The sequence below is a fragment of the Bufo gargarizans genome, chromosome 1, assembly GCF_014858855.1.
Source record: "Bufo gargarizans isolate SCDJY-AF-19 chromosome 1, ASM1485885v1, whole genome shotgun sequence".
Classification (NCBI taxonomy): Eukaryota; Metazoa; Chordata; class Amphibia; order Anura; family Bufonidae; genus Bufo; species Bufo gargarizans.
In genome coordinates this window covers 565,697,097-565,769,185 of record NC_058080.1, presented here as the reverse complement: position 1 = coordinate 565,769,185, position 72,089 = coordinate 565,697,097, and positions in this window count along the sequence as shown.

Here is a 72,089-nt window from a genome sequence, read left to right as displayed (position 1 = left end):
CCAGTTATTTTATGACTCTTTGCCCAATAAAATAAAATTTATTTTGGCCAGGGATTACCATCCCAGAAAGACTCTGGATTGGTTACTCACTGAGAGTACAACTCTGTACGCTGCAATACAAAATTGTGATGAGTCTCCGGAAATAGCAGAAACTCACATAAAAAGAGATCAGGGAAAATTTGAAAGCCCTAAAAGAAGTTATGCTGATGTGTTAAAAACTCCTAGACCTTCCGAGCCAAATAAAATTCAGCCTAGGCCAGATGGGAATAAGGGTCCAAATGTTGCTGAAAAGAACCCAAACCACCAGAAGGAGTATAGAAATAGACGGTTCCCTCCTTTTCAAAGATATCAGAATAATTATTATAGGGGATATCAACGTAGGCCAGAAAGGGCTCAAAGTGGTTCTGAGTCAGATGGTTCTGGGAGATCACAATCATATCGGTACCAAAATCAATCTCCCAAAGGTTATGGGAGAAAGAGAAGTAACCTATATGATCGAATGGATCAAATCCAAGATCAGTTTGGTATGTTGATGCAGCGGATGGAGGAATTGTCTAAAACAATCACTGCTAACCCTAAAAATCCTTTTTTAGGGGTAACCCCTCCTGTAGAGAATCCTCCCCAAATATAAAGGGGGAGAAGCAGGTAAGTATGTCAAATGTTGCAGAGGTTGATGACTTAAATGTATGTAAAGTGGAGCAATCTAATATAAGTGTCTTTCCCTTTAAAAAGAATTTAACCCTTACAAAGCCACATGGCAAGGGGGAGGGGAAACCTGTTTGTTCTGTCTTACAGCACACAAAGTCTTCAGCTGCACAGAAGAAGACATGCGATCCTGCTCATAAAAGGAAGGAGGAGGAGTTGAGGACAAGTCTAACTGCTGAGCAGGAAAACCATTTCAATAATCATGCCAAATATCTTTGTTCCATACAGGAAATAGATAATAGATATTATATGAAAGTTGAATTATTTGATAATTTCTCGCCAATAATAGCCTTGATAGATACAGGTAGCCAAGCAACTTTATTATCTGTAAAATACTTCCAACAATTGCAGGATGTATCTTCTAACAGGTATAAGTTAAAAAGTTTTAATGCTAACCTGGTAAGTGTCTCAGGCAATGCCCTCAAGGTTTTAGGTAAAGCTTGGCTGGATTTTAAAGTAGGAAACAAAGTAATTAGCCATCCTACATTGAATCGTGGATATGCCCATTGATAGATTAATTATTGGCATCGATTTCCTGAAAAGATTAAGTCCAGTTATTGATTTTGTTAATAAGGTGATATGGTCTCAAGTGAGGATGCCCATTAATTATGAACAATCACAATCCTATCACAATAGGCGTAACTGCCATGTGATAGAGGAAAGGCCGGATTCCATTGAGGTACATTTCCGAAATAGCCAAGTCCCTGATGTCTCTTTCCTGCAAATCACTCCAAATTCCACTATAGGTGAACAGGAAGATAACACCATATGTGTGTCTCCTGAACGAGTAAAAGATGTATGTTTGGAAGGGGATGTTCTTACAATCCACCTACACCCAGAAACTACTGACCCTATTGGGTTTAATGGTCACGAACAATTCCTAGTGGGAATGGAAAAGGTGGATGATGAGATGTTCTTCCCAGTACAGGTGAATGACTTAGGAAGAACTAAGAGGGCTAAATTGGATTTGCGCCATGAAAACAGTTATATTAGTAGGGATCTACTAAATCAAGTGGCCAATTCTAAAGTGATTCGATATCCAAATCCACAAGATAATTGGATACATGACTTAGATAATGATTCTGATGATCATAATATAATTGCAAAATGTATATTAACCATTTCTATTGCAGGAAAATCTGCTACTCATTTATTCCTGGTGCTTGATGAACCCAGATATCCTATGTACATTGGCAACGATATTTTACATCGTTTTGCTATCCATGTGGATATAGTGAATTCCACATTGTGGACAAGATTAAAAGGGAATCCTGAAGGTTTTATGGATGAACATGAAGCACTCAAGTCATCCCAGATACTGCCTTATGCAGTCAGTGTATTAGTGCCACGAGATATAATCATCCTTCCAGGTACTAATAATTTCCTGTTACCCATTCAGGTGTCAAAAGGCCAAAAATTAAAGAATGGTGATGCATTGATATGCCTATCAAACAGAATGCAACAATTAGGTATTTCAGTAAATCATACCCCTATGGTGAATTTACAAACCTTTAAAACCCAAATAATTGTGAATAATGGTATGCCAAATGAAGTTCATTTGTCTAAAGACACTATCATTGGTATGGCATTAGATTCAGATTATTATACTTTTGGGTTTCAGAATATAATTATTGGCCTAATACCTGAATCGTATCTAACAGAAGAACAATTGGTTGAACAAACATTTTATTCTTCTCCTGAAGGATTGTTCACCATTAGTTCAGTATATCCTTTTAATCTTGAAGAAGGTACCTGTAAGGTAGAGGAATCCTCTCTTACCTTTGATCATACAATCAATGAGCAGGAAGCCCAGGAATATCATGAGTTTGCTGAAAAAGCAGGTAAGTCAAATCATGACCTCACTGACAGGTTGGAGGAAACCTATGAAATAGGTCAACCAGAAGTTTTTCCAGGGTTTATGGAAATGGTCCAGCAACAAATTTCATTAGCTGATGGATGCTCCAATGACCCAGAGCGACAACAACTAAAGGAAGTTCTCTTAGAATTCAAGGATATCTTTGCTAAAGATTCCTTTGATTGTGGTCTGACTGACATACACATTGCTAGGATTCAGACTGATCCTGAGGCACCTCCCGTTTATATCAAGCAATATCGTCTTCCACTAGCTTGTTACGACTCGCTAGCGGAAATAATCCAAAATCTCAAGGAGAGAGGTATTATAAGACCAGTGCACAGTTCTTATAACAATCCTATTCTTGGAATTCTTAAACCGAATGGTCAATGGCGTTTATGTGCTGATCTTCGTCAGCTAAATAAACGTGTATATATGTCCGGCTGGCCCGTGCCGTATATAGACCAATGCTTGGTACAAATGCAAGGCGCTAGGATCTTTACCACCTTAGATTGCGCTCAGGGATATTGGACCATCAAAGTGAGCCCTGAAGATCAATACAAATTAGCCTTTACTTTTGGTAAAGAACAGTTTGCCTGGACTAGACTACCGTTTGGGTACATAAATTCAGGTCATGAATTTGCTGTATTTTTACATAAGGCTATGCCTGATGCCACAGAAAGAGGAAATTTAACTTATGTAGATGACATTTTGATGAAAAGTACTTCATTTGACCAGCATATTCAAGAAATTAGGCATGTACTGAATCAGTTGAAAGAGGCAGGTGTGAAAATTTCTTTACAGAAAGCCCAGTGGTGTCGAACTAAGGTAAATTTCCTTGGACATGAGGTTACCTGTGAAGGCCTGAATCCCCAGAAGAAAAAGGTGGAGGCTGTTATGAAATCTAAAACGCCTACCAACATTAGTGAATTAAGATCATTTCTGGGTATGATGAATTACTCCCGTAAATTCATTGATAACTATGCTGAGATTAGTAAACCATTGCTGACATTGTTAAAGAAAGGTGTACCCTGGACATGGGGGGAGGATCAGGAACAAGCTATGTCTGAGCTTAAAAGGAGACTCACCCAAGCCCCATGTCTAGCTTATCCCGAGGGGGGTAAACCCTTTTATCTGGAAACTGGTTTTACAAATCTTAGTATTAGTGCTGTCCTATGCCAAAAACAGGATAAATTGCATAAAGTTATAGCTTATGCAAGTAAATCACTGTCACCAGTAGAAATAAAGTTTAGCAACTGTGAAAAAGCTTTACTAGCCACAGTCTGGGCGCTTCAAAACTTTAAAAGTTTTGTACAGGGTGAGAAAATCATTGTTGAAACGGCCCATCAACCCCTACAATATCTACAGAGTGATAAAATTAGGGATGGTAACTTGTCTAACAGCAGGATCACTGCTTGGACCTTGTCTTTACAAGGATGGCCGTTGGAAGTTCAGTATAAGCAAAATAAAAAATGTCCAGTAGCCCAAGGACTTGCTGAACTGCATAATTGCGCTGCTAATTCTCAAACGGAAGAACTGATAGATGATTTTCTAGAGGAACAAAAATCTTCCCCTTACAAAGCGTATGAAGACGACTATTGCTCTCTACTCCCTTGTGCGTACATAGATGGTTGTGCTTACCACACCATTGTAGGGGACGAAAGAAAACTAGTGGCAGGAATTGGTATCACATGGATAGATGGGTGCCCGAGTATTTCAATAGGTTATAGTATTGGTGCTAAGAGTAGCCAGGTAGCCGAATTAGCAGCTGTCTACCAAACCGTTAAAATTGCTATAGAGCACAATATAAAGGAATTCGTCATTGTTACTGATTCAAATTATGTGCGGAACAGCTTTGTAGAATATATGCCCACATGGAAGAGGAGTCATATGTTACGGTCCAATAACAAACCAGTGAAACACGCCAAGTTGTTTTGTGCCATAGATGAGCTAGTCCGACATAATGATCTAACCATTTATTGGAAAAAGACTAAAGGTCATTCCAAAACCCAAAATAAAGATAAAGAGGGTAATGACCTAGCTGACAAACTAGCCAAACAAGGAGCCATAAATGGTGATCATGTGAATATAGATCACCTACTAGAGATGATTCCCATTGACGTTATCACTAGACAACAGGCTAAGGCCCAAACTGAAAATAGTATAGTTCAATGGAGCCAAGAATCTTCTAGTGAGGATCTGATCAAAAGCCAGAAGGAAGATGTTATATTGGGAATCTTCTATAAATATATTGAGGATCCTAAAAATAATCCCATATCGGAGGATAATTTTACCCAAAAAGAAGACCTCCGATTACTTATGAAATCCAAATCCCAATTTAGTATTCAGGATGGGTTATTAATGAGAACCTCTAAAAATGGTATTCAGCAGTGGGTAGTTCCTACTACATTTAGAGGTTTAATGTTACAGCATGCCCATGATGCACCTACAGCTGGTCATCGTGGAGAAAAGATTACATATGAGTCACTACGTGATTATGCCTACTGGCCTCATATGTTAAAGGATGTCCAGAGTTATTGTCAAGGTTGTTTGGTATGTGCGCAATTTCAACCGCAAGGTCCTAAACATCGTGCTCCACTTCAGAAGAAAGGTTTTTCATTACCATGGTCTGACATCCAAATCGATTTTATTGGTCCTGTTACCCGGTCATCCCGAGGAAATAAATACATGTTAACCGTCACTTGTGTATTTACAAAATGGGTAGAGTGTCTACCGGCCCGCAATAACACAGCCGAGACCTGTGCATTTTTGTTGATTAACCATGTATTTTCCAGATTTGGGTTACCGTTAAGGATTGATTCAGACCGTGGATCACACTTTGTAAGTGAGGTAATGGCGAAGATGTGGAAGATGTTGGGTGTGAAGAGAAAATTACACATTGCCTATCGTCCAGCATCTAGCGGATCCGTTGAGCGCTATAACCAGTCTATTGTCAACATCCTTAAGAAATATGTTAAGGAGTCGGGTAAAGACTGGGATATAAGGTTACCATTAGTACTCATGGCCATTAGAGCTACTCCAAGTACGGCTACCCAGATGTCACCTTTTGAGCTGATGACAGGAAGAAGAATGGTACTTCCTCAACATCTGTTGTATCGCACATCAGATCATAACCTGATCAATGCAGCCACGACACATCAGTATGTGGAGGACCTTCGTAAGTATCTTCAACACGCGTTTGCTTTCGCGCAGAAGAATCTTGAGAAAGCCGCCGTAAGTAACAAAACTTATTATGACTTGAAAACGACCAAAAAAGAATATGAGGTAGGAGATAGAGTGTATCTCTATAACTTTGCCCGGGATCGGGTAAAAGAAAGAAAATTTCTACCATCATGGAAAGGTCCGTATGATGTAATTGATAAAATATCACCTGTAGTTTATAAGGTGAAAATTAATACCAAAGATGGTTTCATCGAGAAATGGGTCCATGTAAATCAATTGCGAGTATGTCATCCAAGATCAGAACTGAGAATTATAGAAGATGACGCTGAATAAGACAATGAATAAGGATGCGTTAATTTGATTTCTCTCAGTTCACAGATGTTCAAATTCTGGGGTTTCCATATAAAGCATTTTACATAGCAACGCTAGGGAAACTGTATATCTCAAAAGAAAAAATAAATAAATATATATATATACTGTATTCATACTTTCATTTTCCTTTATAGAAAAAGGACGGGCGGAACCAGACGTGATTCCTGGCGATGATGATGACAACAAAGATACAGATATCGTGCAGATGATGTTGATTCAAGAGGTCCAATTAAAGACGGAACTAATCATCAACCCGAATCTACAGTCGTGTTTCAGATGTCCCAGGATTGTGAATGATGGCTAAGAAGATTACATTTCAAGAATCTTTGCGAAACTGGATCCAAGGACATTCATTGGATGAAGATACCGGATATCACCATTTTAGCTTGGGAAAGGAACCAAATTGGTACATTATGCATGAGAACAAAGTCACAGCAATAATGGCATGATTGGTGCCAAGTTTTGCATTTTTCTCACATGCTAAAACCATTGGACACAGAATCTCTGTGATAAGATACTTTTCCAGGATTGACGTTATGATGCGATAAAAGACTCAAATACAATATTGATGAACATGAAAATTCTTCCGACCTTCTCCCAGTTAGGTCTTAAGGGGATCCTTGACTAACGTGGGAAGAAGGGGGGGGATTTGTCAGAACTATTGAGTATGAATAAAGTCCATAATTATAAAGCCTATATAAGTGTATGGACATGAGCCTAAGGGACAACCATTTTGTCTTATTTTAAGGCAGAGTGAATTCAGGATTTTTTTTTTTTACTCTGAAATTGCTAACCTAAGGTTTACGATATATACCAAAGTGTTTACCTAAGTCTGTTTTGTGAGAAGGAGATGTCCCAAGGTCTAATGAAATGTGATGGCCTAGATAAGACAATGTATTTGAATTCTGATGATTTTAGTAAATAGAAAGACTCTAATCTTTCTTTGTGATTTTTATATTAATCAATATAGGAGTAGATTGATTTTATATAATCAATTTTAATAGGTGTGCTGAATATATAGTATATATATAAGAGTATAGTCCTCATAGATATATTCAATTGTAAGATTAGAAATGAGGTATAAACTCCTCTGTCATGTTTAGAATCTGTCTCAGTGGAACACACAAATTAATTATTTCTTTCCTGGAATGGGAAAATGTGGACACAGGTGATCATGAACAAACCCTGTTTCATCCAAGAACAATGAATTGAGATAGCCCTATTTATCTTGATTTAATCAAGTCTGGTCAAAAGACTTAAGGATACACAAGTTAGTTGACCAAGTATAAAACTCATTGTCTCTTTAAGATCTTCTCAAGGTTTTGTCTAAAACCTTAGATTACATTTTATTGCTAGTATATGAATAGAGAAATAAATGAATGCTTCGATTTTTGTATGGAATACTAGTGCCATCTAGTGTTAGGGTAACAAAGATCTAGGGTATATTTTTCCCTAGAGGGAGGTTCTATTAATTATAAAGTGAGGTCACTAGTTAATGATAAAACTTGGCCAAGCCCTTTCTAAGAGAGGATAAAAAGATGGTATGGGCTGACAGAAGGAGGGATCTGACTCTCTCTCTGAACATCATCTTGACCATCTTGCCAGTCATTGGAGGCAGCCATCTTAGAACCATTGAAACTGATTTCTGCTAGCTGACATTTTGGTATAGTATAACCTTACCTATATTTTATAGGATAATTAATTAATATAATACATATCTATAGATATATTCAATTAACCATACTTTGTGTATAGTATCTGTTTTGGAATAAGATTGGGGTGTACCTGCAGCATCATCCTGAAAATTAATCCAATACAGGGAGATTAAAAATATACTAGTGAAAACACGGTATTATCTCCAAGGAACTGAATTCAGTTCTAGACCAGTATGGTTGATAATATATATATATTTATATAGATAAAAGATAAACCAGATTTGGGTTTAATCGGACATTTGTCGGCTGAGAGAAATCAAGTATTAAATTGACTTTTAATATAAGTGAGGGGTATTATTATAAGAAGGCATAATTGTGTATATATAGATATATGTTCTCAATTATTTTTGTCTTTACCACTATTTTGCATATCATTGATTGAATTTTATTACCGCCAATTTTGTTATATATATTATTTTGCACTATAAATTGTATTAATAAATTACATATATATTTTGTCTATAACTGGGTTTTGTCTTCAATTCAACGCAGATCACGAGCTTGTTTTAGCTTGATATTTATGATAATAAGTTAGAATCTCCTTTATTACCGATTTTAATTTATTCACATAAATCATATAGACTGTCAATCGGAGACAGCATAAATATTCCGACAAAAGGAATAACTATTTTTGGAGGTATTACTATGTATTATAGAAGTAGAGAAATTGAAACTTGGAAATTTTCAAATGTTTCCAAATTTGGTATTTTTTTTATAAATAAAAATGATTATTTTTTTTTTACTTCATTTTATCAGTGTCATGTAGTACAATATGTGATGAAAAAACAATCTCAGAATGGCCTGGATAATTAAAAGCGTTTTAAAATTATTCACACATAAAGTGACACTGGTCAGATTTGCAAAAAATGGCCTGGTCCTTAAGGTGAAAATAAGCCTGGTCCATAAGGGGTTAATGGGTGCAGAAGAAAATTACGTACATTTTTTTTCCCCCTCTCCTTAACATGCGTCACATGCGTAGGTCCAGCAATACCCACCCGCTTTGACATGACTTTAAGGCCCCGTGAATCACCATGGTAAATGATCATGTGACGTACCATGTGATGACCGGAGTGACGCCATTAAAGGTCCTGTATTTAATGCTCACCACAGGTCCTATTCAACAAAGGAGAAAGAAGGAGATGCCGGGCTTCGCGATCAAGTGGACTAAGGTGAGTTAAATAATTTTTTATTTTTTTTAACCCCTCTAGCGCTGTTTTACTATGCATTCTGTATTCAGAATGTTATTATTTCCCCTTATAACCATGTTATAACGGAAAATACTAATGATCGGGTCTCCATCCCGATCGTCTCCTAGCAACCGTGCGTGAAAATCGCACCGTATCCGCACTTGCTTGCGGATGCTTGCGATTTTCACCAACCCCATTAATTTCTATGGGGCCTGCGTTACGTGAAAAATGCAGAATATAGAACATGCTGCAATTTTCACGCAACGCATAAGTGATGCGTGAAAATCACCGCTCATGTGAAGAGCCCCATAGAAATGAATGGGTCGGTATTCAGTGCGGGTGCAATGCGTTCAACTCACGCATCGCATCCGCGCCGAATACTCGCCCGTATGAAAGGGGCCTAAGTGCTGCTGCCTTGTCCTGGCAGATCGACTAACTCATTCTGCCAATTCGTCAGGAGCCTAAAAAGAAAATGCAAAGCATCCTACTGTGTAAAGAGCAGACCAACCGCCGACTTGCCCTGTGAGGTGAGACAATACATCCAGCATGTGTATAGAGCCGTGTGACCACGCTTATGAAATGACAGAAATATAGTTGGCCCTGCTAGACATCAGCAAGATATATATTTATATATATAATATATAATTTTTTACCCCCTTTTTTATTGTTTTATTTATTTCTGTCCCATCATCCCTTGCACGCATACGCTGCATGATGCCGTGCAGCGCAAAAGCTTTGAACCGGTATGGGCAAATACAGTGCCTCTGCCCTGAAGATTAGCCTCCCAGTGTGCATTGTGCTGCGCAGTCCCAGCTGTGCGTACGCTTAGAAACTGGCCATGGAGCCCGACCCAGTGCGCATGCCCCGCGTCGACCGCTGGCTGTTTTTAGCGGAACGCGGGGCCAACAACCAAACCAGTACTGTCCCAGACCAGTACCTGCCCGGATTGTGACTAGTAAGAGTAATTCCAGACCCCCCTGCCCTAATCGTCGCTGGGCATGGATCGCCACAAGAACCCCCTCCGTCTACCCCGATCCTACCTCACTAGCAATGGCTCCCGATACGATTACCGCTTCCTCCGTTGCACCCTCTGTAGTGAAAAAAACGCCACGAGCTGCCACCTGAACGTGCCCAGTCGCCGACTCGGAATAAAACCTCGCAGAGCCGACATCAGCCTACAGGTGCAGGTGAGTATAAATAGGGCCGTCAATCAGCCTCCCCTCCCACAAATCCAGCAAATTAATTAGCTTAACACATATTTATATTTATACATTATTATTTTTTTCACTTTTTTATAGTTCCTCTAGGGAACTATAGCAAGCAATAATTAGATTGATTTTCTCATAGACTCCAGTTCATTAAGAATGGAGTTTATGAGAATTATACTATTAAGTCATTTATCAAACTGGTGTAAAGTAGAACTGGCTTAGTTGCCCATAGCAACCAATCAGATTCCACCTTTCTTTTTCCAAACAAGCTGTCAAAAATGAAAGGTGGAATCTGATTGGTTGCTATTGACAACTAAGCCATTTCTTCTTTACATCAGTTTGATAAATGACCCCATATGTTCCTATGCCATAGGAGCTAACATGCAGCAGTCTCCTGTCACACTGGAAGACAACGACTAATGCACACACACTCCAGCGACCACAATCTCGGCGGGGGAAGGGTAAAAAAACACATTTTTGCTCCTCCAGATGGGTTTTTGCTCCTCCAGATGCTTTGGTCACTGCTGCTTTTTCAGAAAATTTTGATTAGCTAAAATCAGAATTTCTTGCGATTCGATTATGGAGAGAGAAAGAGACAGAAAGAGAGAGAGAGAGAGATTTTCCAGGTATTTAATGTACTTTTGAAATTTTGGAAAATTTGCTTATTTCTGTTCAGAATATGACAATCAAAAACTTTGGTAACATAGAAACAGTGTAATGGTCACGTACACACACACACACACGGGGGAAGGATAGTGACCACTGCGCTCCACCCTCACCCCTGTCCCTGCCTACTTGCCTCGCAAGTCCTGATGACAGGTTACAACTGGAAGGCAGTCCCTAGCTTAGAATACGTGCTGGGAGGACAGACAAGACAAACAACAGATAGTGAACGGACCAAGTCAATACCAAGAGAGCAAAGAAGTACAAATAGAGTAAGCAGAGAATAGTCAGAAGAAGCCGGGTCAAATACCAGGAGAGTAATAAAGTACCACAGGAGTCCGCAGAGAATCATCAGGTTGATGCTGGGGTCAGAATACCAGGAGAGCAGAGCAGTACACGAGGTGCAGGCAGAGGATCGTCAGGGAACACAGGAACAGGTGAGCATGCCAGGTAACAGAATCGCAAATGAAACCAATCAACAGGCAACCTGTGGCCAGCAGGCTGCCTGTTAAATACTGCCTAGCTGGGATCATGTGACGCGGCCAGTGTCACATGGCCCACGCTGCTAAATACAGCTGAGCACCGAGTGCACAGCTCGGTGCTTAGACCTCCCCTGGTTGCCGGGGGAACTGAGGACGCCGGCTGCGCTGAGGAGACGTGCGCGGCCGGTCCGTCCCATCCCCCATCACCTAGGAGACGAGGAGGCTGCACGTGTCCTCGCTTCTGCACAGAGGCGTATGCCGACGGCGTGGAGGAGAGCAAGCGCCTCATCGGCGTCCCGTGACAAACAGGAGTTCTAGATGTCTCTAAAATATATCTCAGTAATTTTTGTGCATGGTGCAATTAATTTATGTAGTGTCAACATGATACTTATTTTATTTTTGCATGACATGAATTTCCAAAAGCAGGACATTAATCAAGATGTAATTAGTAGAGTTGAGCGAACACCTGGATGTTCGGGTTCGAGAAGTTCGGCCGAACATCCCGGAAATGTTCGGGTTCGGGATCCGAACCCGATCCGAACTTCGTCCCGAACCCGAACCCCATTGAAGTCAATGGGGACCCGAACTTTTCGGCACTAAAAAGGCTGTAAAACAGCCCAGGAAAGAGCTAGAGGGCTGCAAAAGGCAGCAACATGTAGGTAAATCCCCTGCAAACAAATGTGGATAGGGAAATGAATTAAAATAAAAATTAAATAAATAAAAATTAACCAAAATCAATTGGAGAGAGGTTCCATAGCAGAGAATCTGGCTTCCCGTCACCCACCACTGGAACAGTCCATTCTCAGATATTTAGGCCCCGGCACCCAGGCAGAGGAGAGAGGTCCCGTAACAGAGAATCTGTCTTCATGTCAGCAGAGAATTAGTCTGTATGTCATAGCAGAGAATGAGGCTTCACGTCAGCCACCACTGCAACAGTCCATTGGCATATATTTAGGCCCAGCACCCAGGCAGAGGAGGGAGGTCCCGTAACAGAGAATCTGTCTTCATGTCAGCAGAGAATTAGTCTGCATGTCATAGCAGAGAATGAGGCTTCACGTCAGCCACCACTGCAACAGTCCATTGGCATATATTTAGGCCCAGCACACACACAGGCAGAGGAGAGAGGTCCCGTAACAGAGAATCTGGCTTCATGTCAGCAGAGAATCAGTCTGCATGTCATAGCAGAGAATGAGGCTTCACGTCAGCCACCACTGCAACAGTCCATTGGCATATATTTAGGCCCAGCACCCAGGCAGAGGAGGGAGGTCCCGTAACAGAGAATCTGTCTTCATGTCAGCAGAGAATTAGTCTGCATGTCATAGCAGAGAATGAGGCTTCACGTCAGCCACCACTGCAACAGTCCATTGGCATATATTTAGGCCCAGCACACACACAGGCAGAGGAGAGAGGTCCCGTAACAGAGAATCTGGCTTCATGTCAGCAGAGAATCAGTCTGCATGTCATAGCAGAGAATGAGGCTTCACGTCAGCCACCACTGCAACAGTCCATTGGCATATATTTAGGCCCAGCACACACACAGGCAGAGGAGAGAGGTCCCGTAACAGAGAATCTGGCTTCATGTCAGCAGAGAATCAGTCTGCATGTCATAGCAGAGAATGAGGCTTCACGTCAGCCACCACTGCAACAGTCCATTGGCATATATTTAGGCCCAGCACACACACAGGCAGAGGAGAGAGGTCCCGTAACAGAGAATCTGTCTTCATGTCAGCAGAGAATTAGTCTGCATGTCATAGCAGAGAATGAGGCTTCACGTCAGCCACCACTGCAACAGTCCATTGGCATATATTTAGGCCCAGCACACACACAGGCAGAGGAGAGAGGTCCCGTAACAGAGAATCTGGCTTCATGTCAGCAGAGAATCAGTCTGCATGTCATAGCAGAGAATGAGGCTTCACGTCAGCCACCACTGCAACAGTCCATTGGCATATATTTAGGCCCAGCACACACACAGGCAGAGGAGAGAGGTCCCGTAACAGAGAATCTGGCTTCATGTCAGCAGAGAATCAGTCTGCATGTCATAGCAGAGAATGAGGCTTCACGTCAGCCACCACTGCAACAGTCCATTGGCATATATTTAGGCCCAGCACACACAGGCAGAGGAGAGAGGTCCCGTAACAGAGAATCTGTCTTCATGTCAGCAGAGAATCAGTCTGCATGTCATAGCAGAGAATGAGGCTTCACGTCAGCCACCACTGCAACAGTCCATTGGCATATATTTAGGCCCAGCACCCAGGCAGAGGAGGGAGGTCCCGTAACAGAGAATCTGTCTTCATGTCAGCAGAGAATCAGTCTGCATGTCATAGCAGAGAATGAGGCTTCACGTCAGCCACCACTGCAACAGTCCATTGGCATATATTTAGGCCCAGCACCCAGGCAGAGGAGGGAGGTCCCGTAACAGAGAATCTGTCTTCATGTCAGCAGAGAATTAGTCTGCATGTCATAGCAGAGAATGAGGCTTCACGTCAGCCACCACTGCAACAGTCCATTGGCATATATTTAGGCCCAGCACACACACAGGCAGAGGAGAGAGGTCCCGTAACAGAGAATCTGGCTTCATGTCAGCAGAGAATCAGTCTGCATGTCATAGCAGAGAATGAGGCTTCACGTCAGCCACCACTGCAACAGTCCATTGGCATATATTTAGGCCTAGCACACAGGCAGAGGAGAGAGGTCCCGTAACAGACAATCTGGCTTCATGTCAGCAGAGAATCAGTCTGCATGTCATAGCAGAGAATGAGGCTTCACGTCACCCACCACTGCAACAGTCCATTGGCATATATTTAGGCCTAGCACACAGGCAGAGCAGAGAGGTCCCGTAACAGACAATCTGGCTTCATGACAGCAGAGAATCAGTCTGCATGTCATAGCAGAGAATGAGGCTTCACGTCACCCACCACTGCAACAGTCCATTGGCATATATTTAGGCCTAGCACACAGGCAGAGCAGAGAGGTCCCGTAACAGACGATCTGGCTTCATGTCAGCAGAGAATCAGTCTGCATGTCATAGCAGAGAATGAGGCTTCACGTCACCCACCACTGCAACAGTCCATTGGCATATATTTAGGCCTAGCACACAGGCAGAGGAGAGAGGTCCCGTAACAGACAATCTGGCTTCATGTCAGCAGAGAATCAGTCTGCATGTCATAGCAGAGAATGAGGCTTCACGTCACCCACCACTGCAACAGTCCATTGGCATATATTTAGGCCTAGCACACAGGCAGAGCAGAGAGGTCCCGTAACAGACAATCTGGCTTCATGACAGCAGAGAATCAGTCTGCATGTCATAGCAGAGAATGAGGCTTCACGTCACCCACCACTGCAACAGTCCATTGGCATATATTTAGGCCTAGCACACAGGCAGAGCAGAGAGGTCCCGTAACAGACGATCTGGCTTCATGTCAGCAGAGAATCAGTCTGCATGTCATAGCAGAGAATGAGGCTTCACGTCACCCACCACTGCAACAGTCCATTGGCATATATTTAGGCCTAGCACACAGGCAGAGCAGAGAGGTCCCGTAACAGACAATCTGGCTTCATGTCAGCAGAGAATCAGTCTGCATGTCATAGCAGAGAATCAGGCTTCACGTCAGCCACCACTGCAACAGTCCATTGTCATAAATTTAGGCCCAGCACCCAGGCAGAGGAGAGAGGTCCCGTAACAGACAATCTGGCTTCATGTCAGCAGAGAATTAGTCTGCATGTCATAGCAGAGAATCAGGCTTCATGTCAGCCACCACTGCAACAGTCCATTGGCATATATTTAGGCCTAGCACACAGGCAGAGGAGAGGTTCATTCAACTTTGGGTAGCCTCGCAATATAATGGTAAAATGAAAATAAAAATAGGATTGAATGAGGAAGTGCCCTGGAGTCCAATAATATATGGTTATGGGGAGGTAGTTAATGTCTAATCTGGACAAGGGACGGACAGGTCCTGTGGGATCCATGCCTGGTTCATTTTTATGAACGTCAGCTTGTCCACATTGGCTGTAGACAGGCGGCTGCGTTTGTCTGTAATGACGCCCCCTGCCGTGCTGAATACACGTTCAGACAAAACGCTGGCTGCCGGGCAGGCCAGCACCTCCAAGGCATAAAAGGCTAGCTCTGGCCACGTGGACAATTTAGAGACCCAGAAGTTGAATGGGGCCGAACCATCAGTCAGTACGTGGAGGGGTGTGCACACGTACTGTTCCACCATGTTAGTGAAATGTTGCCTCCTGCTAACACGTTGCGTATCAGGTGGTGGTGCAGTTAGCTGTGGCGTGTTGACAAAAGTTTTCCACATCTCTGCCATGCTAACCCTGCCCTCAGAGGAGCTGGCCGTGACACAGCTGCCTTGGCGACCTCTTGCTCCTCCTCTGCCTTGGCCTTGGGCTTCCACTTGTTCCCCTGTGACATTTGGGAATGCTCTCAGTAGCGCGTCTACCAACGTGCGCTTGTACTCGCGCATCTTCCTATCACGCTCCAGTGCAGGAAGTAAGGTGGGCACATTGTCTTTGTAGCGTGGATCCAGCAGGGTGGCAACCCAGTAGTCCGCACAGGTTAAAATGTGGGCAACTCTGCTGTCGTTGCGCAGGCACTGCAGCATGTAGTCGCTCATGTGTGCCAGGCTGCCCAGGGGTAAGGACAAGCTGTCCTCTGTGGGAGGCGTATCGTCATCGTCCTGCCTTTCCCCCCAGCCACGCACCAGTGATGGACCCGAGCTGCGTTGGGTGCCACCCCGCTGTGACCATGCTTCATCCTCATCCTCCTCCACCTCCTCCTCATCCTCGTCCTCCTCGTCCTCCAGTAGTGGGCCCTGGCTGGCCACATTTGTACCTGGCCTCTGCTGTTGCCAAAAACCTCCCTCTGAGTCACTTCGAAGAGACTGGCCTGAAAGTGCTAAAAATGACCCCTCTTCCTCCTCCTCCTCCTCCTCCTGGGCCACCTCCTCTTCCATCATCGCCCTAAGTGTTTTCTCAAGGAGACATAGAAGTGGTATTGTAACGCTGATAACGGTGTCATCGCCACTGGCCATGTTGGTGGAGTACTCGAAACAGCGCAACAGGGCACACAGGTCTCGCATGGAGGCCCAGTCATTGGTGGTGAAGTGGTGCTGTTCTGTAGTGCGACTGACCCGTGCGTGCTGCAGCTGAAACTCCACTATGGCCTGCTGCTGCTCGCACAGTCTGTCCAGCATGTGCAAGGTGGAGTTCCACCTGGTGGGCACGTCGCATATGAGGCGGTGAGCGGGAAGGCCGAAGTTACGCTGTAGCGCAGACAGGCGAGCAGCAGCAGGATGTGAACGCCGGAAGCGCGAACAGACGGCCCGCACTTTATGCAGCAGCTCTGACATGTCGGGGTAGTTGTGAATGAACTTCTGCACCACCAAATTCAGCACATGCGCCAAGCAAGGGATGTGCGTCAAATTGGCTAGTCCCAGAGCTGCAACGAGATTTCGCCCATTATCACACACCACCAGGCCGGGCTTGAGGCTCACCGGCAGCAACCACTCGTCGGTCTGTTGTTCAATACCCCGCCACAACTCCTGTGCGGTGTGGGGCCTGTCCCCCAAACATATGAGTTTCAGAATGGCCTGCTGACGTTTACCCCGGGCTGTGCTGAAGTTGGTGGTGAAGGTGTGTGGCTGACTGGATGAGCAGGTGGAAGAAGAGGAGGAGGAAGCCGAGAAGGAGGAGGTGGCAACAGGAGGCAAAGAATGTTGCCCTGCGATCCTTGGCGGCGGAAGGACGTGCGCCAAACAGCTCTCCGCCTGGGGCCCAGCTGCCACTACATTTACCCAGTGTGCAGTTAGGGAGATATAGCGTCCCTGGCCGTGCTTACTGGTCCACGTATCTGTGGTTAGGTGGACCTTGCTACAGATGGCGTTGCGCAGTGCACACTTGATTTTATCGGATACTTGGTTGTGCAGGGAAGGCACGGCTCTCTTGGAGAAGTAGTGCCGGCTGGGAACAACATACTGTGGGACAGCAAGCGACATGAGCTGTTTGAAGCTGTCTGTGTCCACCAGCCTAAATGACAGCATTTCATAGGCCAGTAGTTTAGAAATGCTGGCATTCAGGGCCAGGGATCGAGGGTGGCTAGGTGGGAATTTACGCTTTCTATCAAATGTTTGTGAGATGGAGAGCTGAACGCTGGCGTGTGACATGGTTGAGACGCTTGGTGACGGAGGTGGTGGTGGTGGTGTTGGTGGTACATCCCCTGTTTGCTGGGCGGCAGGTGCCAACGTTCCTCCAGAGGCGGAGGAAGAGGCCGAGGCGGCAGCAGCAGAATAGGCCGAGGCGGCAGCAGCAGAAGAGGTAGCAGGGGGAGCCTGAGTGACTTCCTTGGTTTTAAGGTGTTTACTCCACTGCAGTTCATGCTTTGCATGCAGGTGCCTGGTCATGCAGGTTGTGCTCAGGTTCAGAACGTTAATGCCTCGCTTCAGGCTCTGATGGCACAGCGTGCAAACCACTCGGGTCTTGTCGTCAGCACATTGTTTGAAGAAGTGCCATGCCAGGGAACTCCTTGAAGCTGCCTTTGGGGTGCTCGGTCCCAGATGGCGGCGGTCAGTAGCAGGCGGAGTCTCTTGGCGGCGGGTGTTCTGCTTTTGCCCACTGCTCCCTCTTTTGCTACGCTGTTGGCTCGGTCTCACCACTGCCTCTTCCTCCGAACTGTGAAAGTCAGTGGCACGACCTTCATTCCATGTGGGGTCTAGGACCTCATCGTCCCCTGCATCGTCTTCCACCCAGTCTTGATCCCTGACCTCCTGTTCAGTCTGCACACTGCAGAAAGACGCAGCAGTTGGCACCTGTGTTTCGTCATCATCAGAGACATGCTGAGGTGGTATTCCCATGTCCTCATCATCAGGAAACATAAGTGGTTGTGCGTCAGTGCATTCTATGTCTTTCACCGCTGGGGAAGGGCTAGGTGGATGCCCTTGGGAAACCCTGCCAGCGGAGTCTTCAAACAGCATAAGAGACTGCTGCATAACTTGAGGCTGAGACAGTTTCCCTGGTATGCATGGGGGTGATGTGACAGACTGATGGGGTTGGTTTTCAGGCGCCATCTGTGCGCTTTCTGCAGAAGACTGGGTGGGAGATAATGTGAACGTGCTGGATCCACTGTCGGCCACCCAATTGACTAATGCCTGTACCTGCTCAGGCCTTACCATCCGTAGAACGGCATTGGGCCCCACCATATATCGCTGTAAATTCTGGCGGCTACTGGGACCTGAGGTAGTTGGTACACTAGGACGTGTGGATGTGGCAGAACGGCCACGTCCTCTCCCAGCACCAGAGTGTCCACTAACACCACCACGACCATGTCCACGTCCGCGTCCCTTACTAGATGTTTTTCTCATTGTTATGGTTCACCACAACAACAAATATATTATTTGGCCCAATGTATTGTATTCAAATTCAGCGGGATATAAATTTGAGGCCTAGTATTTAGGCGCTGAGTGACCGGTATGGATTTAGTGACAGAATTAGACTTGGAAATGCACAGAAGCGTGTGTGTGTGAAGTTATTCTGAATGACCCAATGTGCACCTTGAATATTATATACCCTTTTAGGGATAGATTTCAAATAGCTCTGATATAGCAGAAACCACTAAATTATGAAATTGCTAAATTGGGAATTGTATTTCAACCCAGAACAAAAAATGTGCTTTGACGGACACTAAATAACTTTCCCAGCCACAACAGGACAGCGTTAACGAGAGATTTAGCAGGATATAAATTTGAGGCCTAGTATTTAGGCGCTGGGTGACAGGTATGGGTTTAGTGACAGAATTAGACTTAGAAATACACAGTAGCGGGTGTGTGTGAAGTTATTCTGAATGACCCAATGTGCACCTTGAATATTATATACCCTTTTAGGGATAGATTTCAAATAGCTCTGATATAGCAGAAACCACTAAATTATGAAATTGCTAAATTGGGAATTGTATTTCAACCCAGAACAAAAAATGTGCTTTGACGGACACTAAATAACTTTCCCAGCCACAACAGGACAGCGTTAACGAGAGATTTAGCAGGATATAAATTTGAGGCCTAGTATTTAGGCGCTGGGTGACAGGTATGGGTTTAGTGACAGAATTAGACTTAGAAATACACAGTAGCGGGTGTGTGTGAAGTTATTCTGAATGACCCAATGTGCACCTTGAATATTATATACCCTTTTAGGGATAGATTTCAAATAGCTCTGATATAGCAGAAACCACTAAATTATGAAATTGCTAAATTGGGAATTGTATTTCAACCCAGAACAAGAAATGTGCTTGAACGGACACTAAATAACTCGCCCAGCTACAGCACTAAGGACAGATTTAGCTGGATATAAATTTGAGGCCTAGTATTTAGGCGCTGGGTGACAGGTATGGGTTTAGTGACAGAATTAGACTTGGAAATGCACAGTAGCGGGTGTGTGAAGTTATTCTGAATGTCCCTATGTGCACCTTCAATATGATCTACCCTTTTAGGGATAGATTTCAAATAGCTCTGATATAGCAGAAACCACTAAATTATGAAATTGCTAAATTGGGAATTGTATTTCAACCCAGAACAAGAAATGTGCTTGAACGGACACTAAATAACTCGCCCAGCTACAGCACTAAGGACAGATTTAGCGGGATATAAATTTGAGGCCTAGTATTTAGGCGCTGGGTGACAGGTATGGGTTTAGTGACAGAATTAGACTTGGAAATACACAGTAGCGGGTGTGTGTGAAGTTATTCTGAATGACCCAATGTGCACCTTGAATATTATATACCCTTTTAGGGATAGATTTCAAATAGCTCTGATATAGCAGAAACCACTAAATTATGAAATTGCTAAATTGGGAATTGGATTTCAACCCAGAACAAGAAATGTGCTTGAACGGACACTAAATAACTCGCCCAGCTACAGCACTAAGGACAGATTTAGCTGGATATAAATTTGAGGCCTAGTATTTAGGCGCTGGGTGACAGGTATGGGTTTAGTGACAGAATTAGACTTGGAAATGCACAGTAGCGGGTGTGTGAAGTTATTCTGAATGTCCCTATGTGCACCTTCAATATGATCTACCCTTTTAGGGATAGATTTCAAATAGCTCTGATATAGCAGAAACCACTAAATTATGAAATTGCTAAATTGGGAATTGTATTTCAACCCAGAACAAGAAATGTGCTTGAACGGACACTAAATAACTCGCCCAGCTACAGCACTAACGACAGATTTAGCTGGATATGAATTTGAGGCCTAGTATTTAGGCGCTGGGTGACAGGTATGGGTTTAGTGACAGAATTAGACTTGGAAATACACAGTAGCGGGTGTGTGTGAAGTTATTCTGAATGACCCAATGTGCACCTTGAATATTATATACCCTTTTAGGGATAGATTTCAAATAGCTCTGATATAGCAGAAACCACTAAATTATGAAATTGCTAAATTGGGAATTGTATTTCAACCCAGAACAAGAAATGTGCTTGAACGGACACTAAATAACTCGCCCAGCTACAGCACTAAGGACAGATTTAGCTGGATATAAATTTGAGGCCTAGTATTTAGGCGCTGGGTGACAGGTATGGGTTTAGTGACAGAATTAGACTTGGAAATGCACAGTAGCGGGTGTGTGAAGTTATTCTGAATGTCCCTATGTGCACCTTCAATATGATCTACCCTTTTAGGGATAGATTTCAAATAGCTCTGATATAGCAGAAACCACTAAATTATGAAATTGCTAAATTGGGAATTGTATTTCAACCCAGAACAAGAAATGTGCTTGAACGGACACTAAATAACTCGCCCAGCTACAGCACTAAGGACAGATTTAGCTGGATATAAATTTGAGGCCTAGTATTTAGGCGCTGGGTGACAGGTATGGGTTTAGTGACAGAATTAGACTTGGAAATGCACAGTAGCGGGTGTGTGAAGTTATTCTGAATGTCCCTATGTGCACCTTCAATATGATCTACCCTTTTAGGGATAGATTTCAAATAGCTCTGATATAGCAGAAACCACTAAATTATGAAATTGCTAAATTGGGAATTGTATTTCAACCCAGAACAAGAAATGTGCTTGAACGGACACTAAATAACTCGCCCAGCTACAGCACTAACGACAGATTTAGCTGGATATGAATTTGAGGCCTAGTATTTAGGCGCTGGGTGACAGGTACGGGTTTAGTGACAGAATTAGACTTGGAAATGCACAGTAGCGGGTGTGTGAAGTTATTCTGAATGACCCTATGTGCACCTTGAATATTATATACCCTTTTAGGGATAGATTTCAAATAGCTCTGATACAGCAGAAACCACTAAATTTTTAAATTGCTAAATTGGGAATTGTATTTCAACCCAGAACAAAAAATGTGCTTTGACGGACACTAAATAACTTTCCCAGCCACAACAGGACAGCGGTAACGAGAGATTTAGCGGGATATAAATTTGAGGCCTAGTATTTAGGCGCTGGGTGACCGGTATGGATTTAGTGACAGAATTAGACTGGGATATGGCCAAAAAATAACCACACTATTGCTGGTTAAATGCACTTGGTGATGGGCGCAGCTTGCCCCTGATGTAGTATATGGCCAAAAAATGAACAGACTATTGCTGGTTAAATGCACTTGGTGTCACAGCTTGACCAACCACACTACTGAGGGTTAAATGCACTTGGTGACGGGCGCAGCTTGCCCCTGATGTAGTATATGGCCAAAAAATGAACAGACTATTGCTGGTTAAATGCACTTGGTGACGGGCGCAGCTTGCCCCTGATTTAGTATATGGCCAAAAAATGAACAGACTATTGCTGGTTAAATGCACTTGGTGTGATAGCTTGACCAACCACACTACTGAGGGTTAAATGCACTTGGTGACGGGCGCAGCTTGCCCCTGATGTAGTATATGGCCAAAAAATAAACAGACTATTGCTGGTTAAATGCACTTGGTGTGACAGCTTCACCCTGATGTAGGCTTTAGCCAAAAAACAAACGCACCATTGAGGGTTAAATGCACTTGGTGACAGGCGCAGCTTGCCCCTGATGTAGTATATGGCCAAAAAATAAACAGACTATTGCTGGTTAAATGCACTTGGTGTGACAGCTTCACCCTGATGTAGGCTTTAGCCAAAAAACAACCACACCATTGAGGGTTAAATGCACTTGGTCGCAGCTTGTGCTGGCGCACCACAAGACACAAAATGGCCGCCGATCACCCCAGAAAAATGTGACTGACAAACGGTCTGGGCAGCCTAAAAACAGTGAGCAATTGAGGATCAGCAGCTCAATGATCCACAGCTGCAGATCGATCAGTTAATCAAGTCCTTTGGAGGAGTTAATCTGCCTAATCTCGCCCTACTGTCGCAGCCGCAACCTCTCCCTACGCTAATCAGAGCAGAGTGACGGGCGGCGCTATGTGACTCCAGCTTAAATAGAGGCTGGGTCACATGGTGCTCTGGCCAATCACAGCCATGCCAATAGTAGGCATGGCTGTGATGGCCTCTTGGGGCAAGTAGTATGACGCTTGTTGATTGGCTGCTTTGCAGCCTTTCAAAAAGCGCCAAGAAAGCGTCACAAAAGCGCGAAGAAAGCGACGAACACCGAACCCGAACCCGGACTTTTACGAAAATGTCCGGGTTCGGGTCCGTGTCACGGACACCCCAAAATTCGGTACGAACCCGAACTATACAGTTCGAGTTCGCTCATCCCTAGTAATTAGTATCTCTCAATTATTTGCACCAGTTCAATGTAATGGCAGAAACACCTATTGAGAAACCTCTGATAAATCTCCCACACATGCTTTTATTTTTTTGCTCCTCACTCATCTAGTTATATAATCCACCTGAAATGGTTTGATACACATTGAGTGCAGAAGCCAATAGAAAAAAAACAACACTTTCCGAGAGCTGGCTGGATCATTCATCTTAAAAAAATAACGTGTTAGTTTTGACCTTTTGGAAAGGTGCGTTGCTTGATGGTAAACATTGCTTTTTGAGCAGTAAACATCTTTTCTGCCAAGAAATAAAGTGGTGGTATATAAAACACATCTGATTTCAGGACTGACATGTTTGCAGGCATAAATTTGTATGGGGGTTCAATAATGTATTTGAACAAATGTGCTATTCTCACACTTTGAACATCATTTTTAGGGCCCTTTCATACTGACTGGGGTAAAGACAATTTCTAGGGATACATTTTAATAATTCGCATGTGTGCCACCTATGACCGAAAAAATAAGCAAATGCAGCTCCAAAAATCCTTGTTTGTCGGCATCACTCTGCTCGTTTGTCGGGCAAAGAGGCATGGACTCTGTCCTGCCATTCTCCATCTTGTATGGATACCATAACAGGCAAAGGACAATAGTATCCACATAATCCACTCAGTCGTATTAGTCTTATTCAAAAGGTGAGGTATAAATAATAATCACTCTTTTGAAGCTTTGCTTGTATTTTTCAGTCCTTTTATTTTTCAAATAAATTGCTATAATGCATAGTAATCCTGAGAGCGCTGAACTGATTGCTACCCCATACTAAGCGAAGTTTCGGGGGTCACACCCCCTTAATCATGCATGCCTGTGGGTTGTACCCATGCACTTTAAATACAATTTCTTTCCATCATCATCATTTCACATTTAAAGATATTGAATAACTTCATTTTTCACAGATGTACATGAAATATTTATGTTGCATTTAAAACCAGTTACTCAGATACTGATTAGAGATGAGCGAATTTCATATTTAGAAATTCGTTTACACTTCATTTGTTGGTAAAAGGTGAATTGCATTATGGATTACCACGGGCCATAATGCAATTCTAATATGGAATGCATAACGGAATTCCTTTAGAGGCATTCCGTTATACATTCCATCATAATAGAAGTCTATGGGCTGCAAAACAGATCCGTCCAGTTTCTGTTATGCAGGGGAGTCCAACGCAGACTATCTGAATATGAAACAGTGATACTGGAAAAAGGTTTGGGATTTATACCTAAAAGGACATTAATGATTTAGACTTTCTTGTTGATTTTTATAGATTCTGTAGACAAATGCAGATAAAAAATGTTTTGGTCTGAGAAAAAATATAAAAATAAACAGGTAATGTCCCCCTTGAATGAACTGCCGGCTTATTTAAAAAGAGGTGGAGCATTCGATCTGGACATACCTAGTGATATGCTGAAAGCCTTTGAGCAAGCAGTTATCAGTGAAGTCACATACAAGTGGATAGAGGCTCCAAAAGGTTATAATAACTGTACAATAAATGAAAGAAAGGCATTGGATTCTCTGAAAATTGACACATCAATAATAATGAAGAGGACAGACAAAGGGGGAGCAACTGTCATTATGGATCGAGAGGCATATATAGCAGAGGCGATGAAGCAATTGAATGATAATAATTAGTGTTGATCGAGCAACAAAGTGCTAGGGTGCTCCAGTAGAACACCTCGGGATGTTCCTGAGCATTAAACCAGGCACCTCCTGCTCCGAAGAGGGGAGGGTGTCTGGTTCACATGAAAAGGACAGAAATTGATTGAAACACCACTGAAATGGTTTGGGAACAGCATGGGGAGGATGTCTGGATGCATCTTGGATTTACAGGTCGCTGCTGGGAACAATGTTGTCTGAGTAGTAAGCCACTATTACAGACTGACAATAATATGCACAAAACCGAAGATTAAACCAATTTTAGAGGAAAAATTGTTAGGAAACATTCTTTCCTGTATATTTACTTGTATATAAAGTGCAAGTGCTGCCAAAAATTACAAGGAAGAGGCACTCTGATACAACCTGTATATCACATAAAGTAGGGCCCCATTTACATTGTGGTTCAATTGTTCGGGTAGTGGGACTCCTACACTCATAAAGCCTATGCACTGTCCCAGGCCTTGGAGAGTGTTGCCTTGCCTGTGTTGGAACTGCTGTGTGTTCCCCTCGTCTTCTCTCCTCGGTTTCCCAAGGAACTACATACTCTTCCACCAGCTTTGTCAGCTGGAAATTTTTGGAGCAATTTTTCCACAAGGACCTTCTGGTATTGCACCATTTTGATAGTCCTCTCCACCACAGGAATGAGAAATGAGAAGTTCTCTTTGAAGCGGGGGTCGAGAAGGGTGAATAACCAGTAGCTCAGGCAAATTGGGGTAGGTTTTGAGAAACTACTGAACCACTAAGGTGAACATGTGGGCTAGGCATGGTGTGTGTGTGAGCTTGCCGAGCTCCAAAGCCGCCACCAAGTTACGGCCATTATCAGACACAACCATGCCTGGTTGTAGGTTGAATAGCGAGAGCCACAGCTCAGTCTGGTCCCTTATACCCTGCCACAGCTCTGCGGCGGTGTGAGGTTTGCCACCTAAGTAAATAAGTTTCAGAGGGGGCCTGTTGCCGCTTCCCCACTGCAGTGCTACACTGCTTCCAGCTACTGACTGATGGCTGACTGGTGCTGCAGGATGAGAATTCAGAGGTGGAACTGGAGGAGGAGGTGGAGGATGAGAAGGGGGGTTGCAACCACTAATGTAGGTGGTGGTGGTAATTCTGATGGAAGTAGGGCCCGCAGTCCTTGGCGTTGGTAGCAACTGTGCTATCCCAGGGTAAAACTCGCTCCCGGCCTCCACAACGTTCACCCAGTGTGCCATCAGGGAAATGTAGCGTCCCTGGCCACAAGCACTTGTCCATGTGTCAGTCGTTAAGTGGACCTTCCCAATAGCTGCGTTGGTCAGGGCATGGGTGATGTTACGGGACACATGCTGCTGTAAGGCGGGGACGGCACACTGGGCAAAATAGTAGCAGCTGGGGACTGAGTAATGAGGGACGGCCGCTGAAATCAGGCTCCACAAGCCTAAATGGCAAAATTTCCAGGGCCAGCAATTTGGAAAGGTGTGCATTTAGTGCTATGGCCTGTGGGTGGGTGGGTGGGTATTTGCTTTCATTCAAAGGACTGGGGTATGGACATCTGTACGCTGCGCTGGGACACAGAAGTGGATGTGCTAGCTGATGGTGCTTGCAAAAGTCCAGGTGCTGGGCGGGAGGCATCTGGGCCTGCATCGTGGACAGGGGATTGGCCAGCACGTAACACAGGGGAAGAGGAGGCAGTGGTGTGACCCGCAGACTCTGATTGTGGACCCAGGCATTCGGCCCACCTATTAGGGTGCTTTGTTGCCATGTGGTGGATCATGCTAGTGGTGGTGAGGTTGCTAGTGTTCACGCGCCTGCTCATTTTAATATGGCACAGGTTGCAAATGACAATTCTATTATTGTCCGCAGTTTCATCAAAAAAGCGCCAGACTGCGGAACACCTACCCCTTGGCAAGAGAGATTTCCACAAGAGGGTGCTCTGAGGAACAGTTGCGGGCCTTTTAGGTGTGGCACGCCTTCTCTCTTTTGCCACCCCACTGCCTCTTCCAGCCTGTGGTGGTGCTGCGGATCCCTCCCCCTCTGTATTGCTGTCCTCGCTCGGCTTGCCACCTTCCCAGGTTGGGTCAGTGATTTCATCGTCCACCACCTCCTCTTCCACTTCCTCACTTTGGTCATCCTCCTGACTTGTTGACCTAACAACAACCTCACTTATCGACAACTGTGTCTCTTCCTCATAATCAACCTCTTGAGACACTAATTGCCGTTGACTTATTGGCAACTGTGTCTGATCATCATCATCATCCACCTCGTGAAACACTAATTGCCGTTTCCCACCACCATCTTCTTCTGACTGTGGATGCTCAAGAGTTTGGGAATCAGAGCACAAGATCTCCTCATGTCCCTCTTTGAGCGGGCTTGGCGAGAGGCCCAAATTAAGGAAGAGCTCCTGTGTGGGATCACTTGTTTGCAAAGACTCTCCATGGTGAGAGGAAGAAGTATCAGGGCGAGGAATATGTTGACCAGACTCGATGCTACTGAGATTGGACTTTGTGGAAGACAGTGTGGTGCTTAACCGACTGGAAGCAGTCTGTTACAATCCAACCGACCACCTACTCACACTGGTCTGACTTCGAGAGGGGTGTCCTGCACCGCCCTACAAACTGGGACATGAAGCTATATATTGTGGATGAGTGTGCTTCTTGTGCTCTGCCAGCAGACACAGTTTCACTGCGCCCAGGGCCACGGCCTCTGCGTGCTCCATCAGCAGCACGGCCACTTCTCTGTTCCTTACTGCTCGCCTTCATCATATTAAATGGTATAGATGCTTGCAAGCAAGTCACACGTACATTAGCGCAGTTTTTTTTAAGTGTATGCGCAAATAAATTACAGTCAATGTCACAGATATTTGGGATGCGGAAACGTTATACAGGAGTGGTACCACAGGTAATGGCGCTGCTGTCAACAGCGGCTAAGAAAAAATGACAGTCAATGTCACTGATGTCACTGTCCGCAGCATCTATTGAAAAAGTACACTGGATGTCACAGATATTTTTAGGATGCGCAAACGTTATACAGGAGATGTAGTGCAGGTAATGTAACTGTCCGCATCAGACACTGTCTACGTAAAAAGTACACTGGATGTCAGAGACATTTTTAGGCTGCGCACTCGTTATACAGGAGATGTAGCACAGATAATGTCCCTGTCCGCAGCGTCTACGGAAAAAGTACACTGGATGTCTCGGATATTTTTAGGCTGCACACACGTAACACAGGAGATGAAAAGCAGATAATGTCGCTGTCTGCAGCGGCCAAATAAATGCAAGCTATTTAGTGCAGGTTGCACTAAAAATATATATTGCTGCCAGATACAACAATAGTCCTTAAAAGGACTTTTGGGTCTCAAACAATTGCACGCAATTTAGCGCAGGTTGTGGTAAAGATACATATTGCTGCCAGACACAACAATAGTCCTTAAAATGACTTTTGGGTCTCTAACACCAACCCTGCCTAACAAAAAAATAAAATTCAGTTCCCTACACAATCTGTCCCTTCTACAGCACAGCTCTCCCTGACTAAGGCCTAGTTCACACGAACAGATGGCTTTTATAGTTTTTTGCAGTCTGTTTTTCATGGATCCGTTGTTCCGTTTTTGAGTTTCGTTGTGTTTCTGTTTCCTTTCAGTTTTTCCGTTCCATTTTTCCATATGCCATGTACAGTATATAGTAATTACATAGAAAAAATTGGGCTGAGCATAACATTTTCAATAGATGGTTCAGCAAAAACAGAACCGATACGGAAGACATACGAATGCATTTCCGTATGTGTTCCCTTTTTTTGCGGACCCATTGACTTGAATAGAGCCACGGAACGTGATTTGCTGCGGGGGAATTCAATGGGGTCCTCTGCTGCGCCAAGTTTTGCTAATATTTTCATGGCGGCATATTTTCAATAATGGAAAATTAGAAACATCATGGCTATGCCATGTGGATGATATATTTACACTGTGGAACAGTCCCTGATGGAATTCAACGATTATCTCAATTCCTGCCATGAAACTATAAAATTTCAATTGCACTATCACCCTAATACTATACAGTTCCTAGATAGTGAAGGACAAACATCAGCCGGGACGGTTCACAAACGCGATCGTGCGAACACAATCAAATGTTCGCAAACCGCAAGTTCGCGGTGGGCCCCATTCATTTTAATGGCAGTCGAACCTGAAAAACCTTCAGCTCATATTTGCAGCCACCAAATAATTACAAGAAGTGCACAAATCGTCCCACAACATGGACAGTGACATACCAGAGGGGGATCAATGGCAAAAAATCCCACAAAAATATGTATTTTAATCAGGGGCCACTTTTATACGTCTTGGGAGTACAGGCCCCAAACATTAGGCATTTACCGGACAGAAAACATCAAGTAATTATGTGGCTGGAGGTATATTAGACAGTCATTAGATATCAATTTTACTGCAGGCCAGTGGAGTACAGGCCCCAAAAATTATTCATTCAATTATTATTAAATTATTCATTCAATAAGCTTTGTCTTCTTCTCATTGTCTGTCGCTAGTAGAGACCTAAGCCTGGCAGGCAGGTTCCCCCAGAAGTATCTTGCTGGATAAAAAGCCAATACCGCACTTGCATCACTCTTGACAGGATTCGGCTCCAGGTGTAGAGGAATAGTTTTTTGGGAATGCTTTCTCCATCGCAACACCCTCCACGTCGTTGAATAAACCGAAGACTGGCCGATTCTCTGCTAAGAAAAAAATTAAATCTTATAATTAAATTGATTAAACATTTTATATTAAGATTAATTCCATATATATTAGATTAATTCCATATATATTATAAAATTTGGTGTCTCCATGATCTTCAGATGTTTGGCATCAGGCGGGTAACAGCATCAGAATAGTAGCTGAGGCAGGTAGCCAGAAGAAAACGGTCTCTTTTGTCAAAATGTTGGTGTGGCACCATGGATTATCTAGTCCAGTGATGGTGAACCTTTTAGAGGCCGAGTGCCCAAACTGCCACCCAAAACCCATTTATTTATTGCAAAGTGCTAACACGGCAATTTACCCTGAATTCTACAGTACCAATACAGTATATCTTCCATGTACTTTATCATTTAGCTATAATAGCCTGCCTACATGCAATGCACTGCCTGTGCTGTTGATAGTGCGCCCTGCTCTGATAAATGGCAGAAAAAGTGTCCATAGACACCATAGACTTTTTCCAGGGTGTGGGTGCCCACAGAGAGGGCTCTGAGTGCTGCCTTTGGCACCCGTGCCATAGGTTCGCCACCACTGATCTAGCCTGATGCATCAGGCATTAGTGTGTTGAAATCCTGTCTGATCCACGCCTGATTCATCTTGATGCAATGTCCCACTATATGCTATATGTGGGCACTTTAAACTCTTGCTAAATGTCATATCAAATGTATTGTGGTATAATGCTGTAGTTCCCTTTAAAAGGCAGGCAGTATAATTTGCCTTTATTCGCTCCTAGGTGGTGCAGGAACCACTTAGCTATATAGCTGGGGGGGTGTAAAGTTAGTGTGTCCGATGTTAATGAAGAGATGAGGAAGTTAATGGAGGAGGTGGAAATTTTTATTTCCACCAAAATAATTCACTAAAGATTTCACTGCATATAAGTACAGCGCTTAACGCAGAATACAAGTTTTTTTTCCACCCAAATATTTCAAAAGAGATTTTAGTGCATATCAGTGCAGCGCTTAACGCTGAATACAAGATTTTTTGCCACCCAAATATTTCAAAAGATATTTTGGCAGATATCAGTGCATCGCTTAACGCCGAATACAAACAATTGCACGCAATTTAGCGCAGGTTGTGGTAAAGATACATATTGCTGCCAGACACAACAATAGTCCTTAAAATGACTTTTGGGTCTCTAACACCAACCCTGCCTAACAAAAAAATAAAATTCAGTTCCCTACACAATCTGTCCCTTCTACAGCACAGCTCTCCCTGACTAAGGCCTAGTTCACACGAACAGATGGCTTTTATAGTTTTTTGCAGTCTGTTTTTCATGGATCCGTTGTTCCGTTTTTGAGTTTCGTTGTGTTTCTGTTTCCTTTCAGTTTTTCCGTTCCATTTTTCCATATGCCATGTACAGTATATAGTAATTACATAGAAAAAATTGGGCTGAGCATAACATTTTCAAAATATTTATCTAGGGGTGTGATATACCTGCTTCCACCAAATATTGATTGAGGCCTGCGATACACCGGCATCCACAAAATACTGATTCAGGGGTGTGATACAACTGCTTCCACCAAATATTGATTCAGGGGTTCTATATACCTGTTTCCACAAAATACTAATTGAGGGGTGCGGTATACCTGCTTCCACAAAATACTGATTAAGGGGTTCTATATCCCTGCTTCCACAAAATACTGATTGAGGGGTGCGATATACCTTCTTCCACAAAATACTGATTAAGGGGTTTGATATACCTGCCTCCACAAAATACAGATTGAGGGGTGCGATATGCCTGCTTCCACAATATATTGATTAAGAGGTGTGATATATATGCTTCCACAAAATACTGATTAAGGGGTTCTATATGCCTGCTTCCACAAAATAATGATTGAGGGGTGCGATATACTTGCTTCCACCAAATATTGATTGAGGCCTGCGATACACCGGCTTCCACAAAATACTCATTGAGGGGTGCAATATGCCTGCTTCCACTAAATATTGATTGAGGCCTGCGATACACCGGCTTCCACAAAATACTGATTTGGGGGTGCGATACACCTGCTTCCATCAAATATTGATTTAGGGGTTCTATATATCTGATTCCACAAAATACTGATTGAGGGGTGCGATATACCTGCTTCTACAAAATACTGAATAAGGGGTTCTATATACCTGCTTCCACAAAATATTGATTAAGGGGTGCGATATACCTGCTTCTACAAAATATTGATTCAGGTGTTCTATATACCTGCTTCCACAAAATACTGATTGGGGGATGCGATATACCTGCTTCTACAAAATATTGATTAAGGGGTTCTATATACCTGCTTCCACAAAATACTGATTGGGGGGTGCGAAAAACCTGCTTTCACAAAATACTGATTGAGGGGTGCGATATACCTGCTTCCACCAAATATCGATTGATGCCTGCGATACACCGGCTTCCACAAAATACTGATTCAGGCGTGCGATACACCTGCTTCCACCAAATATTGATTAAGGGGTTCTATATACCTGTTTCCACAAAATACTGATTGAGGTGTGCGATATATCTGTTTCCACCAAATATTGATTCAGGTGTTCTATATACCTGTTTCCACAAAATACTGATTGAGGGGTGCAATATACCTGTTTCTACAAAATACAAATTAATGGGTTCTATATCCCTGCTTCCACAAAATAGTGTTAAAGGGGTTTGGTATACCTGCTTCCACAAAATCCAAATTGAGTGGTACAATATACCTGCTTCCACAGAATACAGATTAAGGGGTTCTATATACCTGTTTCCACAAAATACTGATTGAGGGTTGCGATATACCTTCTTCTACAAAATACTGATTAAGGGGTTCTATATAACTGCTTCAACAAAATACTGATTGAGGGGTGCGATATACCTGATTCCACAAAATATTGAGTCCTGCGATATACCTGCTTCCACAAAATAGTGATTAAGGGGTTTGATATACATGCGTCCACAAAATATAGATTGAGGGGTGCGATATAACAGCTTCTATAAAATACTGATTAGGGGTTTCTGTATAATTGCTTCCACCAAATACTTATTGAGGGGTGCGATATTCCTGCTTCCACAAATACTGCTCTTCTTTACGGACTTTGGCACAGGGTAATTTTGAAAATGACAGGCAGAGGAAGAGGCAGGCCATTCCGCAGGGGTGTTAGGGGTTGGGCTGGTGCACCAGGCCAGGGCCTAAGTGGGAAGTTGGAGAAGGTGCATGCAATTACGTCAAAGGACGCAGCAGAGTTGCTTCAGTGGCTGACTCAGCCTTGTGCTTCTGCACCCTCCTCATCCTCTGTATCTGCACCCTCCCCACTCTCTGCTGTGTGCACCCCCAAAGACACCACCACCACCATAACCCCTCCACTTGAGTCAGAGGAATTATTTTCCCATCCAATCCCAGACCTTACCGATGCGCAGCCATTCTTGTCATAGGATGAGGAAGAGGAGGTAGCAACGGCCACCACCTAGAGGTCTGACGACAGTACCCAGATCAGCCCAAGTAGGGTGGTCCCCACTGTTGCTGCCTACTTCGAGATCTCTAATGTCACTGGTGATATAGGTGACTATGATGATGTGTCGGATGTCACGTGGGTGCCCACAAGAGAGGAAGAGGAGGGCAGTTCAGAGGGAGAGACGAAGCAGCAGATAGGGAGGAAAAGCAGGCAGAACTCACAGTGCACAGGAGGCAAAAAGTAGACTGCAAATGTATCTGGAGTGAGCAATTCACCATGCACGGCCACATCTTGCGCTTCCAGGACGCCGGCACATGGCTCCGCAGTGTGGGCTTTTTTAACGAGTCAGCTGCTGAAAATAGTGTTGCCATCTGCAGCCTGTGCTGTCAACGCATAAGTCGCGGTAAGTCCAACACTCACCTAGGGACGACCGCCTTAAGAAGGCACCTGGCCTGCCATCACCGAGCCCAGTGGGAGCAACGCCATCAGAACCCGCAAAGCCACATTTCTGGCGCTCCACGTCCTGCCTCTTCTCCTTTTCCTCTCTCCTCCCATTTGTCCTCCACTCCACCTTCCACCGTGCCGTTGTCACGTTCATCTGGCATAACGCAGTCTTGCGTGGCCTAAATGTTCGAACGTAAAAAGTTGATGACTCCATATAACCCTCTTGCCCAACGGCTGACTGCTGGCTTTTCGGAACTGCTAGCCTGCCAACTACTGTCATATAAACTGGTGGACTCTGAGGCCTTTAGAAAATTTGTGGTCCCCGGAAGGAAATATTTCTCTCAGAAGGGCATCCCAGAGCTACTTTATATGGCCATTTTCAGCGGTAACTTAATATATCTCTGGCACACAGTGTTGGTGCCAAGATACATCTGACCACAGGCACGTGGTCTAGCAAACATGGGCAGGGAAGGTACATAACTTTTACTGCCCACTGGGTGAACCTTCTGACGGCCATCAAGCATGTAACCCGTGGCACCCATGTGGATTTGGTGTTACCGCCACGGATTGCATGCAGGCCTGCCTCTTCTCCTCCTCTTCCTACTCCATCCTCCGTCTCCTCCCTGGCTGACTTCTCCTTTTCCACTGCTACTGCCTCTTCCGCTGCATTCCCCCAAGCTCCTCAGAACTTATTCGACGTGCCAGGTGAGACAAAGCCAAGAGCCGCATCGGTCCTGCACTGTTTTCAGCTCTGCGGTCAGGGGCCCGATCAATGACTAACCCTGCTCAATTTGATAGTTGGTAAAAAGGTGTTTTAGGAAACATTCTTTCCTGTATATTTACTTGTATATAAAGTGCAAGTTCAGCCTAAAATGTTGTTGATTTTCGGAACTGGCTCCATGATTAAGAGGGACGGCCGGTGGCATCCGTATTGCGCCACTAGAGGTGAAATTCGTGGACCAACGCAAGACGAACCACAGTGAAAGCATTTGACAAGAATGTTTTCACTAATCAACAACGAAAGTCGGAGGTTTGAAGACAATCCGACAGGCGATCCAGCGGCGTTATTCCCATGACCAGCCGAGCAGCTTCCGGGGAACCAAAGTCTTTGGGCTCCGGGGAGAGTATGGTTGCAAAGCTGAAACTTAAACTAATTGACAGTTTTGCCCTAATGCATTCTGAATGGAAAATGATCCACTCAGAATGCATCAGTTTGTATCTGATCAGTCTCCATTCCGCTCTGGAGGCGGACACCAAAACGCTACCTGCAGCGTTTTGCTGTCCGCCTGACAAAGCGGAGCCAAACTGATCCGTTCTGGTGCACAACGTAAGTCAATGGGAATGGATCCGTTTTCTCTGACACAATCTGGCACAGTAGAAAACGGATCCATCCCCCATTGACTTTCAATGGTGTTCAAGACGGATCCGTCAGGGCTATAGAAAACATAATACAACCGGATCCATTGTATTATTGTATCGGAAGCGTTTTTGCTGATCCATGACAGAGCCTAGAAAACTCTCCCATAGAAGTCAATGTGGTCCCCTCTTGTCCATTGTGGCTATGGCTCATGGGGCTGCCATAAAGCAATTTTTTTATTGCTTTCTAAATGCTTTAACAACAGCTCAGGCAAGATGGTCACCCCTATAATCATGTACAGGAATTAAAATGGGAAAAAAAATGCAATCAAAAATTAAGAAAAGATTAAAAAAAGGATATGTGTTGCTATCTGGTTTTAACAGTTTTTGACACATTTCCTTTAATACAAGGCACTTACTAATGTATTGTGACTGTCCATATTGGCTTTTCAGTCACATTATTCACAGTTTTCTTCCAAGGGTTATGGCCATCATTTACTGAAGTGAGACAACCCCTTTAAAGTCTTTCAGCCAATTTAGGTTAAAAATGAATATTTGCTGGATTTATCGGATTCACGTTTATGTAGATGCCAACTTACAGTTTTTATGGAGGTATCAATATTTGAAAATTGTTTAAAAAGATGTATCATTGTATTTTGAGGATGTAAAGATGAAAATTATGTTTCTTCCTCTGTAAGTCCTGAAAAATGTTTACAGCCGCTTCATCCTTTTTCTGCATGTCTGTTATCTGATTTCAGGTTAATATGATATTTGTGGAGTGTTAGCTTCCTGCCAAACAAGTTAATATCCTTAAACTACTGGAAATCATCAGCTGCAGGGGGAGGGAATGCCATGGGACCTGGCATGCTTTCTCTCTTGGCCCTGCACTGCCGGCCTCACATTGCCAAGTAACTAGCTTTCCTGGCCGACTGGTGCATTCTGCTTGCTACTACCCCATCAGCTTTTCGGCATCTCTGTGTATTGCCAGCAGGTATGCTTCATTAAGGGCTTTACGGCCAGCGTCCTGTTGTCTAGCAAGGGGTGGGGCTTCATGAATTGGGGTAAGTGTATGATGTTACAAGCCACATGGAAGGATGTTGCATGTGACCTAGGAAGCACACTATTTAAACAGGTAACTGCTGGCCACAGTTGCCTCGGATTAGGTTGTCATTCTTATACTCTGCTTATTGTGTTTTTGACCTCTTAAATTCTTGGACCTCAACGTGTTCTGTATGCTACCCCTTTGCCTGACCATTTGGACTTCCTGGTTTGAATTCTTGGCATGGTACGTTTCTGCATTCTAGTTTCTGATTTGGCTTAACGCTGGGTTCACACCTGAGCGTACTCTGTATGCGCGATTTTATCGGGCGTTTACATACGCGGCTCTAGAAACAAGCAAACGCCCATTGTCGCGCGTTCCCGGAAGTCTATGTGCGGGAACGTGCGACATTACGCCCCAAAGAAGCTCCTGTACTTCTTGGGGCGTAGGGCATAAAACATGAGAACCATGCCCATAGGGAATCATTGGTTCTTGCCTGTTGAGCGTTTTACAGCGCGTAGGAACGCGCTGTAAAACGCTCAGGTGTGAACCCAGCCTTAGACTTGATCCTCCTGGTTGGTATTGACTTCTGCTTGTACAACTTTATTTTTAGCCATTTGGCTCAGTTCTGATTCTGATCCATTTTGTCAGTATCTGCTGTGTACCTGTCACTATGTTTGTTATTTTGTCCCTGCTTTGTTACCTGTAGGCCCCTGCAATCAGTTAGGAAGGGACTTCTGTTCACTTGTGGGCTGTCATTTAGAGAGGATCATGCAAGCAGGTAGAGACAGTGGTGTGGGGGAAATTCAGGGCCTCACTGATCCCTAACGTGACAAGTGAACATAACCAAAATCATGTAGAATTTCCAATAGCAAACCACAGTGCTCGTGCTAAATTATGCATCAAAACAATAATGACTGGTCCCCACAGCAAATTTTTGAACAGGCCCTCCTACCCAGCAACTTCTTTGCAACTCCCGACTCCTGTGCAACCCCTAACTCCTCAGGCTAGTCAAGATCGCATTCTTAGACAAGCCCCAGGAGCCAGTCTGTCCATTTCCTACAGTGTCACTGTATATAATTAGTGATGGACAAAATCGTTTTAATGGCATGCAAATCTGAAAAATCTTCAGCTCAAATTTGCAGCCACCAAATACTTAGTAGAAGTGTACAAATAGTCCCACAACATCGACAGTGACATACTAGAGGGGGATCAATGACAAAAATTTCAACAAAAAATATGCATCTTAATCAGGGGACATTTTTATGCGTCTTAAAAGGGAAATTCTCTGAAAGGTGCCCTGTTGGAGCCTAAATTTTTTTTATTTTAGGCCACAGGAGTACGGGCCTTAAAACTTAGGCATTCACCTGATATAAAATAAATAGTGATTATGTGGCTCGAGGTACATTATGCGGTCACTGAATAACAATTTTACTGTAGCCCACATTTTTTTAATCTTTTTTGAGGGCAACTGGTATATCACACCAGTAGAAATTATTTGTTCCAATGGCATTTGTCACTCTCTGTAGCTGGTATATAACACCCCTGCTTCAATCAATTTGTTGGGGTGGAAACTGGTATATCACACTAGTAGAAATTATTTGTTCCAATGGCGTTTGGCACTCTGTGAGCCGAGGTAACGCCGCTAAACCGCAAACAAATGCTGCACTACCCAAATGCACTATATAGAAAGTATATAATTGGTATATAACACCCCTGCTTCAATCAGATTTTTGGGGGGCAACTGGTAAATCACACTAGTAGAAATTATTTGTTGCAATAGCGTTTGTCACTCTGTGTAGATGTGGTAACGCAGCAAAACCGCAAACAAATGCTGCACTACCTACCTGTCATGCCCTGCTCAGGTTATGTGCGGAGGTCTGCTAGGTTAGCAGCACGTGTGTAGCCTTTTGTTTTTGTTTAGGAGTGAGCTGTATCCGCTTCCCTTCAGGTGCACTGGGTGGGGTCATTGGTTTCAGTTTAAATTACGCCCACTCCCAGTGTCCTGTGCGGGTTATAGATTCTGTCTTGTTGAGAGGAAGGAAGGAAGGATTTGCTATTCCTGCTCCTGCTCACTTACAAGATAAGTTGGTTTTGTGTTTCTTGTTATTGTCTGTCTGGGCTGTTAGAGAGACACCTGCCCCCTCCAGGCCCTGAGGGAGCAGGCTGCCTCTTTCCCCCTTTCACCATCTTAGGGATTTTAGGGTATCTTCAGCCCAGGCATGAGGACACGTTCATTCCCATATTCAGGGTCTGAACGTGGGCATAGAAGTCTAGGGAGAGCTGGTAGGGATTTGTCAGGAGGTGACCTTTATCCTCACCTTCTTGCCTAGACACTGGTTTGGTTGTTTTCTGTGTATCTTGTATCCTGTCCAGCGTGACACTACCGGTAAATGCACTATATAGGAAGTATATTATTGGTATATAACACACCTGCTTCAATCATTTTTTTGGGGGGGGGGCAACTGGTAAATCACACCAGTAGAAATGATTTGTTCCAATAGCGTTTGTCCCTCTGTGTAGCTGTAGTATCGCATCAGAACCGTACACAACTGCTGCACAATACAAATGCACTATAGTATACTTTCTATGTTAGAAAGTATATTATAAGTATATCACACCCCTCAGTATGTCACACCTATCAATAGCACACTTATACCAGTCTTTAAAAGGACTTTTGTGGCCCTGATTGGTTAGCTAGCGTTTGGTGTCCCTAACAGTCTGTCCCTGCCCCACAAAGCAACCTCTCCCTACACTGACAAAAGACTGAATGTAAAATGGTGCCCAGATTAGGTTTATTTATAATGTAGGGGGTATGTCCATGTGCTGAAACGTCTCAATTGGATGTCCTGTACCACCTAATGGATATGTCATGGGTCAAAGTTCTTCACAATGTAAAAGAATATAGTGGCGGCGGACGAGCAAAGTTTGCCGCTAAACGACCGCCGGGCGAACCGCAAGGCCATCTCTATATATAATGTCATTGTATAATACTGTTGAGGGTGCCCTGACAGTAAAATCTTTTAGTCCTTCTTCCAGGTGGGCCCCTTCTGAGTTCTGGCCTCAAAGCAGCCACTTACTCTACTTCCCCTATAGCTATGCCCCTGAAAACAAGTTCAGCATGGCACTCACAACAAACTCACATGAGTAAGGTGTACTCCCCTACAGCACCTATACCAAAATCTCCAAAATTTATAACAATGGGATGTTCGTGTATGCCATAAGATAATGGGAAAAAAATTAAGCATTTTAAGTTGTCGCATATGAAAAAGCCTTTATGGCTGAACCACACCCTGCCCACACCTGGAGACCTGTACACACTTGCAAAGTATGCTGCCCAGAGTTCTTTCTTTTCTCGCTGCACATCTCACTTTGTTTTCCTCTTTTTTTCAGAGTTTTGTCTTGATAAAGGATTGGTAGATATTTGTAAAAAAAATGTTTGATTTGTTTAAAATTCCTATTGTATGGTGTGGAAAAAAACAAATCTGTATTATTTATTGTGTTATGCTCTAGTAGCAGCCTATTAACAGGAGTAACATTCATCCTTTTGGTAGCCTTGGTCCCTCTGAAGGTTTCGAAGCTACCACCGTAATAGTTCCTTTGAAGTCCTGCCTGTGGCAGTGCTCCATAGAAACATTCTAAATGTCTCCTAGACTGCAATGGTAATTCATAGCAGTCTATCGAGCAAGCACTATAACAATTGTACTGCATGTTCAAGTTCCTTAAGGTACTTATGTGTGCAAAAAAAGTTAAAAAAAGTTTTTAAAAACACCAGGCACTCCCACTCATCAGATATTTGGAGAGACAGTGGCATTCTAGTGAGCACTACGGCCTCCTTACAGCTTACCAAGCTCAGCATTGTAAATTATATAGTGTCTGTGCTTAGTATTGCAACCCATGCTAATTTTTTTGAATGAGATTAAGCTGCACATAGAACATATAACTGATGCTTGTTACGTCACTGGCCTAGGAGAAGGCCTCAGTGCTCACCACCACGCTGCAACATCGTCAAACAGATGATTGCTAGGAGTGAAACATTGATGACCTATTCTAATAAAAGGTCATCAATATAGTATACTTTAAAAGTAAACCAAGAAATAGCTGATATATAGGTAGAGAAAAAGTTTCTAACAGTATAATTTCCTGGAAGGTTCCCCCTAATAGTGTAGTCTGGCGCTAACATTGTAAAGATCTATCTATGCTACCAAAACAGAGACTTGAATGAATAGAATACCTGAGTGCATGTTTTTTTTTTTTTGTAATATTCCTTTCAAATACTGTAGCTACATGATGTAGCCGAGCTAAACTTGATGTTTAACGTGTTAAGTAAACAATGGCAAGAAAATGTTAATAGCCTTTTTCAATGGATTTCAATGGCTTTTGTCACAAGATAACACTGTGTCACAATACACAATCTATCAATTGCATGTACTATAAACTATAGTTCAAATACTAAAGCCACTGACTTCATGTGTTTGAAATGCTAACCTTGTGGCATTTAAGATCTACAGCACTTTGGTAATTTTTTAGCTCTTGTTATTTATGACAAGTTTAATAAAAGTTAAATATGTGGAACAAAGCCTTGAGGTTATGCAGGAGGCCGCGTCCTGTGTTCAGAATATTCAATGTGCTTTCAGGAAGTTTTTTACAGCCCTTTCACTGCTTTTTATTGCTTTGCACTCTATATTTAAACATATTCCACATGTTTTTTCCTTTCATTTAAACAATGGCAACATGCACCGCTTTTTAAGAGTAAGTGGATTCAATATGGTTGCTTGTAGTCCTCTACTAGACTATTCATCCTTGTCAGCTGTTTTCTCTGGCATATTTAACTGAGTAGGGCTGTAAAGGCTTCATGCTTAATGTGCTGTAAAACTATACTGGAAGTGCAATGCATGGATGGTGTACGGTCATTCCCAAGTCAATCAAGGACATTGCATTCAATAGCTATCCATGCCTGTAGTTTATTGCAAAGGAGATGGTTACCAGTGTACGCCATGCCTGTTTCTTTTCCTATGAGGCTTCCCCAAGGACCACTGACCTGACATCTTAAAATAAATCTAGTAGAGCAATTGGAGCAATGAATGGGGAGATCTCTGCTTCCATGTGAGGTTGTCACCACCAGACATCTGAGAAGCTCTGACAGACGTCCTTCAGAACCTCCTCCTTGAGATTCCTTTTGTTTTGCTTTCATTTTCTCATCTCGTTAGCCTCTCTCAGCTGTCATGTAGTTGCACTGATTGCATCCCTTTAAATCCCTCCCCATACTGCATCACTTTGCGGTTTATATTACTTCCTGGAGTGTGTGCATGTTGATCCTACTACTGAGTCTTCTACAGATAAGTTTTGTTCGTTCATTTGTGTTTTCCTGTTTGCTGGATCCCAGGTGACCCTGACTCCCTCCGTATCAAGTGTAGGGAGCCGGTGGTCGTGTCCCCTCACTATTATAGGGTGTTCAGGTGTTATACAGTCGAGGTACGAGGATATGCGATCATCTACCATTGGGATTTTCGCATAGGCTGAGCAGTTAGGGAGAGAGCCAGGTCTGATGCAGGGCTCTCCCTTTTGTTCCTTAGTTTTGGATCCAGTCAGTCGGATCTTCATTTTGTGTCTTCTAGTTTCTGTACACCTTCCGTGACATTATAAACCGCCAAAACCGTCTCAAGCATGGATCCGGTTTCACTTTTGACTGAACGCATGCAGGGTCTTTCATTGGAGGTAGCAGATCTCCGTAAGACTCTTTCTCAGTTTCAGGTGACCGGTTCAGCTTGCGTTCATGGAGTTTGTTCTGAGCCTAAGATCTCGCTCCCGGATACGTTCTCCGGGGGTAGTGAGAATTTTGTTCGTTTTAGAGAGGCTTGCAAACTCCATTTTCGCCTACTTCCCCATTCCTCTGGTGATGAGGAGCGGAGGGTGGGGATCATCATCTCGCTGCTCAGGGATAACGCTCAGTCCTGGGCCTTTTCGCTGCCAGTGGGGGCACGGCCCCTCCGTTCAGTGGATGAATTCTTTTTAGCCCTGGGTCAGATATATGATGATCCGGATCGTATTGCTCTGGCTGAGTCTAGACTACGTCTTTTATGTCAGGGTAAACAATCCGCAGAGATATACTGCTCAGAATTTCGGAGATGGGCAGCTGATACTGGTTGGAATGATGCTGCACTCCGAAGTCAATTTTGCCATGGTCTTTCAGAGGGATTGAAAGATGCATTTGCCTTTCATGAGAGACCTACCTCCTTGGACTCTGCCATGTCTCGGGCCGTTCGTATTGACAGGCGTCTTAGAGAGAGAGGAGAGATCACTCCTTCCTGTCATACTCAGTCCAAGGACAGTGCGGCGGTCTCATTCAGTGCACAGGGGTCTCAGTCGCTCTCAATCCCTTCTGAGCAGGGGCCCATGCAGCTGGGTTTGCTTGCCTCTGACAATAGAGGATTCAGCTCTCATAGGAAGGTTTGTTTCTGTTGTGGAGGTATAAATCATTTGGCAAATGTTTGTCCCTCTAGGAGATTCAGGCAGTTTTTTGAGAGTAATAAAGAAACAAAAAGAAAAAAATCCTCTAAAAACGTTCCATCTGTTACTATTGGCAAGGTTGATGCGGAAATTGAAGGTTTTCCGTTTGCTTGTAGTTCCCGTTTTGTCCTACCTGCCAGGGTGGCGCTAGAGAGCAAGAACATTTTTTGTGAGATTTTTGTAGATAGTGGAGCAGCTGTCAATCTCATTGATAGTCAATTTGCTATAACTCATGGTTTCCAGGTATGCACTTTGGAAAAGGATATACCTGTTTTTGCTATTGATTCCGTTCCACTTTCTCAGAAATCGTTAAAGGGCATAGTTCACAATATCCGTTTGATTGTGAGTGATACTCATGTTGAGGATGTGTCATGTTTCGTCCTAAGCGGGTTGCCTACTCCTCTAGTGTTGGGGTTACCCTGGCTCACTAAACATAACCCCACCATTGATTGGCAAGCGAGGCAAATAAATGGTTGGAGTGACTTTTGCAGAGAGAATTGCCTCACGACATCTGTTTCTGAGGTTTCTACTAAGACTGTACCATCTTTTCTCTCTGAATTTTCGGATGTGTTCTCTGAGAGTGGTGTTCAGGACTTGCCCCCGCACAGGGAGTACGATTGCCCTATTAATCTCACCCCAGGCGCCAAGCTGCCTAAATCTCGTTTATACAATCTCTCCCAACCTGAAAGGGTCGCTATGCGTGCTTATATCTCTGAGAGTCTGAGAAAGGGACACATACGACCCTCGAAGTCACCTGTTGCCGCTGTTTTTTTCTTTGTTAAGAAAAAAGATGGTTCTTTAAGACCATGTCTGGATTTCAGGGAGCTGAACAGTATCACAATTCGCGACCCTTATCCGCTTCCTCTGATCCCGGACCTGTTTAACCAGATTGTTGGGGCTAAAGTTTTTTCCAAGTTGGATCTAAGAGGGGCATACAACCTGGTCAGGGTCAGAGAAGGAGACGAATGGAAGACGGCCTTCAATACCCCTGAGGGCCATTTTGAGAATTTGGTTATGCCTTTTGGTTTGATGAATGCTCCAGCCGTCTTTCAGCATTTTGTGAACAGCATTTTTTATCATTTAATGGGGAAATTTGTATTAGTGTATCTAGATGACATTTTGATTTTTTCTCCTGATTTCAAAACTCATAAGGAACACTTACGTCAGGTCTTGCTCATCCTGCGGGAGAATAAATTGTACGCTAAACTGGAAAAATGTGTGTTTGCGGTTCCAGAAATTCAATTTCTGGGGTTTCTTCTCTCCGCTTCTGGTTTTCGCATGGACCCCGAGAAGGTCCGCGCTGTGCTTGAGTGGGAGCTTCCTGAGAATCAGAAGGCGCTGATGCGTTTTTTGGGTTTTGCCAATTATTACAGGAAGTTTATTTTGAATTATTCCTCTGTTGTTAAACCACTCACTGATATGACTAGAAAGGGGGTAGATTTTTCCTCCTGGTCGGTAGAGGCGCGTAAGGCCTTTTCTAATATCAAGGAGAGTTTTGCTTCCGCTCCCATCTTGGTACAACCTGATATTTCTCTACCCTTCATAGTTGAGGTTGATGCTTCTGAGGTGGGTGTGGGTGCGGTCTTGTCTCAGGGTCCCTCTCCTGCCAAATGGCGACCGTGTGCCTTTTTCTCGAAGAAACTCTCCTCCGCAGAGAGAAATTACGATGTGGGAGATAGGGAGTTGTTGGCCATCAAGTTGGCTTTTGAGGAATGGCGCCATTGGCTAGAGGGAGCCAGACACCCTATTACCGTGTTTACTGACCATAAGAATCTGGCCTACTTGGAGTCAGCCAAGCGTCTGAACCCGAGACAGGCCAGATGGTCTTTGTTCTTTTCAAGGTTTAATTTTGTTGTCACGTTCCGCCCTGGGGTTAAGAATGTGAAGGCGGATGCCCTGTCACGTTGTTTTCCGGGAGGTGGGAATTTTGAAGACCCGGGTCCCATTTTGGCTGAAGGTGTGGTGGTCTCTGCTCTTTATCCTGAATTGGAGGCAGAGGTTCAGGTAGCCCAGTCAGAGGCTCCTGATCTTTGTCCTCCTGGGAGGTTGTTTGTGCCTCTCGCTTTAAGACACAAGATTTTTAAGGAACACCACGATACTGTCCTTGCTGGGCACCCGGGGGCAAGAGCCACAGTGGATCTCATCGCTCTGAGATTCTGGTGGCCGGCGCTTCGTAAGTCGGTTGAGGGTTTTGTGGCAGCCTGCGAGACCTGCGCTCGTGCCAAAGTCCCTCATTCACGGCCATCAGGTCCTCTCCTTCCGTTACCCATTCCTTCCCGTCCTTGGACACATCTGTCCATGGACTTTATTACGGACCTGCCTCGTTCCTCGGGGAAGACTGTGATTCTGGTGGTGATGGACCGTTTTAGCAAAATGGTGCACTTCATTCCTTTTCCTGGCTTGCCCAATGCTAAGACGCTGGCGCAGGCATTTGTTGATCACATTGTCAAATTGCATGGTATTCCTTCAGACATAGTCTCTGATAGGGGCACACAGTTTGTTTCCAGATTCTGGAAGGCTTTCTGTTCTCGCTTGGGGGTTCGGTTGTCATTCTTTTCTGCTTTCCACCCGCAGTCGAATGGTCAGACAGAGCACGTCAATCAGAATCTGGAGACATATCTGCGCTGTTTTGTGGCGGAGAATCAGTAGGATTGGTGTTCTTTTTTGTCCCTTGCTGAGTTTGCTTTAAATAACCGTCGTCAGGAGTCCTCTGATAAGTCACCATTTTTTGGTGCATATGGGTTTCATCCGCAGTTTGGGACATTTTCTGGAGAGGGGTCTTCTGGTTTACCTGATGAGGACAGATTCTCCTCGTCTTTGTCATCTATTTGGCAAAAGATTCAGGACAATCTAAAGAGCATGAGTGAGAGATATAAGCGTGTGGCGGATAAGAGACGTGTGCCTGGTCCTTACCTGAATGTTGGTGATCTGGTGTGGTTGTCTACAAAGAATATCAAATTGAAGGTTCCCTCATGGAAGTTGGGTCCTAAGTTTATTGGGCCTTACAAAATCTTGTCCGTCATCAATCCTGTTGCCTACCGTCTTGATATTCCTCAGACTTGGAAGATCCATAATGTTTTTCATAAGTCCTTATTAAAGCCTTATGTCCAACCCATTGTACCCTCGTCTTTGCCTCCTCCTCCGATTGTGGTTGATGGTAATCTTGAATTTCAGGTCTCTAGGATTGTGGATTCTCGTGTTGTCCGCGGTTCTCTCCAGTACCTCGTTCATTGGGAGGGTTATGGTCCTGAGGAGAGGATGTGGGTCCCAGTGACGGACATTAAGGCCACTTGTCTCATAAGGGCTTTCCATAGGTCCCATCCTGAGAAGGTGGGCTCTGAGTGTCCAGAGTCCACTCGTAGAAGGAGGGGTACTGTCACCACCAGACATCTGAGAAGCTCTGACAGACGTCCTTCAGAACCTCCTCCTTGAGGTTCCTTTTGTTTTGCTTTCATTTTCTCATCTCGTTAGCCTCTCTCAGCTGTCATGTAGTTGCACTGATTGCATCCCTTTAAATCCCTCCCCATACTGCATCACTTTGCGGTTTATATTACTTCCTGGAGTGTGTGCATGCTGATCCTACTACTGAGTCTTCTACAGATAAGTTTTGTTCGTTCATTTGTGTTTTCCTGTTTGCTGGATCCCAGGTGACCCTGACTCCCTCCGTATCAAGTGTAGGGAGCCGGTGGTCGTGTCTCCTCACTATTGTAGGGTGTTCAGGTGTTATACAGTCGAGGTACGAGGATATGCGATCATCTACCATTGGGATTTTCGCATAGGCTGAGCAGTTAGGGAGAGAGCCAGGTCTGATGCAGGGCTCTCCCTTTTGTTCCTTAGTTTTGGATCCAGTCAGTCGGATCTTCATTTTGTGTCTTCTAGTTTTCTGTACACCTTCCGTGACAGAGGTACAGGGCTGGTTCTAGCTGTTTAGAAAGAGATTGTTATGAACTACATGACAACCATATTTCATTAACCATTGGATAACCCCTTTTTATGGTAGGTTCACATGTGTTGAGTTTACTGCATCATTTTCACAGTAGAAAATCTGCAGCGGATCACAAGTAAATCCTTTGTCACAAAAGCCACCTTGAAGTTCACTGTTATTCATGGCGTTGGTGGTTGAAAGCCATAAGTACAACCTGAAACATAAATTAACATATTGCTGATTGAACACCTGCAACACAAGTAATTTTTTCAGCATGTGGATTTCGTACATTTAATCTCATCTCATTTCTTAAATCTCACATACTTTACTGGGACTGTATAAGGCCTCATGCACATGACCGTTGTTTGGGTCCGCTTCTGAGCCACGGATCCAAACAACGACTCCCGGATCCAAGACAGCCGCCCAGGGAGAACAGATCACCGCTAGAAGACCGAAGACAGCAACGCCGGGTGAAGGGTAAGTGACCTCTGCAGCCAGAGAAAGTGCGGGACGCCGCACCCAGGCACAGAGCACCCCTTCCTCCCACAGTACCCACATGAGAATTACAACATCATCTTATGATATAATGTACTAATGCACATGTCTGCGGCTCTATGAAACTTAACTGACCTACAAATTTGGTCGCATCACGTACCCTCCATTGAACAGCACGGATCACAAATAGGAGTCCTAAGGCGCAATACCCATTCTCTTATTCATTTACCTCATATCTAGAGAATATTAGTATAGAAGAACAAGACTACCTTACATAAGGAGTAATACGTATTATTCTAAGACTATTATTTCATGAATGGACGTTTCTACTCATAAGGACATTTATATTATTATTTTTTATCCTCTTTGTTTTTCTAGCGCATCATTTTTCTAGCGCACATTTTTTATCCAAATATTCATATTTTTCCAGCGCATCATCTTTCTAGCGCACATTTTTTATCTATATATATTCATATCGATTTTATTCCTATAACCTCTCCAATACCAGCTGGTGACCATTGAATGATAATCCACCCATCTCTACAAAAAGGACAGCTAGCTCAATCCCCCAATACGATATTTTATTGAAAATATTTTAATACACCTTACAGTCACTTTATATACAAATAAATTAATATATTGACCCAAATCAGAGTGTGCCTGCTTACTCTTTTTCTTTCACATTATCTACTCCTGACTGGGTGAGTCAGTTTTAGCAGCTCTGCACCTCGATCATTCTCCTGAGCCGTAGAACCGTCTATTCCACTTTTTCTCTTTATAATATAATACCTCCCTGCATTTTCTCTCTCCCCACCTCCCTGGGTCCCAGCACGTAGCGGAAAGAGGTAACCAGAAAAAACTGAGGAAATAACAGAAAAAAACTTACATTAGCCATATCTGCCATAATTTAGCAAATCTATTTTTCTTTTGGATATTTACCAGATGGAATTCTTCTCTGGCAAGTGCAATTTTAGTGAGCCTCTGCCATTCTTTAATCGAAGGGGGAGCCCTACATCTCCAATGTCCCATAATACATTTCCTTGCCTGAAAAAGGAGTTTGGATGCAATTTCTTGATGTTGGGGGGGTGTCCATTTTGTCCATCACTCCCAATACACAAATCTCAAATTTATTAGGTACTATAAACTGATGATACTGCTCTATTCTATCCTTAACCTGGCCCCAAAATTCCTGAATCATTCTGCACGTCCAGAGTATATGGACATCGTCCACCCCTATCTCCCACATTTTAAACAACAAAATAATTTAGGTTTATAATATTTCATTCGTTTCTCAGGGGAATAGTAGAGACGGTTTAGTATATAAAATTTGGTGATCCTGTATGAAAAATTCTTTGAAACCCGTTTTTTTGCTGTATTGCTAATACCCAGAACTCTTCTTGCTGGGGGTATATAACCTCTCTCCATTTATGCATTAGGCTAATAGTTGCTCTTCCCTTAGTCTTTTGATGTAGCAAACATTCATATATTTTTTACACTAGCTTCCCCCATGCTGTTAATCTAGATACATTAAGCAGCGGCTGCGAAAGGGTTTCTATTTGTGTCGTTTTGTGCATGTGCAGACCTTTAAAAATGAGGGGAAAAAAACAAACGGATCAGTTTTGCCTGATGACACCGGAAAAACGGATCCGGAATTGCAATGCATTTTTCTGACTGAACAGGCATTTTTCAGACTGATCAGGATCCTGATCAGTCTGAAAAATGCCTGATCAGTCAGAATAAATGACATCCGTTTGCATACAGTTTTCCTGATCATGCAGTCAGTTCAGGCAACGGAACTGCCTGCCGTAATCAAACAACGCAAGTGTGAAAGTACTCTTACCCAATTTATAGTCCTTTTTAAGATCTTCATATGTTATTATGTCGCCTTGCTTCCATATCTGGGCCAGTTTATAGACTCCATGCTTCCACCACACTGTCTGCTCAATTAGCTTCAGATCAGTAAGATGGATATTACCCCACAGTATGGTGTCCGCATGGAGTCCTACCTGGTTCCACAATTTCCTTGCCTGTCTCCAAACCATATCCATGAGCTCAAAGAGCGGTATCTTATTACTACTCTGTTGTCCCAAAATCCCAGCTTCAATTAATTGAAAGATATTACATTTCTCTAGCCTTTTATTTATTCCTGCGATCATAGACTTATATCTTTACGTATTACTCCACATTATCATGTTTTTATTTGGCCGGAAATAAAATAGAGTTCCACATCAGGAACTGATAATCCGCCCTCCCTCTCGTGAATACACAATATTTGTGCTTTTATCCTTGTTTTTTCTCCTTGCCAGATCAGGTCCATTAATATGCTAGTTATTTTTTTTATTTTTTTATTTGGGGATTTATATCAGTGAATTCCATAGGACATAGTTGAGGGATGGTAGCAGGCACATTTTCACCAAGGAGATACAACCTGCCATCAAGACCATACCTCTATTTTTTTCTTCATTTCCTTTATCTTTGGGGTCACATTCAGTTGGATATAGTTCTTAGGATTCGGGGTTATTTGAATACCAACATTTTTAACTGGTTTGTTAATCTTCTTTATTTCCAGTACTCCTGGAATAAAATTATTCAGAGGATCAATTGGGACGCATGCTGACTTAGACCAATTTATCCTGAGCCCAGAGTATTCACCATATTGGTCAAACACCTGAAAAATCTTTATCAATGATCTATGTGAGCCTACATACGGCATAATATCATCCGCGTATAAATACATTTTTTCCTCGTGTTCACCAAACCTGAAACCCTCAATTGCCGCGTCTTGCCGGATCATATCCGCTAACGGCTCCATAGCTATAGCAAAAAGCAGGGGGCGGAGAGGGCATCCCTGTCTAACCCCCCTACGGATATGTACAGTATATTATCAGACTATTCCCCGTTCAATATCACTTTTGCTGAAATTTGCATATATGGCAGATTTACCCAGGATATAAATTTATCTCCGAGTCCCATCTTCTTCAATGTTGCCTTTAAAAAAGGCCATTCTACAGTATCAAACGCCTTTGAGGAATCCAATGTAACAATCAGTCGTTCACCGCAATTTTCGGGCTCAAGCTGGGTGTTCACAAAATAGCGCATGATATTATCCGTTGTGGTCTTGCCTGACATGAAGCCTGTCTGATCCTCATGGACCAGTCCCGACACCACACTTCTAAGTCTAGTTGCCAAAATCTTTGCCAATATTTTATTATCAGTATTAATTAACAAAATGGGACGATATGAGTCCAGAAAAATTGGATATTTCCCCGGTTTTAGAATCAATGTAATTAGTGCTTCTCTCAGTGAGTCTGGCAGTTTCCCTACCTTTCTCAAGTCGTCCCACATTGTCAATAATTTTGGGATTAATATTTCTATATATTGAGAATAAACTTCAAACGGGATACCGTCTATTCCTGTGGATTTATTTTTCGTGATACTAGCTAATACTTTGTCCACTTTCAGGGCATTCAAGGGGGCCATCAATTTCTCACTTTGCTCTGACGTAAATGTAGAGATAGTTATTGTCTCCAGAAACTGTTGAATTTGCACCGGGTTCTTATTTATCTTAGTATTATATATGTCTTTAAAATATTCTTGAACCAATTCTATTTTTGCTGCGTGTTCAGTGATTTTATTTCCTGATTTATCTAGTAGGCAATGTATATAAAAAAAATTTTCTCGCTACCAGGGCCGCTAACTTTTTACCTGGTATATGCACATAAATATAATTGTCCCTCACATAATTTTCTTTCTGTTGCTCTGCCATTAAGAGTCGCTCATCTTCCAGTTTTGAAACTTTCTCTATCCAGTCCTCATAATTTCTTTCTGTAGGGTTTTTAATATAATTATCCTCATACTTCTCCACCTCTTGTTGCAAATTGATTATTTTTTCCCTTATCCCTTTCTTATATATTGCCGTGTACTTTATAAAAATCCCTCTCATATAGGCCTTCGCAGCCTTCCAGACTATATTAACTGACACTGAATCATCATTCATCTAAAAAAACTCCCCTATCTCTTTTAAAATCTTATCATGTATCCCCATTATATTTATCCACCCTATATTTATGTGCATCCTCCTTAAGTTTTGTTTTTGTGTTTTTATATTTATGATAATTGGGTTATGGTCCGAGATCCCACATTGACCATATTTACCCCCTTCAATATCCGACACACCTGTGTTGTTTGTGAAGACTAAGTCAATCCGTGATGAACTCCTATGTGTCTTTGAAAAACATTAATAATTTTTTAGTTTGGGGTGTAGTACCCTCCAGATATCAATCCAACCCATTTCCTCTGTGATATTTTTTTAATTTAGAACCCGTGCAAACGTTTTGAACCTTGCCTACCCTACATCTATCTATTTTACTATCCATAATATTATTAAAGTCCCCCATAACTTAAAGTGGTTTATCCCCTACCTTGAGCACAAAATCATAAATTTTTAGGACATCTATTTTGAAAGGTGGTGGTATATATACATTAGCTATTATCCACGGTCTTTCTTCCAACAAACAATCAATCAGAACATATCGGCCCTCCTGATCTTTAACTGTTTCCCTTATTTTAATATCAATATCGTTTCACTTGTCAGATGCGTCTCTTGTAAACAAATTATAGCAGGGAGAAATTTATGTATTGCATCGAAAACCGCCACCCTCTTTACTCCCCTGCTCAAACCCCTAATATTCCAAGCGATTATTCTCATAAAAACCTATATAATGTAGCTAGATTCCCCAAAGGAAGGGAGGAGAGAAGGCAGGGAAAAAAAAAAAAGCCACATCACAGCAAATACCCTCCCCATTCCCTCCTGAATGAGCCAGGTTAATTTCACTCCTGGTTCTCTCTCTTAGCAATACGTCCAACAATCTTCCATTTACATATATATTTTGTTACTTCTACTAATTCATATAACCATAGTCCACCGATTTTTGTTCTCCCTCCGAAAACATACACATGCATTTAATTTCGTATCCAAGCTGCAAAATTATAAGGCCAGCAGCCAATCGGATAATGCCAGTTAATATATATATATTAAAAAAAAAAAACTGTGGCAGACCCTTAGTTAGTAGACATTAGTTAGCGAGTTAGTTCATAACATCCATGATAACCTGTAATTAATCAATTCTATTAACCAGTCAATTTGTGCCGGTTTGTATCAGAGAAAACAATGATAGACTCTCAATTAGTAGGCATTAGTTGATCAGTTAGTTCATAGCCTCCATGATGGCCTGTGGCTGATTAGTTCAGTTAGTAAGATTACTTCATAGCATAACACAGTATCAATCCTTTTTTCCACTTCAGGGTGTAGGGTAGCGAGCTCCCGGGCTGTTTCCATGTACCCCCCGCTAGTCCCCTTTTTTTTTTTTTTGCTGCATTTTTTATTTGATTTTTTGCTGCATTTTGACGTACTATTACGTCATGGTGATCGGGCGGGCACTGGAGCAGTACACTCACGATCACTGCAGGGGCCCAGCAGTCCCTGATAGTCAGCTTTTACAGTGATACCGGCAGATTAACCCCTTCTATGACACGGTCAGCGACTGTCTATGCTCCTGAAGAAGGGGATTTTATATACATTCCCTGAAACGCATTGAGCTTGTTTCTAATAAAGCACCTTATGTTTGGAAGTCCCCCAGGTTATCATCCTTGTGGACGTGGTGGTTTTAACATACTACAGGCGATCTTGGCGAGGAAGGAGAGGGTGTCAAGTGTCTTGAGTTTATCTTGTACACCCTCCTCCCTAGTGAAGTTAGTGACATATTCGATTCAAGTAGCCTATTATGATTTTTAGCGTATGTTTTAGGGTCATAATTCTAATCATTGTGTATACCTCCTATGTGTATATCTTTTATGAGCTATAAGATAAGATTGCTCTTTTTTATACCAATTGTGCCGTTTTATTCTATTCACTTGGAAAACATACTGTGGCGCCCCATACACTTGTTGTTTTTATTGTTCAGACATACGGTCCACCATACTTGGTGAGTCTGTGCCACTCTTTTGGTTCTGTTGGTTGCAGCCTATCACTTTAACATCATCCTGATCTCTGATTGCCTCTTTTAGGTGTTCCATTGGCGCCCTTCTTTATCCCCTATCACCACTTGTCTTTCTATTCCACCACTATTCCCTTCCTAGTTTTTTTTATTTTTATATCTTTTTTTCATTCCCCTCCTTTGTGTCTTACTCCATTTTTTGCTTTCTGTTATTGTCCCACCTTGTCATTTTCAAAAGTTTGAAGGTATGCTGCTGTGAAGTAGAGACCATCAGGGACCCCAATAAGCGTTGGAACGGTGGTGACAGGGAATTAGTAAGGTGGTTAACCCCTTCCCAACATATGACGTAATAGTGCGTCATGGCGGCAAGTGACTTGCCGCATTTTGATGTACTATTACGTCATGGTGATCGGGCGGGAACTGGATCATGATCACTGCAGGGGCCGGCAGTCCCCGATGCTGGCGGATTAACCCCTTCTATGCCACGCTTAGCGCTGACTGCGGCATAGAAGGGGTTTGCGGCGGCTGAGGGAGCCCATCGGGACCTGATGGGTGACAAGGCAGCCCGATGCCATGCACAGGCTGCCCAATGCCTTGCACGGCATCGGGACCTGCCTTCTACGGGTGCCCAGGAGATCCAGCCTCAGGCTGGGTCTCCTAGGCAACTTGTTAGTGTATTACTCAGAGATACAGTAACAGGCAATGCATTGCAATACAGATGTATTGTAATGCATTGCAGAGGGTATCAGACCCTCAAAAGTTAAAGTCCCAGAGTGGGACAGAAATAAAGTTGAAAAAAAAAGCAAAAAATTTGTTTTTAATAAAAAAAAATAACGTTTCAAGTAAAAAAAGAAAAAAACGCCCCTTTCCCCTGATTTTATAATAAAAAATAGAAAAAAAAGGAAAAACAGACATATTAGGTATCACCGCATCCGTAACGACCTGCTCTATAAATATATTACATGATCTACCCTGTACGATAAACTTTTTCACCTTACATCACAAAAAGTCCAACACCAAGCGTCCAAAAAGGCGTTTGTCCCACAAAATGTTACCAATAAAACCTTCACCTCATGCTGCAAAAAATGATCCCATGCCTTATAATATCGCAAAAAATATATAAAAACTATAGCTCTCATAACATGGAGACACTAAAACATAATTTTTTTGTTTCAAATATGCTATTATTGTGTTAAAGTGAAATAAATTTTAAAAAGTATACATATTAGGTATCGCCGCGTCTGTAACAACCTGTTCTATAAAAATGTCACATGATCTAACCGCTCAGGTTAAAAAAATAAAGTAAAAACATTGCCAAAAAAGCCATTTTTTGTCACCTAACATTACATAAAGTTCAACACCAAGCGATCAAAAAGGCATATGCCCCCCAAAATAGTACAAATCAAACCGTCACCTCATCTCGCAAAAAATGAGACCCTACCTACAGTAAGACAATCAGTCAGAAAATAAAAATAGCTATGGTAACAACCTGCTCTATAAAAATAGCACATGATCTACCCTGTCAGATGAATAAAAAATAAAAGGGGTGCCATTTTTTGGTTACCTTGCCTCACAAAAAACGTAATATAGAGCAATTAAAAATCATATGTACCCCAAAATAGTACCAATAAAACTGGCACCTTATCCCCTAGTTTCCAAATGGTCACTTTTTTGGGAGTTTCTACTGTAAAGGTTCAGCACGGGGACTTCAAATGGGACATGGCATCTAAAAACCAGTCCAGCAAAACCTGCCTTCCAAAAACCATATGGCGCTTCTTTTCTTCTGCGCCTTGCCGTGTGCCCTTACATCAGTTTATGACCACATGTGGGGTTTTTTTGTAAACCGCAGAATCAGGGTAAGGGTCCATTCATACATCCGTAGAATGGGTCCGGATCCATTCCGCAACATTGCGGAACAAATCCAGACCCATTCATTCTCTATGGAGCCGGAAGAGATGCGGACAGCACAAAGTGTGCTGTCCGTATCTGCATTTCCGGAGCGCGGTCCCAGTCTTCCGGTCCGCTGCTTCAAAAAAAATAGAACATGTTCTAGAATAGGCAGTTCTATGGGGGTGCCGGCCGGATCCGCAATACTCCACAGACTTGTGAATGGACCCTAAAGCCTCTTGCACACAAACTTTTTTTTTTCCATTTACGTTCCGTTTTTTGCTTTCCATATATGGACCGTAAACGGAACCATTAATTTCAGCGGATCCGCAAAAAAACGTATTCCGTTTCCGTATTTCCGTTTTTCCGTTCCGTTCAAAGATAGAACATGTCCTTTTATTGTCCACATAAGGCCTCTTGCACACAACCGTATGGCTTTTTTGTATTTTGCGGTCCACAAAAAACGGATCTGTTAAAAATACGGATAACATCCTTGTGCATTTAGTTTTTGTGGAATGGAACAGCTGGTCCCTGATAGAACAGTACTATCCTTATCCGTTATGTGGACAATAAGGCCTATTGCATACAAAAGGGGTTTTTTTTCCATTTAAGTTCAATTTTTTGCGTGCCGTATACGGAACCATTCATTTCAATGGATTCACAAAAAAACCGAAGGTACTCCATATGCCTTCCATTTCCGTATATCCATTTTTCCGTTCCATTCAAAGATAGAACATGTCCTATTATTGTCCGCATAACAGGATAGTACTGTTCTATCAGGGGCCAGCTGTTCCGTTCTGCAAAAAAAGGAATGCACACGGACGTCATCGGTATTATTTGCAGGTCAGTTTTTTGCAGACGCCAAAATACTGAAAAAGCCATACGGTGTGCAAGAGGACTAATATGACATGTTCTATCCTTGAATGGAACGGAAAAACGGCAATACAGAAACGGAAGGCATACGGAGTACCTTCCATTTTTTTTGTGGATCCATTGAAATGAATGGATCCGTATACAGTTCGTATATGGTATGCAAAAAACGGAACGTAAATGGAGAAAAAACGTTCATGTGCAAGAGGCTTTAGGGTCCATTCACACGTCTGTCATCCATATTTTTTGCGGGTCCGTTTTTTTGCGGACCACAAAATACTGAAAAAGTCATACGCTTGTGTGCAAGAGGCCTAATAAATAATGAGCTTTGTTTGGCTGTTAATCTTCGATTTGTTAAAGAAAAAAATGGATTAAAATAAAAAATCTGCCCAAAAAAAGTGAAATTCATCTCCATTTTCCTTTAAAATGGTCCTTAAAAAGTATGTTTTGAAAATTTTCTTTAAAATTTAAAGAACTGCTTCTAAAATTCTAAGCCTTCTAACGTCCTAAAAAAATAAAATGACATTTACAAAATGATGCCAACATCAAGAAGACATATGGGGAATGCCTCTGTCACCTCTTATTCCTCTTTATAGTGCCCCAAATTCCATGCTCGTTTCTAGGGGTTACGGCCACCACTGTAATGTTATCAGCGGTGGCCCCGCAGGCGCACAGAAACCCTATCGGCCGGCTGATCTGGTGGCTGGGTTTTACGGGAGCGAGCGTGCACAAATTATTGTGCATGTGCAGTCACTCCCGGCCACCTCGTCTAAGCTTTACTACAAGCTCATAGGATTTACAGGGTGTGGGCACGCACACGCAAAAGGGACAGGTTTGCATCCTCTCTGCCCTGCTCACTGTGCCTTCAGCTGCGCCCCCAGCAAGCAGGGAACTGAGGCCCCAAGAGCCGCGAGGGAGCCTGTAAATAAGGAGGTGAGACAACCCCTTTAAGTAAAAAATAGTTTTGCAAATTTTTCTAAATTTTTGGCAAATTTGGGATTTTTTCATAAATAAAGGTGAAATATATTGACTAAAATTTATGACTATCATAAGTCACGAGAAAACAATCTCAGAATGGCTTGGATAAATAATAGTGTTTCAAAGCTATTACCACATAAAGTGACATATGTCAAATTTGCAAAAAAATGGCCTAGGCAGAAGGGCAAAAACTGGCCTGGGGTACAAAGGGTTAAATCTTATATTTTTTTTCTTAACAACTCTTTTCCATCAATGATTTTATATTGTTTATACTGTAGTATCAGTCCCACCATCAAATAGGAACCCAGTACTGTGAGAATGACTGGCAGCAGCTGGAAGCAATCATGTAATGCCAAAATTGAGCTGAATACTTTGATGGAAATCACCAAGATGTTTTCTTCAAAGTTAAGTTTTTGTTTAATTTAAAAGAAACACACCAAAATGCCTTAGGAAAACTGTGCAAAGACGACAACAAAGGTCAAAAAAAGAAAATCTTGCAAATTAGGAACCTAAGGAGCACATATACAGGGGGATACGTTTTCAGGTGCTGTTAGATAGAGATGGTCTTGCAGTTCACCCGGCGGTCGTTTCACGGCGTACTTTGCTCGTTCGCGATTCGCAGAACATGCGAACATATGGCGATGTTCGCAAGCACCATATTCTTTTGTATTGCACCGAACTTTGACCCATGACACATCCATCAGGTGGGACAGGACAGCTAATTGAGACGTTTCAGCATATGGACACACCCCCACCCTATAACAGAACCCGATCTGGCAGCCATTATACATTCTGTGTTTTGGCAGTGTAGGGGGAGGTTGCTTTGTGGAGCAGGGACAGATTGTTAGGGACACCAAACACTAGCTAATAGGGCCAAAAAAGACCTTTTAAGGACTGGTATAGGTGGGCTATCGATGGTGTGATATACTGAGGGGTGTGATATACAGTGCCTTGCAAAAGTATTCACCCCTTGAATTTTTTCATATTTTGTTACATTACAGCCTTAAGTTCAATGTTTTGTTAATCTGAATTTTATGTGATGGTTTAGAACACAATAGTTTAAGTTAGTGAAGTGAAATGAGAAAAATATATAAATAAAACTATTGTTTCAAAATAGAAAACAGAAAATTGGCATGTGCGTATGTATTCACCCCCTTTGTTAGGAAGCCCATAAAAAGCTCTGGTGCAACTATTTACCTTCAGTAGTCACATAATTAGTGAAATGATGTCCACCTGTGTGCAATCTAAGTGCCACATGATCTGTCATTACATATACACACCTTTTTTGAAAGGCCCCATAGGCATCACTAACCAAACGGTGCCATGAAGACCAAGGAACTCTCCAAACAAGTAAGGGACAATGTTGCTGAGAAGTACAAGTCAGGGTAAGGTTATAAAAAAATATCCAAATCTTTGATGATCCCCAGGAGCACCATCAAATCTATTATAACCAAATGGAAAGAACATGGCACAACTGCAAACCTGCCAAGAGACGGCCGCCCACCAAAACTCACGGACTGGGCAAAGAGGGCATTAATCCGAGAGGCAGCACAGAGACCTAAGGTAACCCTGGAGGAGCAGCAGAGTTCCACAGCAGACTGGAGTATCTGTACATAGTACAACAATAAGCTGTATGCTCCATAGAGTTGGGCTTTATGGCAGAGTGGTCAGAAGAAAGCCATTACTTTCAGCTAAAAACAAAAAGGCACGTTGTGAGTTTGCGAAAGGCATGTGGGAGACTCCCAAAATGTATGGAGGAAGGTGATCTGGTCTGATGAGACTAAAATTGAACTTTTCGGCCATCAAAGAAAACGCTTTGTCTTGCGCAAACCCAACACAATATATCACCCAAAGAACAGTGAAACATGGTGGTGGCAGCATCATGCTGTGGGGATGTTTTTCAGAAGCCGGGACTGAGAAACTGGTCAGAGTTGAGGGAAAGATGGATGGTCCTAAATACAGGAATATTCTTGAGCAAAACCTGTACCACTCTGTGCGGGATTTGAGGCAAGGACCTTCCAGCAGGACAATGGCCCAAACACACTGCTAAAGCATCACTTGAGTGGTTTAAAGGGAAACATGTAAATGTGTTGGAATGGCCTAGTCAAAGCCCAGATCTCAATCCAATGAAAAATCTGTGTTCAGACTTAAAGATTGCTGTTCACAAGCACAAACCATCCAACTTGAAGGAGTTTTGCAATGAGGAATGGGCAAAAATCCCAGTGCTAAGATGTGGCAAGGTCATAGAGACTTATCCAAAGTGACTTGGAGCTGTGATTGCCGCAAAAGGTGGCTCTACAAAGTATTGACTTTAGGGGGGGTGAATAGTTATGAGATTCTGCATTCTGCTGTTGCGGGTGCTGGCAGAGGAATTTCCACCAACAGCAAAACAGGTGCGGGTACCAATCCTACCGCTCCTGCAAGAAGAGGGCGGTTTAAAGATGTGTTGGTCACTTCAGATATGAGATCATTCTTGCAACTAACCTATCGAGAGCCGCCCTCCGGATCCAGCCTCAGGGAACGCCTAGACCGACAGGTGTCCAACTACGTCGGGTTAACGGCCGATGTGGACGATCTGAGAAGCGAGAAACCCTTGGACTACTGGTCGTGCAGGCTTGATCTGTGGCCAGAGCTGGCACAATTTGACATGGAACTCTTGGCTTGCCCTTCGTCGAGTGTCCTGTCCAGCAGGGGGGATCGTGGTCGATAAGCTCACTCACCTAGCTCACGACAGTGTGGACTACCTCTCATTTCTAAAAATGAATGAGGCATGGATCTCGGAGGAATTCAACACCTGTGACAACCACGTGTAATTGAATTTCCTCATGCCAGTCCACATATATCCGCCACCACCCAGAACAAAGAATGGTCCTTGTCTTATGTATATACAGCAGCATAAAAGGCCTTTTCTGTCAGGTGAATGCCTAATTTTTTTAGGCCTCTACTCCAGTGGCCTACAGTAAAAATTTTATGACCGCCTAATTTACTTCCAGACACAAAATTACTAGTTCTTTTCTGTCAGATGAATGCCTAATTTTTGGGGCATGTACTGGCCTACAGTAAAAATTTTAGCCGGTGACCACCTATTGTACCTCCAGCCACATCATCACAAGTTATTTCCTGTCCGGTAAATGCCTAATTTTTGGGCCTATACTGGCCTACAGTAAAATTGTTATCCACTGACCGTCTAATATACCTTCAGCCATATAATCACTTGTTCTTTTCTGTCAGGTGAATTACTAATTTTTGGGACTTGTACTCCACTGGCCTACAGTAAAATTGTTATTCAGTGACCGCCTAATGTACCTCCAGCAACATAATCACTTGCTCTTTTCTGTCAGATGAATGCCTAATTTTTGGGGCCTTTACTCCACTGGCTTACAGTAAAATTGTTATTCAGTGACCGCCTAATGTACCTCCAGCCACATAATCACTTGTTCTTTTCTGTCCAGTGAATGCATAATATTTGGGGCCTGTACTCCACTGGCCTACAGTAAAATTGTTATCCACTGACCTTCTAATATACCTCCAGCCACAAAATCACTTGTTCTTTTCTGTCAGGTGAATGCCTAATTTCTGGAGCCTGTAATCTCGTGGCCTAAATCAAAATATTTCTAGGCTCCAGCAGGGCATATTTTTAAAAGTTTCACTTTAAGATGCATAAAAATGCCCCCTGATTAAAATACATGTTTTTGTGGGATTTTTTTCCATTGATCCCCTCTGGTATGTCACTGTCCATGTTGTGGGACTATTTGTGCACTTCTAGTAAGTATTAGGTGGCTGCAAATATCACCTGAAGGTTTTTCAGGTTCGCCTGCCATTAAAGTGAAGGTGGCCCGCTGCAAACGCGTGGTTAACAAACATTTTATCGCAAACGCCGATGTTCGTCCATTAGTACTGTTAGACAAAATTGAGTTTAGCTCTTGATTGGAGCTCCAGACCAGATCATCAGTTGTGGTTTGTGTAGTGCCTTGAAGCAAGGGATACTTTGAAGTCTGGACATTTGATGACATTTTCCTATTTCCCTTTTATAAAGTCATCAACCCCTTACTTTATTTCACTTTAAAGTGTTAACGTCTAATAACGTATACTGTTTAATACTGTGTAACTGCATTTTATATGTTTGTTGATATAAATATATATTTACTCTTCCTTTCCACTGTGTTTACATGGCACTGAAAGGGTTAATGAACACTGAAAAAACTTTTGGGACTTTCAAGCTAATAATGAGAAGCTTGTAATTTTCCACAGCTATCATAAGGTTTAAAGAAGAGCATGTTTTGCAGTGAAAAATCCAGACTTGCTTATCACCAAAACCAGACAGACTGACCTTTTAAATGTGTGGTTTAGCTATGTTGTAATGTCTGTGCTCCCCTATATTATACTGCAGAAACAGATAATCCCCCTGATAAAACTAGTGCCATGCAGATAGTACCCTTCAATAATTATTGGTACACAGCAGCCTAAAAAATTACTGTGCCCAGTAAATAGTGCCCCTGACACTAATAGTGTAAACATAATGTCCCCCCCCCCCACAAACTCAATCCAGGCTGACGTTTACTCAGAAGAAACAATAAGGAACATGCTACATGACCAGTTATTGGAGGGGGAATACTATAGAGTATGATAAGATTGTAAGATGTTGTGCTGCACCGCAGGCTAGTCTGCACCACACACCCAAACAGTTGTTCCTGGTAAGGCGTGGCTGCTCTACTTGAGCCCGCCAGTAGGTAAATTCACAACTTTTACCTCCAGCATCCACCGGAGGGCGCCGCACTGTGCAGCACAAGGGTCTCAGCTTCCTGGCTGGGGTATGTAAATGTATTTGTGTTACCAGCATCTGTGGTCGCGTTCATTACCCACATTAAGGTAAAATACTGTTTTGGAAAAACTGGTGTTGGGGTTAGTGATGGACGAACATCGGCCAGGACGATTCACGAACGCGATCAAATGTTCGCAAACCGTAAGTTCGCGGCGGGCCCCATTTACTTTAATGGCAGGCGAACCTGAAAAACCTTCAGGTCATATTTGCAGCCACCAAATATGTACTAGAAGTGCACAAATCGTCCCACAACATGGACAGTGACAAAACAGTATTATGCGAATTTGCGATCTCTTTTCATCATTTTTTTAATTGCAAAATATTGGCAATGTAATTTCCGCGTATGTGCATGCGCAAAATAGGCCTTGCCTACTACAGCAACTAGTTTCCACCGACCCAAAGTTGGATGCGATCAAAAAAGATTGTTGGCAGCAATTTTCACGACATTGAGGAAGAACTCCTGATCACTGTAAGTAATTTGACAGTAAAGCAGTGTATTTGATTACATTTCGCATGTCAGAACAATCGCTTTATATGCAGATCGAGTTTAAAAAAAATTTGCCATTGTGAAAATCCCTAATGATGAGATTTTTTTTTTCGCAGTACACACAACTTCACATTTTATAAGGTCTCAGTAGATATTAGTGATTGGTGCACTAATATTTGTTGTAACATCACAGCACTATGTCTGTAGCATGTATGTACGGACAGCAGAGAAATCTCTCACATGCTTGCACATCCATTGTATTGCACCCCTCAATCAGTATTTGATGGAAGAAGGTATATAGCAATAACACCCTTCAATCAGTATTTAGAGGAAGAAGGTATATGGCACCCCTCAATCAGAATTTGGCGGAAAAAGGTGTATTGCACCCCTCAATCAGTATTTGGTGGAAGACGGTATATAGCAATAGCACCCCTCAATCAGTATTTAGTGGAAGAAGGTATATGGCACCCCTCAATCAGTATTTGGCAGGAACAGGTATATAGCACCCCTCAATCAGTATTTGGCGGAAATGGGTATATAGCACCCCTCAGTCAGTATTCGGCGGAAACAGGTGTGTGGCACCCCTCATTCAGTATTTGGCATAAACAGGTATATAGCACTCCTCAATCGGTATTTGGCGTAAACAGGAATATGGCACCCCTCAATCAGTATTTTGTGGATACAGGTGTATTGCACCCCTCAGTCAGTATTTGGTGTAAGAAGGTATATAGCAATAGCACCACTCAATCAGTATTTTGTGGAAGAAGGTATATGAAAAGGCAGAAAATGGTGTGTAGCACCCCTCAATTAGTATTTGGTGGAAACAGGCATATAGCACCCCTCAATCAGGATTTGGTGGAAACAGGTATATAGCACCCCTCAATCAGGATTTTGTGGAAGAAGGTATAACGCAGCCCTCAACCAGTTTTTTTCGGGGCAACAGGTATATCACACCCATTGCATTTAGTTACTCCAATAGCGTTTGTCCCTCTATCTAGCTGCGGTATTGCAACAGAACCGCACACAAATGCTGCATAACACAAATGCACTATAATAAAATTTCTATGTTAGAAAGTATATTATAAGTATATCACACCCCTCAGTATGTCACACCTATCGATAGCACACCTATACCAGTCCTTAAAAAGACTTTTGTGGCCCTATTAGATAGCGTTTGGTGTCTCTAACAGTCTGTCCCTGCTCCACACAGTAACCTCTCCCTACACTGGCAAAAAAAAACTGAATGTAAAATGGCTGCCAGATCAGTTTATTTATAGGGTAGGGCGTGTGCCCATGTGCTGAAACATCTCAATTGGCTGTCCTGTCCCACCGGATGGATGTGTCAAGGGTCAAAGTTCGACGCTATGCAAGAAAATATGGCGCGTGCGAATATCACCATATGTTTGCATGTTCGGCGAATCGCGAGCAAAGTTTGCTACAAAATGACCGCTGTACAAACCGCAAGGCCATCTCTAGTTGGGGTTGCTTTCCTCGTTCATGACTTTGCGGTATCCTGGGGAGCCCGCTTTCCTCATTCATGACTTTGCGGTATCCTGGGGAGCCCACCCCGGTACACGGCTTATAAACACGTTCATCAATCAAGTGACTGAGCTGCAATACCAATATAGCCACTATGCAATGTATGGCGCTGTTCTTGGTGAGCACGGAGAAGGAGCGCCTCTGCCTTCTTAAAACAGACATTCGGTGGGGTTCTGGGTGTCGGACTCCTATCATTCAGATACTAATGACCTATGCAGAGGGTAGGTCATCAGTAAAAAATCTTGGAAAACCCTTTTAAGGATCCTTACAATAAAATTACAGTCACTCATTACACTGCAGAAGTACATACTGTATATTATTGTAAAAGATTGGCTGTAAAGGGTTAGTAAAGAATAGAAAGCTTCACAACCCCTTGCGGATCCAACAAGATAGTCCTGGGAGGTCTTCACATGTCCCAAGACTATGTCGCGTTGCACAAGCTTTAAGGGGTTGTCCAGATGCTGAAAAGTGTAAAATAAAATAGGGAATACTTAAATTACTGTTCTCCTTCGCTTCTGTTTTTAATTGACCATATCCCATACTGGTCTCTCCTTTCCGATCTTTCTCGACAGAAAAAAAATGTCTGCTCATCCAATAGCGGTGAGCCACCTCAGCCAGTGATTGATGCCAATATCACTTATTTTTATTTTGTTTTACGCTAATCATACGCTTGTTAAAACAATGCATCAATAAATAACTCCCCCTTTAAATAAATGAAGCAATGGAAGGAGGTGGCACTCATTTATAGGGAGATCCCCAACTTTTCATGTCTCTTGCTTAGGGGGACAGGGGAGCAGCAATAGGGAAAAGACAACGGAACCACCAAACCGGCTGAGGAAATGCAGAAGACCAACAACAGAACAGTCGAACAATGCAAAGAGCTTCAGAACTTCAGGAAATGCTGGGAGATGAAGTTTTCAAACAATCATGTATGTACTTTTAACAAAGAAACTCTTTAAAGGGGTCGTTCGAGTTAAAATAAAAATTGCCAAATGTCAGGGAAGAGGTTAAAATAATCAAAGCTAATAAAAACAAGCAATCACAAGCCCCCTCCATTCCAGTGTCACTGTTCTGATCCACTACGCCGCTGTAGCTATGATATCATCTTCTTGGCTTCAAGAATGATATCCCATGTACTGCATGTGACCACTGCAGCCAATCACTGGCCTCAGCAGAATATGGGCAAGTCACCATTACAGCCATATAAACAAAGCCCAGCTGGAAGTAGCAGAGCAGCAGCGCTTGAGATGAAGGGGTATGAACCAGTATGTATAACTTGTTTTATTATTTTAACCCCTTCCCTTTTAACTTAACCTGTTTAAAGGGATATTCCTTGCTCAGACATTTAGGGCACAGCCGCAGGATATTTTTCCTATTTACAGAAGGAGATGCTGTGAATAGGTTTACAGTTCACAATACTTTTCATGTACTGTATTAGTGTACCGAGAATGTTCATACAAATGTCCCATGAATCTGTTATAATGCCCATAAGAAAGAGGTAGCGGCCGAGCTTGACCTTTCCTACAAGCTGTGTGACAGTGTAGAAACAGGAGAAACATCTAGAAACTCATGTTACCCTTCCTTTCTGAAAGGAATAGAAAGGGTGATGCAGGGCCATTGAACCAATGCCATGAACTGATTTTACTATAAGTTCCTCTGTTCTATATATTATGCTATTTTAAAATATCTCAAATATTTAATAATCAGTATCAATTATAAAATATACCATTGTATGCATAAGCATAAAACATAGAAAAGCTCAGTAAAAAAAAAAAAATCACACAATAATGCAGTCACAATAAAAATTCAAAGTATTCTTGTTTGACCACATGGGGGCACTGTTTCCATTGTAAAGCAATGCTTCTTCATCCTGCCCAGTACAACTTGTAGAAGCATTTTATATTCAGAAAGTTGCATGATCTATTGAAAACGCATTTGTGTTATTACTGAAAGCAGCTACTTTTAATTAATCTCATTGCATTTACCATTCTGTGTTTGTTTGGCTCATATGTGTGACACGTTCAGCAGTAATTCTCACAGAGAATAATTATCAGCATCCATGTCGACGTCTTCTGTGCTTTAGGTTGCATTTTAAAAGCTGTAACTGGTCAGTAGCAGGCACCTCAGAATGGTTGCATTTTAGGTTCTGGTCTGCATTTTAATTTTAGGTATTTGTTGACCCGTAGCTTTCTTCCTTTTACCTTTTTTCGGCTTGCCTCCATTTATTTTACTTTCCCACTACAACACTATACGATGTCCATCATAAAGGATCACATCTGCCTGACATAGAGATTGAATTCTGTTTCTGAGAAAGACTGTGACAGAGGGAACGTGTGGCTGTGTACTACTTCTAGACAGAGGGGACAACAGATAGAAGAAAGCAGATCTCATTTCTCAAACCAAGCCCATCCATGGTCACCCGTTTATTTAGACAGCTTCCATAGAATTCTTGATTTCCCCTCTATATAAAATAGATATAACAGAATAAGTAATACCTTGGTATTGTGTATCAATTTTGTAGACCTGTGTATTTACATTAGCTAAGAAAAATAATTTAATTTCTGTCCAGCTATCCAATATATGAGACCATCCCTTTATATGGCACTCTTGACGTCTACAAAGTGTCAAACCATGGTAGATGCTAAGTAAGCAGAAATTCTATGGCTGTATCTCTAGGACCCATTCAAATCGTCAGATTATTGGTCCAATTATTTGGAACCAGCATTTATACAACAATCATATCCAATAACTGTAAATGTGCCGCTGATCACCCACTGCATGTTTGTTAGGTGACTCAATTGTTTATGCAGTGTCTAAAATCAGCGTTTGCTGGTAGCACATCAGCCTGAGGAAACAGAGATGTGCTGCTGACAAACATTGAAATGGTTCAGGGACGAACAATCATATTTGTGATCATTTGGCCCTATACAGAAGGGATGGTTGCTGCAAATGCAGCCAAACAAGTACTTGCAATGTATTATGGACAAGGCCTGTATTGTAATGTAAAGATTATACTCTTGCTTAACCGACTAAAGGTCCCTTTACACGGGACTATGTACAAGCAGATTGTTGGGAAGGAATCATTGCTTCCCGACAATCTTCTGATTTAAATGCACCGATCTCTTTCCGCTACACCAGACCATGGGGAGGAGTGATCGCTAATGTGATCTTTCTTCTCCATACAGACTCGTTATTTCCAGGCAGCAGATCGTGTTTACACAGCACGATTTGCAGTGGGGAAGCAAGGATTTTTGTACTGCAACAAAGATCCAATTACCCATTGAACAAACATTTTGTTTGTTCATCGGGTAATCAGCGGTACATTTACACTGTCAGATCATCACTAACAAGCATTACTATGAACGCTCGTTAGCAATGATCTTTTCAATTCTCGGCCTGTGTAAGGGGCGCTAATGCTTCTTTCACACATCCATGTCTATGATGACATCAGTAACAAGATGGTCAGTGGTTCCTCTGTGAAGGATCCATGTTTGGTCCATGGATCTGTTTTTTCTGCACTCTCTGTGTCATCCGTATTCTATGGACACTGCTAGGCTGAAAATGAATTTCCCGAACTTATTTTAGTAATGATCTGTTTTATTCCACAGCATTTGGAGAAAACCTCATCCATCATGCTTATTATTTGCAGAAAATTTTCTGATGCAAAAAAGCAATATGTGAATTAGAGATTAGAACTTTTTGAAATTTGTTTTGTGTCCGATTTGGTGAAATTTTATAAAAATGCTTGTCACAAATTAAAGTTGCTACGATTGCTCTGAAAATTAATTAAATATAATTTTTTGCTCTATTTCATCCCCTTCACCTTTAAACCTCTTAAATGCAATGACAGCAAAAGCAAATAATCACACAGTGTTATGGAAAAAAAACTGTGACTTGTTGAGACCAAGCATCCAAAGTACACATGTTATTGTCATAATAAAGTGTGGCTTATTTTGCATAAAGGTCCAAAAATTATGCATTTAGGGGGGTAGAATTCCTGCCCATTTTTATATATTCACAAATCTCAATTCTCTGAAGAAGCAGTGGCTTGTTCTGAACAAGCCTGGAAGAATTCTCACTTTTAATTAGGAGCAGCAACAGGACAATGTGAATGTGGAAATGTAGGGTAATAATAACCTGTGACCAAAATAATAGCAGCAGCAATAGAAGTACAGCATGTAACAGACAAGGCGGTAGATGTGTATGTGGTTGTTTAATGGTAGTAGAAGTAGTAGAAGTGCGACTATGTAGCGGTAATGGTAGTGGCAATTGGGGTAATGGAAGTGGTATTAGGAGATTAGCAACAGAGAGTAGCAGCTGCGGCAGTGGTTTCAGCATCTATATGGTACAGAAAATGATGGTAGTCAGGCAGTCTGTGGCAGTGGCAAACTATCCTTGTAAAATCATATAACAATCAGTACATGTAAATAAAAAATAAAAAAAATCACAAAAAACCTACATTCTAAGCAAGATACTGAAACGGGGAGGTTTGTATCTAGAAAGGCTAGGACTCTAGGCTCTATCTTATCACCCAGGAAATTTGAGTCTATAAGAGGTCCTGTTCACACCTGGCCACAGGCCATAGGTTTTAACAGGTGTGGACATGCTAAATGCAAGGTATGCCCTTTTGTTTATCGTACAAATCATTTTGAAATCCTGTTCCATGGTTAAATTTATCAAATTAGGATTTACATAGACTGTAATACTAGCCATGTGATATACTTAGCTACTTATACCACTTATAAACTACAGTATGTGGGCCAAAAAAACAATTCATTAAAGGGGTTTTCTGGGAGTTTTATACCTATCTTCTGGATAGATTATCAGTATCTGATTGGTGGTGGTCCAACACCCGGTACCCCCACCAATCAGCAGTTTGAGAAGGCACCGGCACTAACTGTAGCTCAGCAGCCTTCTCTCAGCATAGCCCCATTCAACACCATTCACATCAATAGGGCTGAGCTGAGACTAGGCCATGGGCTGAGCTGAGACTAGGCCATATGACTGATGAACATGACGTTATATGAACTAGGCTAAACTGAGATAAGGCTGTGGCACTACTGTGAGCACCTGTGCCTTCTCAAATAGCTGATCGGCGGGGGTCCCGAGTGTTGGATCTCCATCAATCAGATACTGATGACCCATCCAGAAGTTATCAGTGTAAAACTCATGAAAAAACATTTTAAAACCTGCATGCGGCATCAAATGTCAGATACTTTAACTAAGAACACAAATATTTCCATGCTGTCACATTATTTCAGGGAAGCACACCTGTGATTTCTCCTCATTTACCTTTTAGGGTATTGAAATGTTTTGTTTGGACCCTACAGATTTGGGATCATGGAAAAAGAAAAACTTAACAGAGAAACATTTTGGATATTCAGATTAGGTATGAGATCTCCCAGGGGTATGAACCACAGAATGGATTTAATCGGTTACTATAACTTTTTATGAGGATGCATGTTATTAATAATTTTCAAGATTATGCATGTTCTTGTAGTTTGGACACAATGAGGAACATTTATCAAGATTGGCGTATCCATACACCAATCTTGATCTCTCTGCACTTGTGTGAGATGCACCTAATTTGTTGAGAGGCAGATGCCTGTTAACAAATCAGTGGCATCTCTGCCCTGCCATGCACCAGAAACTGAAGTTCACACCAACTACCAGCTGGCATATACTTCAGCTCTAATTTCTGCCACTTCGGGTGAACGTTATAGTAAATGCGGAGGGCCGGAGTGAAGCCCTGCCCCTTATGTCAAACCCCACCCCTTTTTCTTACCACTTCTGAAAAGTGGTGAGAAGCCTAAAAAGTTGCCACAATAGTGGCATAAAGGGCTTTATAAATGTCCCTCCTATAAATGTATGCAATTGTGCATGTCATGTGGGCCTTGATTAAGAACCGCAGGGTTAGAAACATGTAGCCCATACATGCTATAATGTGTTACATGGTGTTATTTTATCTCTTCAATAAAGCCTGTGGAGTTTATCAAGACAGTTATAAAATATAACATATAAAATCAACATAAATTCAATAGTTTGCCACTGAGGAAGAAACCCATGCGGTTTTGAAACGCGTCTGGCTAGAAGAATGCACCCCTGCTATAACTTGTGATATACTTCCAGAACAGCAAAATCCTGAATATTTATTCTGACAATTTAAAAGTGAAAGTGCGCATGCGTGAAGTTCCAAACATCGGAGTGAAACAACTTGCGGTGCTGTGAGCATCCGGATATCTGTACTGTGCAGGCACGCAGTGTCACCAGCATCCGGAAATCCGTACTGCGCAGGCGCGCAGCATCGCTAGCAACCAGAAAGTATCTGTGGAGCTGCCGAACCTTGCAGATTATCACCAACATTGGGTAAGAAGCGCATAGTGCTACAAAATAAAACTACCCATCGTATCACAAAGGTGGCAAAGTGACTGGGTATGTAAGTGGATCTACACTCTACTAATAACTATGTAACGCATATACCACTGTGCATTAACACACTGGACACTCATTCAAGCCCTATAGAACTTTCCATTATTTTGTTGGAAGCATACTAATCAAGAGAAACATAACGTAAACAATAAAGGGTTGCAGTCTAAAGTATATAGTATAAACTGCGAGAGCTCCGCAGCTTAATAGAAAGGAGGGACCGTGACTATCATAATCACATTGCTATTTGATTTTATGTTGATTTTATATGTTATATTTTATAACTGTTTTATAACTACATTGGTCCTATATTACTATTTGACACATCTATGTAAGTATATGATAGTGTATTAATGCATACATGATTAGCTAAATAATAGGCAGAAATAAATAAGATTTCTGTGACTTCTTATGAGCTGGCCTTTTCTTTGTATTTTATTTGTCTAGCTATTGGATGGTAGCGGGCCGTGCTCTATTTTGGTGAGCTTCCCATAACGGTTTTGAGTTTATCAAGATGCTTGAGTCCTGGTTCGCTTTATCTTAAACATGATTGTAGGCAGGCAGACACTGGCAGTGGTATCATGGTGGCAGCAGTAGCCATATGGTACGAAACATGATAGTAGGCAGGCAGACAGCAGCTGTGGCATCATTTGGCACCATCAACAAGAGCAGATCTATATAGCCTCAGTCGGAGGAGTATGAAAATCTTCATGGATCCATGCTTCGTCCATTTTGACAAAAGTGATGTTTTATTCACTGGTGAAAGACAACTTTGTCCGTTTAGGTGCCACAAAGCCCCCTGCAATGCTGCAAACCCTCTCATCTGCTCGCTAAAAGCTGTGGCACGCTGCATACACAGTGTTTCCTGGGAATAAAGCAATTTGGCCTCCCTTTCAGCAACAGGAAGACATTTCCCCATTTTTGCTTTGGTAGTGAGAGTATAAAAGCATGGCTATTCAGTAATCATCAGATGCTTCATGTGAAAGATACATATGTCGGTATGTAAACAAGCACTCCTCCACTACCTCCTCTCTGGGACTTTTTCCTTGTGGATCCTCAACAGCAAGAGGGCAACCAGCAAGATGCGTTGCATTATTATATCTATCAGCTGTGCCATGCAGGGAATATGTGTTATTTCCCCAATATGCAGTGCAGCCACAATGTTCCTGCCATTGTTTCTGGCCACCTTGCCCAGTTGAAGTTGGCGGGGAGATAGTCAGCAAGATATTTGTTGTTTGATGCACTTTAGCAATTGCACCAGAAGCGGGCCTGCAAAGTGTTAATTTGAATGATTAATACATTGTATTATGCTTTGCATGTATTCCCAAAAGTTGTCTATAGATGTCTATTTCTAGTTACTAGTTTATCTGCCACTTCAGTTTAGAGCTGCTTGCCATTCAGTGCAGATGCTAGTTCATTCTGTGCTTTGCTGGGCTTTGCTTGTGAGAGAAGCAGATGCCTATGAGCCTATGTGAAGATGTAGGCATGGATCAAGGAGAAAAATCATTCCTGTGAAGGAGACAATCTGTGATGGAAGGAGGAATTTATATCCAAAGACAGGCCATGTGAGTAAGCAATGTATTTGCTCATTATGGCTATTGACTTTGCTGATTGTGGAAGAATTAAAGGGGTTCTCTGGGCTTTGGGGTAATATTTGGGGTCACTTGTGCAGAAATGTTGTGACTTTTTGAGCACTGTGCCTTCCAGCCCCAGCTAAAGATTTGGCATGAAAACTTGGTCAGAACTTCAGAGTAGATCGATTTTCTTACACATTTATGAAGTGCAATTTTTTTAAGTCATTCCAAGCATACCCCATATGTACTTTAACTGAGAGAGGCGCAACCACCTTGCACTGCAATTTATTATTACTGTGGACCATTTTCAAGGATTTGGCCTAGGTGCACATAGCAACTCTAATTTACAAACTAACCTAGAATACATGTACAATGATGAAAACCTCACAAAAAGTTTATTATTAACATTAAAAACATCCCCTCTTAGGCTACTTTCACATTAGCATTTTTATTTTTCGCTACTGAAATCCGTCATTGGGTCTCAATACTGGAAAAAAACGCTTTGGTTTTGTCCCCATTCATGGTCAATGGGGACAAAACGTAACTGAACAGAGCGGAATGCTCCAAAATGCATTCCGTTCCATTCTCATACCGGAGAGGAAACTGCAGCACACTGCGGTTTTCTTTCCGTCATGGGATGCGGAGCAAGACGGATCGGTTATGATCCACAATGCTAGTCAATAGGGATGGATCAGTTTTCTCTGACACAATAGAAAATGGATCCGTCACCCATTGACTTTCAGTGGTGTTCATGACGGATCCGTCTTGGCTATGTTACAGATAATACAACTGGATCCGTTCATAAAGGATGCAGATAGTTGTATTATCAGTAACGGAAGCGTTTTTACTGAACCC